This window comes from Vicia villosa, linkage group LG1, assembly GCF_029867415.1.
Source record: "Vicia villosa cultivar HV-30 ecotype Madison, WI linkage group LG1, Vvil1.0, whole genome shotgun sequence".
Classification (NCBI taxonomy): domain Eukaryota; kingdom Viridiplantae; phylum Streptophyta; class Magnoliopsida; order Fabales; family Fabaceae; genus Vicia; species Vicia villosa.
The window spans coordinates 21,638,638-21,710,726 of NC_081180.1; the positions used below are offsets into that span (position 1 = coordinate 21,638,638).

At 34.7% G+C, this 72,089-nt stretch overlaps 6 protein-coding genes across 8 annotated transcripts in view; 3 read left to right on the forward strand and 3 right to left on the reverse strand.

Annotated features, from left to right (window-relative positions):
* LOC131630891 (probable enoyl-CoA hydratase 1, peroxisomal) overlaps window positions 1-1,880 on the reverse strand; it is a 7,183-nt gene extending 5,303 nt beyond the window's left edge. The window contains exons 1-3 of one of the 2 annotated variants that reach the window (XR_009292546.1): window positions 1,278-1,880; window positions 766-1,048; window positions 1-163 (exon numbers count right to left, since the gene is read on the reverse strand). The exon at window positions 1-163 is cut by the window's left edge and continues 4 nt beyond it. Coding sequence is in view for 1 of the 2 variants with exons in the window: in XM_058901638.1 (XP_058757621.1) it covers window positions 62-163; window positions 766-1,048; window positions 1,278-1,687 (795 nt within the window). In the remaining variant the exon portion in view is untranslated. The remainder of the gene's footprint in view (window positions 164-765; window positions 1,049-1,277) is intronic. The other variant, XM_058901638.1, reaches the window with a different exon arrangement.
* An 8,824-nt stretch (window positions 1,881-10,704) lies between these two features.
* On the reverse strand, window positions 10,705-12,525 carry LOC131602394 (GDSL esterase/lipase At4g16230-like). 2 transcript variants are annotated; one of them, XM_058874494.1, is made up of 5 exons: window positions 12,227-12,524; window positions 11,963-12,090; window positions 11,434-11,679; window positions 11,095-11,350; window positions 10,705-11,017 (listed from the first exon to the last, which is right to left on the reverse strand). In XM_058874494.1, exons 1-5 carry the CDS (start codon window positions 12,474-12,476, stop codon window positions 10,791-10,793), a joined length of 1,107 nt encoding a protein of 368 aa, XP_058730477.1. In that variant the 5' UTR covers window positions 12,477-12,524; the 3' UTR covers window positions 10,705-10,790. The 2 variants fall into 2 exon arrangements, with proteins under 2 accessions (XP_058730477.1, XP_058730486.1); XM_058874503.1 differs by lacking the exon at window positions 11,434-11,679 and having other exon boundaries at window positions 12,227-12,525.
* A 7,522-nt stretch (window positions 12,526-20,047) lies between these two features.
* LOC131660917 (glycine-rich cell wall structural protein-like) lies at window positions 20,048-20,662 on the reverse strand. The gene has a single exon (XM_058930314.1). The coding sequence runs from the start codon at window positions 20,660-20,662 to the stop codon at window positions 20,048-20,050; it is 615 nt and encodes a 204-aa protein (XP_058786297.1).
* Window positions 20,663-35,304: 14,642 nt separating this feature from the next.
* Window positions 35,305-36,262, forward strand: LOC131602406 (uncharacterized). Its single transcript, XM_058874512.1, has 2 exons — window positions 35,305-35,791; window positions 35,872-36,262. Exons 1-2 carry the CDS (start codon window positions 35,642-35,644, stop codon window positions 36,112-36,114), a joined length of 393 nt encoding a protein of 130 aa, XP_058730495.1. The 5' UTR covers window positions 35,305-35,641; the 3' UTR covers window positions 36,115-36,262.
* An 8,671-nt stretch (window positions 36,263-44,933) lies between these two features.
* Window positions 44,934-47,371, forward strand: LOC131661001 (uncharacterized). Its single transcript, XM_058930427.1, has 11 exons — window positions 44,934-45,071; window positions 45,152-45,419; window positions 45,509-45,599; window positions 45,683-45,797; window positions 45,894-45,979; window positions 46,059-46,215; window positions 46,321-46,469; window positions 46,583-46,703; window positions 46,785-46,955; window positions 47,057-47,131; window positions 47,207-47,371. The coding sequence occupies exons 1-11, from the start codon at window positions 44,934-44,936 to the stop codon at window positions 47,369-47,371; spliced, it is 1,536 nt and encodes a 511-aa protein (XP_058786410.1).
* Window positions 47,372-51,107: 3,736 nt separating this feature from the next.
* LOC131661081 (uncharacterized) lies at window positions 51,108-53,932 on the forward strand. The gene is made up of 4 exons (XM_058930532.1): window positions 51,108-51,900; window positions 52,050-52,268; window positions 52,360-53,202; window positions 53,355-53,932. Exons 1-4 carry the CDS (start codon window positions 51,108-51,110, stop codon window positions 53,930-53,932), a joined length of 2,433 nt encoding a protein of 810 aa, XP_058786515.1.
* The last annotated feature ends 18,157 nt before the right edge of the window (window positions 53,933-72,089 follow it).

Genomic DNA, 72,089 nt, shown 5'->3' on the forward strand with positions numbered 1-72,089 from the left:
ACAATTAGAAACAAAACAATATGTAACTTTACACTTTGAGAGATTGGTGAAAATAAAAGACCTATAGTTTGGACTGTTTCTTGGAACTTCTTCCTGCTATGAATTCCTGCATTTTCTTGAATTGCTCCTTGGTCATTCCATTATAATAATCATGGCCCCTCTCCTGCATTCCGTACACAAATAGAGAACTCACCAAAATTACATAAACATGGTTTGAACTGCTTAATTCAAAGCTCAAATGCAAAATTAAGGATGAATTCAAAGCTCAAATGCAAATTTAAGGATGAATTCAAAGCTCAAATACAAACGTTAAGGATGATAATATGCAAAAGCAATGCTTACAAGTCTTGTTTTTAACTAGAGTCGTTACAGCTGCAACACACAGTGAACTATAGAAATTGAGATTTGCCTCTAAGTTTTTATATGCATAAGCATAATTGAATCCATTTGACAACAAAGGTTTTAAAAAAGGTCACTTGCTGCGACAAAACAGTGTCGATACTAATACAGATACTAATACAGTTATTCACCGTTTTTATTATTATGAAAAAGAAATTGTGGTTAATTCACCTCACGACGACATCAATTAGTATCTCAACACATGTACCAACCGAAATCGTGAATGCCTTTACGCAACCATTAAATGACAACTATCAAGCCTTATTGCATTAAGTATGGAAGGCTACATGAATCAAATTATACCATAATGTAAATAATTGAATGAATACTATGCAATTTTAGACACACAAATGCTATAGCACTAACCTTTTCAAGAGAAAGAGCATGTCCAAGATCAAGCTTAATGCCATCATTTATAACTGACTTGTACTTCAACACCAAATCTTGGTTATTTTTCACAATAGCTTCCGCAATTTCTTTGCTTTTCTTCATCAATTCACCCTCCTCAACAACATGGTTCACCAAACCCAACTTTTCAGCTACCTCTGCAGTCAAAGGCGTGGCCGTAAGCGAAACCTCCCGAGCTTTATTTACTCCTACAATGCGTGAAAGCTTCTGAGACAATCCCCATGATGGGAATATCCCAAATCTGCATGTAACAAATAATACCAATGATCAGGGCCGTCTTTGAGGACATGCAAGACGGACTACCGCACAGCTCCTCAAATTTTTTACAATTAAACTATTACTAAATAGGGTTAAAGAGGACTTTTAATGACCATGACTAACCTACACAGAGTCTCGAAAAAATTGTGACGGCTCTGCCAATGATAAATCTAAAAGAAAATTAGACAAAAAAGGAAAGTAATGTTAAGAACCTAGCATGAGTGTCCATGAATTTCGCTCCCTTAGCAGCAACCAAAATATCACAAGCGAGCGCAATCTCGAATCCAGCCGTAACTGCAAATCCTTTAATAGCACCAATAATCGGTTTACGGCACCGTTCCATTTGCACGACGGGATCACTCTCCGGATCTTTGACATCACCCTTGAAAACATCCTCCGCCGCCGTGAGATCAACGCCGGCACAGAAAGATCGGCCTGATCCGGTCAATATAATCACCCGAACGGATTCGTCCCGGTCCAGGCTCTTGAAAGCCTGAGCCATGTCCACGTTCATCGCCCGAGTCAACGAGTTGAGAGCGTCGGGACGGTTGATTGTAATCACCGCGATGCCGTTCGGTTCGCGGTTGACGAGTATGAGCTTCTCCGATGACGACCGGTCCATTTTCAATCCTAATCGATTTTTGATTGATTTGTTATTCGGACCCACTTTTAAATTGAAAAGGAATCTGTACTTTCAGGATTGTGTTGAATTGCGTGAAGTGTATGACGTGTCTACATTGGTAGTTATCCGGTTTATGGAAGAGGGTTGAAATTATTGAGGAGAAAGAATATTTTGAAAATGGCAAGGGAAGAACTCAATTATGGATGACTTTTTTTTTTTTAATTTTCAAACCAACTTTATCACCCTTAAAAAGATGAGTTCTTTTTAATTTTAAAAAATCTACTTGGAAAAAATTTGTATTAATCATAATATAACACTTGAAATTTTAATTAAGGTAAGGTAAGACATCATTTTCAAAACTAAATTATGTATTTAACTAAATTTTTGTCATAAAAATACAAGATAATATTGTACAATAAAAAGTTTTACTTCTTGTAATAGTAAGTTACTATGTAACTTCACCCAAAAAAAGTCTAAAATGTACTAATCGATGTGACTTGCCCTTTCTTTTGTAGTTTTGTATACACGTTTGGTAACATAAACATATTTCTTTTTATGAAGCTCTATCATAACACTTTTGAAATGCTTCTCGAAAGTAAATTTGGTGAGGTCGCAACTGTTTAGAGTATTTTCCTCTCTGACGTATGTCTTGGAGGAATATATTGAATGGATTGGGGGATTCAGGTGGCACGATTATAGAATGTGTGACCCCAAGAATCAGGTCTTGCTTATCTCTCAGGCACACAAGTTTAATCAAAATATTTGGTGAAGAAATTATTTGAAGAAAAAAAAAGAGTTTGCTTAAAAGGCCTTTAAAAGGCATAAAAACATCATTTTTGATTTAATTAAAAAGGATTTAAATAAATATTATTTTTGTGATTTTAAAATATATTCATAAAATATGTCACTTGAATAAAGGGTGTTAAAAAAACAAGTGAAAATGAGTTGGTTTACTATTTTAAATAAATAATCAAAATTATGAAATAAATTAACAAAAACAAGTGATAAAAATGATTTTTTTTCCTCAGAGGACTTGAGCCCTCAACATCAAAGCTTAAAACCTTAGCCATTGGGGCAGGTGCTGATGGTAATCATAAGGCCCACTTAGATGACTTAGATGAATAAATAATAAATAATAAAACATGTGGAAAATATTTGAAAAAATAAAAAAACCAAAAGGTCTGGGGCGAGGGGGATTCGAACCCCTGACCCTGGACATGGCAAAGGACTAAGGGCGTGCGCTCTACCACTGGGGTGGTGTTACATCTAGTGGTAGAAACGCATCCAACTAATAATATTATAAACAAAGCCCTAAAGTTCAAATTTCCCACCATTTTCAACTTCATCTTCTTCATGAACATCATCAATGGTGAATTTTCCAACTTGCTCAATTCTTAACCATTTGCAGTGATATAAAAATGAAATTTGTTCCAAATTTGATCACGATTCCATGAATATAACTATAAACAATTTATTTTATCTACATCCCTGTAATCTCCCAGAAATTTCTATGAACCCTAATATTTCAAAATGAAATTAAATGATCCACAACAACAATAAATAAACACCAGTAGAAGGATTTTGATCCTCACATAATTCTAAACAAGATAGAATCGGGAATTATTGAAAATGATACACAAATGCTAGAGTTCAAGTTTGAAGAACTTACCTCTGCAGATGGAGATCAAAACTGTGTTTAGAGCACTTCCAGAAATGATTTAAGGACTTGGGTAGCTTCCTAAGGTCCTTCTGAAGCTAAGGGAATGCTTAGCTTGCTTAGAGATAGCCTGAATTGCTCTTCCCAAATCAAGATACAAGAGCTTGAAGTGAAAATAGAAACTAGACTTAGAGTGATCACAAGTGCAATGTGAGTGATCAAACAGTTTCTAATAAATGTATGGAAGGTGTTTGGATTATACAAAAATTATTTGGAACTCAAAAACTACAAGTTTATGAAAGTTGCAATTTTGGAGTTTGCAAGTGGGAGAGTGAAGTTGATATTTTCCGTGTGTTGGATTCAAGAGGCAAAACCCTCTATTTATAGGGAGGACTTGTAGTTTCGGGGGGGGGGGGGGATCAGATCATTTGGTTGTTTCAAAACCAAGTTGTGTGACTTTGCTTCATGGTGAAGTTAACTTGAAAATCATGGTTCCTAGGGTACTTGCAATGCTTTAGACATAACTTAGGGAACAAGTTAGAGGCTCAAGGCTTAAAGTTTTGTGGTTAAAGCCTCTTTACAAGAATGGAAGTGTAACCTTTCTCCACTTAATGGCAAAATGGATTGGATAATGTTTGGATCAATTGGATAATAGCTCAAAAGCTTGTGTAATCTTTTGATTATAAATAGATTTTTAGATTTAGAGGTGTGAAAAGCAAGATTAAAAGGTATGGCATGGAGATTTGATCATAAGATTTTCAAAAGAATAACCTATAATTCAAACATGGATGTCCAACTTCATCTCTTCGATTCTCCTTGCTCACAAATGTTATGAAGGAGTTCTTATACTTTTCGGAAAACCCTTAACATCCTATACAACTTTCATGTTTGGTGTTTTCTCAAATTCTCTAGGGATCTTGATGGAAATTGGCTTCAAAGTTGCTTACTTTTAAAGAACAAATTTGCCTTGTGAAATTTTTTCTAAGTGTTGGAAAAAGTCAACAACTTCATGGCTTCATAACTTGAAATCCTTTCATTTTTGAAAAAATCTCCACAAAGACAAAGTTGTAGATCATGTCTTCCTCTTAAATTCACCCTTTGAAGCACAAAAAATGGTTAATTAATGAAGAAGTTATGAGCTTTCAAAGTTGAGCATAAAACATGTAATTTCTTCATGAAAAAGTCAAAACCCTAATTTTGACTTTTGATTCCTTGGTTAATTTTCTCGATTTATCTTGATCAAATGACTTTAATAATATCATATTCATGATTTTGATCTTCAAAAGTTCATGATTGACCAAATTTCCCAAAAGTCAAAGGTGATCTTGGACATTTGACTTTTTCTAGCTAAATTTCATTCTTCCAAGTATCAATTGAATCAAACTCTTCTAGTCAAATGAATTTTATGATTGGATTATAATGAGCCATTTGAGATCCTTGAATATTGTTTTGAGCCATAAGACCTTGTCTTGACCAAAAGTTAACTTTCCAAAGAATTAGGTGAAAAGATGGTGAATGACTAGTTTTTTGGAGAACACACATTTTTTGAAAAAGTGAATATCCATTTCAATATGCTTAGTATAAGCATGTAGAATTGGATTATGAGAGAGATGAAAAATATTGAGATTATCAAAAAGTAACATGGGAGGAGAGAAAGAGATGCAAAACTTTGCTAAAATGGATTCAAGTAATAACATTTGAGATGTCGTGTATACTAAGGTTCGATACCTAGCCTCAACACTAGACCTAGCAATAAAAGGATTATTTCTTGGAACTCCATGTAACTAGATTCGAGCCAAAGAAGATACAAGACCCATAATTGGACCTTTTATCATCAATGTCACTTCCCCAAAGAAGATACAAGACCCATAATTGGAAGTAAATAAGGTGAAAACATATTTGAATATGCCACTAAGATACCTCAAAATCCTTTTAACAATTGTCCACTACATGGTCAAAGGAAAGGTCATGAACTGGCACACCTTATTGTCATTAAAGGAAATTTTGGGCCTAACAAAATTAGTATTTGTAATGTTAGTGCGTGCTAGGAGATCTTTAAAGTACTTGGAATAGGACACTAAAAGATAACCTTGAGTAAGATAGAGCTTATACTTTGAAGAATCTCTACTTCATTCTCATAGTATTAATTTTGGAAAACTTGATCAATTATAGAGATGTAGGCTGCAATATATAGTAGTTGAAGTTGGTTTGGCTCTAACAAACTCTAACTACGTCCACCACTTATAACTTCCTTTACTAACGATCATCTAACTATTTAACGCATTTTAAATTAAGAAATTTGTAATACTTGTAATATAGGGCTTCTTACATGAAGATAAAGTGTATAAATAGAGTTCCAAACACATTTTTAGGGTATGTTTTGGGTAGTTTTTTATCCCAAACCATCATAGATCATTCTTTGGTAGAGAGAGGCTGGAAAACAACAATGAAGTTTGCATATGGATGACCCAGAGTCAGATTTCTCATCAATCGGAGCTGACAACCCGGGAGATGTTTGGTTCTTCTTCATTTTTCTCTATGCATTTCTCTATTTGTTGGATTTTTTTGTAAGCTTACTCTGAACCTAACTATATTTGTTGATCAAGGCGTTATATAATATATGCTTTACAAATCATTATTGTTGTCTTCCTTGATCTTTTTGCATTTATGTTTGAATTTGTGTTGTTATAGACATATACCTCGCAAATCTTGATTGAGGATGGATATATATTAGTTTCTAGATTCTAGAGATAGATTTAAAGCTAATATTCATTGTGGTTATCAAAGCTTAATTCCTCCATGTTGTTTGAGTTGCGCGAGACATCGCCGACGAGAGTAATACGGTTGTTCTCGCAACTTTACATTAAACATAACATTTGTTGTGGTGCATCTCGTAGGCAGGGGCGGAGCTATAGCCCAGCGAGCCCGGGCACGCGCCCGGGCTCAACCCCTCCTTTCGTTGTATACTCCCCACTTAATAGTTGATTTTTTAGACAACACTTAGGGCAAAATTAGTAATTTTTAGACAAAATTAAGGGCAAAATTAGTAAAAACAGGGTGTAAAATTTTTGGACAAAATTAAGGGCAAAATTTTTAGACTAAATTAAGGGTAAAATTAGTAGAAACAGGTTTTAAAATTAATAAAAACAAGGTATAAATTTTTTGCCCGGGCTCCCTAAAATTTCTGGCTCCGCCACTGCTCGTAGGTGTTTTTGAAATGGGCACTGATGTGAGAGATACGTGATGATAATGACAAGTATTGTATGTCGAGTGCAACTAATCGATGGGTTTAAGTTTATGATGAGTAGTTTAAATTCATGTCTAATAAGTTCTCTCATCTTTGAAGAATGAATTTATTTTCTTGTTCATAATTTTACTTTTCATACTTTAAAACTCATTTTTACCAAGCTCAGAAACGCGAAAACCGTTGAATGACATTCTTTCCTTTGCACCGATCCCTGTGAAGTTGATAAAACCCAAAATACTTCCAAAACTTTTGCTTGCCACTTTACTCCGTCAACATTATTCAGAACATTTAGTGAGAAGTTTTCATGCAATTGATTATGATGAAGATAATGATGAATAAAGATAAGATATGGATGAAGACGAAGAAGCAAGAAGTGGATGACGATGATGATTAAGTATTAAAACTGATATTTTTTTAATATTTGTTAATTGTATAGTTTTTTTATGAATAATTATATGTTTAGTAAATAATTTTAGACAAAATACCATTTTCGCCCCTTATCTTGTACTCAGGGTCTATTTTGCTCATTTAACTTTAAAAAGATCATTTGAGTTTTTTAAGTATACAAACAGAAGCACGTTAGTCTTTTCCGTCGATTCCGTTAGTCAAAATCAATTAATAAAGCTACATGGTATTAACATGAAATGACACGTGACTTAAATCAATTTTGTGACCGATTTTGTGACGGAAAATCCATTAAAAAAATATATTATGGATTTTAATTGTTTTCTTCATCTTCTTCCCCAAATTCATAAACCCACGTATGAACATCCCAATATTTCTCAGCAGAAACATATTTGCTGCAATATTTCCACACAACCAATGAACATCCCAAAACACTTACATTAAAAAACTATCCACCAAAATCAACTTTAAAGTATTTCCTAGTTCCTACATCAAAATTAACATTATTGAGACAATCAATTTCTTGCATGTTTCCTTTTTCAAATCGCCTAAAAGTAACACCATTTTTTTTGAAAACAAGAAGAAAAATCTTTCATGAGAGAATCTCCAACAACAACAAAAAAATATAAACTTTTCAACTTCTTCCCCACTTTTTTCTTCTGGAATTTAATTAAAGTTCTTCATCTTCAACTTCATGGCAGTGGAATCAATATGTCTGATTTTGAGATTTCTTGATAAATGTGAAACACAGAAACACACATAAGATTTCATGGCTATGAAATCAACCCAATCAATAACAACCATATGCAAATCTCATTTCCACAAAGCTAAACTCTACGCTACCAAATTCAGCCACAAACCCATTTTCACCAGATATGTCAATCGTCCATAAATCACATCATGTTCAGAACCTGAACCCAAATCCAGAAACAAGCCATTATGAAGTCTCAGACTCAAATACAGACACAGACACAAACACAAAGACACCACTAATGTAAAAAACATAAGACACCGTCACGACTATATATATTAATAAAATACTGCAATTTATGAGTACAATTTATAAAGAGTCTAAAATGAGAACCAAATTTATGTATATTTAAACTTAGTACTTTCAATCAACAAAAAAAAAATTTAAATAGAGTACTTTCAATTAAGAAAGAAAAGGAATGAGTATCAAAAGAGAAAGAGTGGAATACCAGCGGTAGCGACAGTGAATATCGGCGAGCGGTGAAGATGAAAACAAAAAAAATAAATAAACAGAGAATATGAAAAAAAAATAAGGAATACAAATTGTTTTTAGAATGGGGAAATGGAATATGAAAGGTAAAAAAGTTTTTATTTTTTTAAATTCTGAGAATTTGAGAGGTTGCAGTGTCCGTTACTTGAAATAGTGTGTCGTATCCGTGTCCGTTGCATTTTAATTATTTTTTTTCTGTTGGACACTTCAAACACGTGTATGATACGTGTCGTACGTGCATGTGTCGTATGCGTGTCAGTGTCTGATGCGGAGACACGCCTTCTAATTGACGTATCGGATTCGGCGAACCCAAATCCAGAACTCGTCAGTCAACTTTTGTCGTGTTCAACTCTATATCCTTTACGTTTTGGTCGCCATAACAATAAAGGTAACAACAAGACTACATCTCAAATCTATGGAGGTAGTAAAACATAAATAATTAGTCCCTAAAAAATATAAAAATAATTGAAAAAAATATCATTTACAAAATTAATTTAAAAGTTTATTGTAATTTAAGTTAGAATATTGTATTTTTTAAAATATTATAATTTATATTTCGTAATTGATCCATGTCATAGAGATTATGTTGGCTATCAACTACCTAAGACAACCCTCTCTTTTTTATTCGAGCTTGAAATGGACTATGCATAACAAAGCTGACATAACCAATATTTAAATGAGAGGTTGAAAGCATGGAGACGAGCATTAGAAAGGCATGATTTTTGCCTAAACATAAGTAATTGGAAGTATATAAAATGTAAGTTCAACAAAAGGAGGAGCTTTTTAAACTAGAGGTGCAAATTAACAACTGCATCATCTCACAAGTCACATGGTTTAAATATCTTGGTCCATAATATAAAACAATATAAAAATAGAAGAATATGTAAACCATCAAATTTAAGTATGTTGGTTGAAATGGAGGAGAGCTTCAAGGATTTTATGTGGCAGAAAGGTATCGCTAAAGCTGGAGGAAATTTTTTTATTGAATTGCGGTTAGAAATGCGATGTTGTACGAGATACAATGTTAGACGATTAAGAATCAACACGAGAATAAAATTAGTGTAGTAGAGATGCTGATGTTGTGTTGGGTTTTTCGGAAGACTAGAAACGATCATTTTAAACATGTTAATATTAGAGAGAGAGAGAGAGAGAGAGAGAGAGAGAGAGAGAGAATATTGATGCAACACCTAGAGATAAATGAGACTTAGAAAAACAATAAGAGAAGTTATTAAGAAAGATCTCGATAAAAATGATTTGGATTGAAGCTTGGTCTTAAATAGAACATTATGAAAAAATTGATTCATGTAACCGACTTCACTTATTGAGTTATTCTTGATTGTTGTTGTATAATTTATATTATTATTAAATAATATTATAAAGTTAAACTTTTATTTTAAATATAAGATAAGATTAAATGCAGTTTTGTCCCCTCAAATTTTTCAATTGCTTGATTTTATTCCCCATGTTTCAATTGCTTGATTTTGGTCCTAAAGTTTTGTAATTGCTTGATTTTGGTCCCCCAAGTTTCAATTGCTTGATTTTGGCCCCTCAAGTTTGTCCCCTTTTGCATTTGATAGTCCAAATGACATGTGGACTAAATTTTTCTCTTTTTTTTGGTTGCTTTTTCTCTTTTCTTTTTTTAAATTTTCTTCTCTACAATTTATTTTTCTTCTCTTTTTAATAGTTAAACTTTGAATGTAATATTTAAAAAAATCTTAAATATTTCATTCAACTTATGTGTAATGGTAAATTATTTTGACAAAATAAAATAGACCACTACCTGATTAAAATAGCAAACTCTTTGGCCAATAACTCCCTCATAGTTAAGCATAAAGTTCCAAAGTCTAGTAATCCTATTAGTCTTGAATGAAATATTTAAGATTTTCAAAATATTACATTCAAAGTTTAACTATTAAAAAGAGAAGAAAAATAAAATTGTAAAGAAGAAAATAATAATAAAAAAAAAAGAAATTTAGTCTACATGACATTAGGAGACTATCAAATGCAAAATGGAGCAAATTTGAGGGGTCAAAATCAAGCAATTGAAACTTAGAGGGTCAAAATTAAACAATTAAAAAACTTAGAAGACTAAAATCAAACAATTAAAACATAAGAGATTAAAATCAAACAATTAAAAAATTTGAGAGGTGAAAATTTTATTTAAGCCAGTAAAATATGACAAAGATAACTTAGATGGCGCCAAAGTGACATGGATACGTTAATGTGACATAAAATTAATTTGTTAACTAACCAAAAAAAAACAAAAATTATTAAATTGTTTTGAATGGTTAACTAATTATTTTAAATTGTTTGAGTTTTTCCCTTAAAATAATTTGGATTGGGTTTGAGTGACTTTTAAATACGATGATTTTTGTAACTTTAGTGTAATTAGAAGATATGTAAATGATTAAAATAAGATATGTAAATGATTTTGGTTTTCAATTGCACTAAAATTATTAAAATTACCGTCTTTTAAAGTCACTCAATCCTTTCCTCAATAATTCCAAGTATTCTAATATGGTCACACACAAAAAAAAAACCAAATGTAAATGTATTAAGAAGACTGAAAGAGTTGTCGAATGTTCATCGGTGTAATATCAGCAGAGCCACCATCTAAGAGTCGTTTGGCTATAGCAACATTTGCAGCATCAGTAGGATGATAAGGGTCCCAAAACACATACTTTGATCTGTCCCAACAAACTTTTGAGGTAGGACCACATGGTATCAAACCTCCAAATTTCCCAGCCATGTTGCAACATGCTGAAGAAGGATTCTCAAAACCTGCCACAAACACATACACATTCAAATTAACTAGTAAAAAAATACCATACAAATTTAATATTACACCATACACATACCAAATGCTGCATAATTTATGAGTATATCTTCTAAAATATGGTAGATATCTGCGTAAACAAACATCGAACCCGCCAAATTCGAGTTGAGCTCAGCAACTAGACTCTTCAATTGTGTATTAAATAAATTTGCTAACTGATTAGGAAAAGTGACACAACTATCTCCTTCAGCTAGGTTTGCATCCCTTTGATTTGGTATGCACCCAATTGGCCCTACATTTACCACAACAATTTTTCTAGCTCCCAGATTAAATAACCTCTGCATATACAAAAATAACCAATGTGATCTATATTTTTTTAATTCGAAATAAATAAAGATCTTTAAGTTGCGAGAAATATTACAGTGAGTTGTGTTCGGAGTTTTGATATCAAGGTGGTGACAAAGATTTCAGGAGAATCTGATTTGTACATAGCATATGCAAAATTTGGTGCTAAATAGTTATTGATGAAATCGTTTGAACCAATTGTGACCGAAAACAATGCCTTTTTGAATAGATTGAGAGCTTCAGGTACGCCCATGCTGGAGATTATGTCATGTCGGGTATTTGCAAAATTATCTATTTGTGCATCCATGTTTAATCTACCACCCTATAAATAAAATCACATGTACATTATTATTAGAGCTATGCTATGTGTACACCATATTCCTACATTTGGGAGTTTACACCGTAGATATATACATTTATTTTGTGCTGCACACAAACCAAAGTGAGAAAAAAATTAATAAAAAAAGTGAGGAATATATACTTTGTGTATAAATTATGGTGTAGGTGTACAAATAAGTGTACACATAACATTTCTCTTATTATTATTATGCAAATTCATAAGAAAGTTGAATGTTAAAAAATGCAAAAGTGAAGCACAAATTTACCAAAACATGTCCAGTGAGATTGAGAATTCCACCTCCACCAGAAGCATAATTTACGCCTTTTAGAATCACTGGTCCAACTGTTGTTAGTGCCAAATAAGGCGGAGTTAAGCCAAAACCTAATTCCTGACCTATTGATATTAGACTTAAAGTTAGTTATACGAGTTGATTATATTAATAAGACATGCGCGAATGTATTTTTTATTTGTATAGAAATCAAACTTAATACTTCAAAGTTTACAAGACTCGCGCGTTATAAAATCTTACCGATGATGTCAACTATGGTTCTTCCATTGGTGAATCTACCTGTTGGTCTACCAAAATCAATACCAAAAGGCAAAAAATTAGCCTTAGTGAGAGAAAGAATGTAGTTATTGTTTCCTACATCAACAAGTGAGTCTCCAAATACAAAATTTGCTGGTAGATTTTCTGAAGTTGAAATCCTAAGCAAGACCAATACTAAGAAGAAAGCTCGAAGCTCAATAAGAATTGTAACTTTGTTCAAATGAATCCCCATTAGAAAGTGCAAGATCAATGAGATTTATACGTTATGAATCTATGTGCTAAAATGTGTTAAAATCAATGAAATTTATAGTGTGCACAAAGCATGACACTAGCAAGAGAAACTAATGGAATGGAATATTATAATAATAAATCATGTCAAAGCTTGTGATCAAATTGAAACCATCTTACAAACTCTTAGCCAGGACCGTTTGGTTGGGAGAATAAATGGGATTTAATGAGATCAAATATAGTATATATCTTTTTTAAGTTTTGCTGAGGTTGGTGATAAAATTGAATAGTCATCACACTATATGACCTAGACATTTTATTACTACGTGAGACTGTTTCCTATCCATCTCGTGAAACTGTGCAACACCATGATATCAGAGCATGCGTAATGGGTTTCTCATAATAATATTTTTTCTCTATCTATTGACAATAAAAGAGGTTGGTCAAAGTTTCACATCTTTGCTATTAAATGTATAAATGATAATATGGAAAAATGAGAGGCACATATAAACAAATTGTTTAACAAATGAAAAGTTTATTTCCAGAATGAGGTTGCACCATGCAAGTTGAACATATCTGGCAACATGTTCATAAACGCGTAAATTATAATGGGAGAGCAGTTTGACCTCAAAACCTGGGTAACATTGAAGTTTGGAAGTAATGCAAGTGGGCTTTTTTTATCCTGAAACACTTTTCATTATTTTTTTAGGAAATTTTTTTAACCACTTAATCTTTTTAAGACTCTGGCAAAATTCAATTTTATCCATTGAATTTGGAGATGTATATCCGAACGCACCATATTTTATTTTTTTAGAGGTGTTTTTGGAGGTGCATATCCGAAACACCTATTTTGTTAAGATCATGGGTGTTTCGGAGATGCATCTCCAAAAACACATTTTTTTAACGTTTTGGAGTTTTTTGGAGATACATCTACGAATTAGGGTTTATCCATCAAATTCACGACAGAAACCCTTCATTCTGTTTTATTCTCAAACTCAAACACTCAAATGCCCCAAAACTCCAAAATTTCTACTTTCAAAACGCATTTCAACTAATTTATACTCATTTCCACTAATTGCAACTCATTTCAACATATTTCAACAACTCTCAAAGCTTTAAAGTTTCTCTGAATCCCTTGTTCTACTTTGCATGTGTATAATAAGTTGTTTAGAATCATTTAAATTAAATAGGTTGAAGTATAACTTGTAAAATGTGACTGTTTGGTGTAAAAATTACATTTTTGGGTGATTTAGGTTGAAGCATAAAAAATGACAATCGCAGGTATTTTCGAAAGTGCATATCCGAACACACCTCTGAGGGTTTTCGAAAATGTGGCTGTTTTTTTTTTTTAATTTTTTTAAAACCTGTTCTTGTTCTTTCACTTTGAATACTGATTATATTTTTCTAGAAAAATGGCTGAGAACCCGAATAGAATGATACTCAGCTGGCCTAGCCAAACTGCTTGCGCTCAGCGTGAGAGAGCAGAGTAGTTTACGAGGGTTTGAGGACGTGGTTGGGTACCGGGGGAGGAAGTTGATGGAACATCAACTTCTGCTCTGAGGATTCGTCTGTCACGTGTGCCCTCATCTAAGGTTAATGAGGAGGAACCCGAGGAGGTTCATGTTCCAGAACCCGAGGAGGTTTGTGTTCCGGAATCTGAGGAGGTTTATGTTCCAGAACCTGAGAAGGTTAACCTAGCGTATCCAGGAGGGACCTCTGACACCTCCCTTTTGATCTATTAATCTGATCACGTCGCTCGACATGTTTGGGATTGGCAGGTATATTTTTTATTAGACTTTTTCATTTAAATGATTTACACACAAATATGTTAAAATTGATATTAATATTTATCTTTACAGGAATGACTGCCACTAAAGTCCGTGATCCATGCGCGAAAAATATTTGATTTGTATCATCCTGATACAGATTAGTTCAGGGGACTTTATTGTTCTAGTTACAACACTATCAGCCACAACATGTAGGGGGCATTTGTCGAGAGATGGCACAAGGAGATGTCATGTTTCCACTTTCCTGTTGGGGAGATAACGATCACACTTGATGATGTCGCCTGCCTGCTATACCTTTCCATTAGAGGGAGGTTACTTAACCACTCCCAGATCACTCGTGATATTGCCACCGAATAGATGGTTGACTATTTAGGAGCTCAACCGGAAAAGGTAACTGAGCAGTGTTCGTCGACTAATGGGGCCCATACCAAGTTCTTATTCTTGAAGGACCTTTATCACGACCACCTTGATGTGGCAACTGATTCCAAGACTGGGGATGATGACTTATTTGTTTAGTATCATTGTCAATGTGCTTTGAGGTGTTACTTCATGTTCTTGGTTGACACGTCCCTTTTTGTGGACAAAAGTGCAAACTACGTGGATGTAACTTACCTCCGGCACTTCATGAATTTGGATACAATGAGGGAGTGGAAATGGGGACAGGCTGTTTGGTATACCTATACCAAAATCCGAATGAAGCCTCTAACTGGATGACGAGACAATTGACAAGCTCTACTACACTGCTGACGATACCTTTCATTCCAACTATTAAATTTAATTTACTATTTATAATTTGTTCTTACATGACTCTTATTTATTTTTACGGGATGGATCATTTCTCACTTCCACCACATTCATGGTTTAATCTTGATCTGTAGTATAAAGACGGGATGCCAAAGGATGTCATGTATACCCCCCATAGAAGGAATTATGTTTTGTTGCCGTTTCGGGTGTCTCTTGATCGGACTATTCATGGTGACATCATATGGACTCTGTTCGAGGATCAAATGAAAATTATCCCATTCGAATCCATCTTATTGTAATCCGGGTGTCTGGCATATGGGATCGACACTATGGTCAGGTATCTGTCGAAGTGATGCATGCGACAGTTTGGCTATGTGCAGGAGACAGAGGAGGGGCCAAGGGTGAGGATTAGGCATACGCAGTAGGCTATGCCTTTTTTATTCCAGAACAATATATGTATTATTTTTTATTATTTCAGAACAATATATTGTGTTTATTAACGTTTTTTCTTATCGTTTTCTATTTGCGTTTTTATTATTGTTTTAATCTAATTATGTATCAAAACATTGATGATTTTTATAAAAAATCACTGTTAGGGGTTATGGAGATGCATTTCCAAAACATTTTTCTCACACATTAAGGGTGCTTTCGAAAATGCATCTCCAAAACAACCACTTTTATAGTGCGTTCAGATTTGCATCTCCGAAAGGTATTTTGGGGTTTTCAGGGGGTTTATTTCACCCTTATAAGGTGTATAAAGAAATTCCTTTTTTTATTGGTACAAAAGAGGGCCTAATCGACCCAAAGAAAAAACATAAGACTAATGAACTGCTCTAATACTTCTAGGGATCGGAGCCCTATTTTTATCATCAGTTAAAATGACATCTAACTCATTTGTCACGCGATTCGAAAGAGAATGAGGAGATCAATATTGTTTAGAGTAAGATAACCTAACATTTTCCTTCACAAGGCCACTTGTCTCAATTTCCTTCACAAGGTGCATGATTGGTCCAATTGGGTTGTCTGGTCATTGAAATCCTTCTTCAAAGAGAGATTTGTTCCCCGATTTCCATAATTACCAACAGGAGATCATGAATATTAACTTCCAATGATTTTTGTTTGCATCCATAATATTTTCTTTCATATTGTAAGTTATCCAATCTCTATACGGCAAAGAATAAAAGTTAGTCATTTTATTATAGGGGACAATTCTAATCCATACATATGTTGCATACCAACAATCTCGAAGCACATGAATTATGTTCTTTTCTTTGTTCGTACACCAGTTGCAGTCCTTAGATATAGTTGGGTTCCACTTATTGAATTTGCAGTCACATTATCGTATTGTATCACTTTTAGTTTTGATGCTTTGTCAATTTGCGTGTATGTATTATTTTATTATTCGTGTGTTTATAATTTGTTCATTATTTTAATTTTTGCGTGTTTGTAATTCATTTTGAATTTGAGTTGTATTGTGTTTGCTTTGGCTGTTTAGCATTATACCATTAAGATCCTTTATTATTCAATAAAATTCGATTAATGATACTTGACAGTGTTCCTTTTTGAGCCCAACAAGTTGATTTTTGTCGTTTCATCAGGTGTTTCTTTAATCACAAGTTAGAACACTTAAATCAAGGTGTTAAGTCATTTGATTGGAATCATGTATTATGTATGACTCGAATCATGGATATTATGAAGACTGGAATTAGCCGTTGGACGATTTGACTCAAATCATAAAGTTAACTTGACTCGAATCATAACCCAATGTGACTCAAATTATGTTTTGAATTTGACTCAAATCATAGCTCTCCATGAAAGCTAGGATTGGGCTTTTCCTAATTTGACTCAAATTATGAGTTAAACTTGACTCGAATCACAACACTTTGTGACTGGAATCATGACTTCTTCTTGACTAGAATCATAACATCCAAAATTTAATTTTCCACCTTAGATTTAAATAATTGTTTCTTGAATGCACTTTGGTTCTTATTGGTATCTGTCAAGAAGAGAGTTTCACTATACTCCATTGAAGACTTTGGTGAGGCCGAGTACAAACTGTTCGGAAGACGAAGTTTGAAGTTGTCTAGTTCTGGAGAAGTTATGTAAAGATTATTCATAGACAAAGTTACAAGTTGTCCAATTAACACTTAGCTAATGGCAATTGCTTAGACAAGAAATCAGTGGGATCAAGGTGGATTGCCACACACGAATACTTAGAGCAGGTTATTATTGATAACAAGGTTATTGGTTCAAAATATTTAGGGATCTTGTTTTTAATAGAATTTTGAGTGTATGCATCATTAGAGAGAATTATCGTGTGATATTTCGTTGTAATCAAAATGCTTGTATCAAACTTCTCAAAATAGTGGAAGATCGTGATAATTGAACATATAATTTTTTAAATTGGTTTACAAAATAATTATATGAACAATTATGTTAAATTTGAAAAACAACATACACTAATAAATAATTTTCAAGCATCTAGTAACTCATTATTCATCTCTCGTTATTTAAGGGTTCGAATCTCGTTCAATATTTTAAGTTCTTAATTGTACAACAACTAGAAGCATTGAGAGAGATTTTAAACATTAAAGAACGTGAGATGAATGATGAGTTGGAAAATGCTCGAAAAACATTAATTAGTGTAAGATGTTTTTCAAATACAACATAATTTTTTATATTATTATTTTCAAAATCAATTTAATAGACTATATGTTCAAAGAGGGGTTAGTGAAACAAATAATCGACATTGGATATAATAAACTTAATTATTTTTTATGTCATTCTAATATCCTTTTGACATGTTCGGTGGAACAAGATGAGAGATTCACAAAGAATCACAAAAAAAATCTCAATCTCAACAACTCTATCCTTGACACTAAACTATACTTTTAGATTTTTTTTATTAAAGATACAAATTTCTCGATTGTTGTTATACCAACGGGTAAGATCTAATGGTCATGGGTTCGATCTCTAGCTGGCTTTAACAGCTGAAGTCCCAAGAATCTTTCCCCTGGCTTTCCTTGTTAGCCTAAGATCCATCCTTTAAAAAGCATAACTTTTTTTTTTTTTGAATTTTTAGATGGCCAAAACATATTTTCCCTCGATTTTGACATTTAACCAAACCCTAATTGAACATATGACTTTTCAAATTGGTTTACAGAATAATTAGGGTTAAATATACAAAACACCCATGTAATGTTAGCGACTTTTGATTTTAGCCCCTGTAAAAAATAATTGGATTCCCCTTCTAAATTTAAGATTCCATGTCTTTAACACCTCAAGTGACAAAGTGGCATGAAATCTTCAATGTTGCTTATGTGGCATGTCTACATAGATTTTCTTTTATTTTTTAAAATTCACGTGGAATTTATTATTTTTTTTAATTTTAAATTTAAAAAAAAAATTGAATTTTTTTTTGAAATTTTTATTACTGTTTTTATTATGAGGGGATAAATTAAAATTCGCTAACGTTACAGGAGTTAACATATATTCATATATTCTAACGATTTCTCATTCTTTAATGGTTCGAATTCTTTCAATATTTCAAGTTCTTAATTGAACGACAATTAGAAGCATTGAAAGAGATTTTAACCATTAACGAACGTGAGATGAATGGTGAGTTGAAAAATGCTAAAAAAACATTAATTATGTAAGATATTTTTCAAATACAACATAATTTTTCATATTATTATTTTCAAAATCAATTTAATAGGTTATATGTTCAAAGAGGGGTAATTAGTAAAAACAAACAGTCGACATATGATATAATAAACTCAACTATTTTTTATGTCATTCTAATATCTTTTTGACATGTTCGGTGGAACAAGATGAGAGTTGCACAATGAATCAGAAAAACAATCTCAATCTCGATCTCAAACTCAATAACAACAACATACAATTTTCAAAATATTGCAATCTAGAACAACTAAACAATAACATCAATAACTCGAAAACAATAATAAATAGTAACAACAACAACAACATTAACTCTCAATCTCAATCTAAACATCAACAACATTAAACAACAACTGAAAAAAATCTCTCAATAAAACTATATCAGCATCAACAATAAACAACAAAGTATAACATTTAATCTCAGTTTAAACAACAATAAGATTGAACCTTTAGGGTTTAGGGTCTCAACAACAACAACAACGACAATGTAACATGAGTAGTAATGTTTGATGTACCAGATATGTGAAGAAGTGAAAGAAATAATTCCGTCTTTCATTTCGACAAAAATGAAAGTGAAAGTGAAAGTGAAAGTGCAAGCTACAAGCTATATATAATAAGAATAAACTATTTCACCTCGGTGGGAAACACAGCCGAGTGAAAAGTGACTTCTTTTTAGATTAAAAATAAAATATAAAGGAAGACGTCATTTTTAATTAAATAAAACATAAACTACAGATGTCAGAATTTGAAGAATGTACACAGAATTATTTTACCATTCAATTATCTACGACAATTGACGGAATAATATTGTATTTTTTAGAAGAAAAAATGGTTCCTCCAAAAATTATACTCAATTTTTTAATAGGTGAGATGAAATCATTTTCATAAAATTTGATTAAAAAATTATTTCATAAGCACGTAATAATTCGAGTATTATAAAATTTGTTTTCATAAGTTGCATTTTATGAATCATGCAAACTTCGGGTGAATGAGAATTATCTTTTGATTATTAAAAAACCTTGAATGATCCAATGTGGACAAGTTCATGATGCACATTTGATTAATTTTTGCTTAGTTCTTTTGTTTGAGGACAATAAAAAATCTAAATTGGAGAGGGTTGATACATACCAAATATACTTGATTTATTATATATTTTTACTGATAATTATTAATTAAATTTAACAGAAAACATTAGTTTTTCTCCAAATTAATGTATATGTACAGATTAATCTAAGATCACAATCATGTCACATTTAAGAAAAAGTTATTTTTATTTCATTAATCTCATTAATAACATCACATTCCAATACATTTCAAACAGGATCACAACAAACATTTTAATTTAAACCCTATTATCAGCACCACCTCAAAAACCACCGCCTGCACCGCCACCTGCACCGCCACCAAAGCCTCCACCAGCACCATCACCACCACTTCCGGCACCACCTCCAAAGCCTCCACCAGCACCACCACCGCTTCCAGCACCACCTCCAAAGCCTCCACCAGCTCCACCACCACTTCCAGCACCACCTCCAAAACCTCCACCAGCTCCACCACCACCACTACCAGCACCACCTCCAAAGCCTCCACCACTACCTCCACCTACTCCATCTCCAATACCTCCGCCAGATCCACCTCCAAAACCTCCACCTCCACCTCCACCTAAACCACCACCGCTACCACCTCCAAGACCTCCACCATAACCACCTCCACTTCCTCCTCCTATACCACCACCACTTCCACCTCCACCACCTCCTCCAAATCCTCCACCACTTCCACCACTCCCACCTCCAAAACCTCCACCAAAACCTTTCCCTGCACCACCACCACCTAAACCACCTCCACCTCCACCACCCAAACCACCACCTCCACCAAAATTCTCAACAAACTCTTCTTTCTTAAATTTCCGGCACTCAGAAGTTCCTATCACCAACACAAACATAACAACAAAAACTCCAACATACTTGCCTAAACTTTCCATCTTAATTCACACAATGCAAGACACAAAATTGTATCAAACCTTGCTTTGCACTTATGATGAGAAAATGGTTGGCAAGAAGTGCTATTTATAGAAGCACATAGCATTAAAAGTGTCAAAGTAAAAGCCATGTACGTGTAAAAAAGTAAAAGCTGCACCTATCAACAGAAACTATAAGTGAGATTGCATTTATGAGTCAATGATGAAGCTAACGACTTCGTACAGTTATTGTCATCTATATCGGGCAAAGGTTGTTCCCACCATGTGTATAATATGTGTTGGCCAAAAAACCATATATGCGGCGTAATAGATCGGGTAGATTTAGATTATAAGTCATCATGTCGGTATCAAAGTTAATAAGTTCGTACTTTTAATTGGGCTAAAATTAATTTATATTAAGAACATACCATTCCTTGGTCTTAGGCCATTTCATAATGGAAAAATTGTTAATGTTTCATATTTGGACTTTAAGTATGGTATATAAGAAAATTGGCTTTGGAATTAAGTTCTAATATGGTATTTGTTCATACATCCATGACTTTATAATTACTTAAGCTCATAAAACATGTTTTTTATTTTATTTTTTTAGACGAAATAGTAATAAATGAAACTAAATATTTTGTGAATATTAGCATTTATTTAGTCATGTTGTTAGTATCAATTATTGGTTCCCTTTGTTAAGAATTGATCATTTGATTATATTGATATGATTTTAGGATGCTTTAGGCGTTAAGATAATGATCGGTTAAATCTTTCTCAAAATCTGTAAACTTAGGCATAATTTCTCATGAATTTAACATTTTTTTTCCATACAAAGCATAAAATCAAATTTTTAAAATTTTACAAATTCAATAAAAGGGGCGATTCAGCTATAGTCACACACAAAAAGTAAGAAATTACTAAAATCATAAATACTATAAGAATCACATACTTAAACTTAACATTGTCCCTAATGTAAATACTAAATAGTAAATGAAAAAGATGAGAGAAAACTCATAATATTTTGTGGCAAAGGTAGTGAAATGTGACTTTGACTCTATTGCTATATTCCAATGCTTTACCCCGCTCCTAATTAACATTTATTTTACTCCTAATTAGCATTTAATGACACATATCTGTTGTACGCCAATTTTTGACCCTAAGATCCCACCTCATTTGTTTTGCATATCAAATAGTATGATCATCATTATCATTATTATCATCATTCATAATCATTCATGTATCATTTGCTAACCAAAAATGTACAAAAAGATTGTGTTTGCTTGTTGCTTGTTTCACTAGGTAATTGATCAAGGAGCTCAGGCAAATTAGGATTTTGTGGCTCACAAAAGAGACTCAAGCTTCTCATATGATCAAGTGATTCACATCATCCATATTCAAACCCAAGTATGGTTCAATTCAAGATCAACAACTTTCAAATTTATTAGGTACACAATTAGGGTTTTGACCTAATTCTCTAGAAAGTTGACTTTTGGTCAAAACAAGGTCTTATGGCTCAAAACATGATTCAAGGATCTCAAATGCCTCATCGTAATCCATTCATATCGTTCATTTGGTTAGAGGAGCTTGATTCAATTGATACTTGGAAGAATGCAATTCAATTGGAAAAAGTCAAATGTACAAGATCACAAAGGAGAATCGAAGGAATGAAGTTGAGGATCCATACTTGAATTATAGGTCATCTTCATGAAATGTTCTTGGAGCCAAAACCTTTCAAACCTACCAAATCCCTCATTTCAGGTACTCTTGCTTGCAAATATACCTCTAATCAATAGATTACACAAGTTAATCAAGTATTGTCCAAAAGATTTGATCATTAACCAAACTTTCATGGCATTTCAAGCATAAAACTGTTGAATGCAGTATAGGGCAAGCAACAAACAAGATTTGGAAATATTGATCCGGGAATTATCGTCCACAGAGATGGAGAGATGCCATTCAATAGTTTCTACAGTTTTGAGCTCGGGATTGAATGAGCAAAAAGTAAACAAAGATATAGACAGGAAAAGAATAAACATATTCTTAGAAGAGAAATAACTTATCAGGAATGTAAATATATTCACTCTTCACAAACATACACTTACCAACCCATTATACTCAACCTACGATACTCATCTATGTTATCACGTATCTCTCACATAAGCGTCCATCTCTAGAGCACAAACGAGATCATCTCACAACTAAGGTTATCTCTAACGCGAAGTCGCGAGAACATCCGTATTCTCGCGTCGGCAGTCTCTCGCGCGCCGCTCAAACACGAAAGCATTAAGAACAGATACAAACAGTGAATGCTAGCTCTAAATCTATACAATGATTAAACGAACATAATGTTACTGGTACAAATATATACAATGATTAAACGAACATAAAGGAAAACACAAGTATACAAATATGTACATGAACAAACACATATATACAAACATGAAACACTTATAACTATTAACATACACAAAGAGAAAGTTGGTGAATGTTGGATGCACGAGTTGAAAAGTGAAGATTTGTAAGTAAAGAGCTAATCCGAGATCAACATGTTTCACCAACATTCACCAACAAAAGTATACTTGTATGTAACATATACAAGTAAAACTATATGGTGAACATAAGCAAGTAAACATGTACAAGTAAGTATATATATACAAGTGAAACTATACAATATATACGATATATACAAAGCTCAAAACCACGAAAACTATTGCGATGCAATCACAACCATCCCCGACAACGGCGCCATTTTGTTGAATGCAGTATAGGGCAAGCAACAAACAAGATTTGGAAATATTGATCCGGGAATTATCGTCCACAGAGATGGAGAGATGCCATTCAATAGTTTCTACAGTTTTGAGCTCGGGATTGAATGAGCAAAAAGTAAACAAAGATATAGACATGAAAAGAATAAACATATTCTTAGAAGAGAAATAACTTATCAGGAATGTAAATATATTCACTCTTCACAAACATACACTTACCAACCCATTATACTCAACCTACGATACTCATCTATGTTATCACGTATCTCTCACATAAGCGTCCATCTCTGGAGCACAAACGAGATCATCTCACAACTAAGGTTATCTCTAACGCGAAGTCGCGAGAACATCCGTATTCTCGCGTCGGCGGTCTCTTGCGCGCCGCTCAAACACGAAAGCATTAAGAACAGATACAAACAGTGAATGCTAGCTCTAAATCTATCTCTAGAGTTCAGAACCAACAGATTATCATCCTAGATAAGGATTCAAGAAGTTTATCTCTAAAGCACCCCAAATCCCCAGCATAGAGCAAAAATCCAGGATAACATCAACACAGATTCGTAAAGCAAGTTAAATATAACATTATAATCGGTAAATATACATAAGATTCAAGTAAATATACAAACAAACCCAACCAAAGAGAAATACACAAAGAAGAAGAGAAATGAACCGAAAATCTCCCGGTTTGTCAGCTCCGTTCGACGCTCAATCCACCCCCGATCATCCAAATGCAACCTCCGAAGATGTTTTCTAAGCCAATTCTACTCTAAGAATGAAGTTGATGGTGTTGGGACTCAAAAATACCCAAACCATGACCTAAAAATGTGATTTTGGCCCCTTTTAACGAGTTGTTGTCTTAGCAGGTCCGCTTAGCGGATCCCCTCCGCTCAGCGGACTCAAAATTGCATCCAGACTCTGATTTTCTCCGGTGGAGCTCCGCTCAGCGGACCCCCTCCGCTTAGCGGAGTCTGCTAAAAATTAGATTTTGTTTTCGCCATAACTCGAGAACCGTAACTCCGAATTGCGCCCGGTTCGAAGCGTTGGAAAGCTTATTCAATGCTCTATCCAATAATGAATGAATGGAAACCAAAATGATGATTTTGGTCATCCTTATTTTGAGTCTTTGGAAGTCCGCTTGACGGTGGCTAAGCGGGCTTTCACCAAAATTGCGAAATCGAAGTCGTGCCTTTGACACTTTATTCCTCAAGGCTCCAATAAGCATGAATACCTATAAAAACAAAGGAAAAACTATCAAATGGTATAAAAGTATATGAAAATACATCTATTCACAAAGTATACGTATTTATATACAAAACGGGGAATTATTCAAATGGTATTAACAAAAGTATCGATAAGTGCCACTATTTACGTACACAAAATAAGTACATTTTGGCACTTATCAAACTCTCCCCAACTTGAAACTTTGTTTGTCCTCAAACAATGTCAAATAAATCAAAGAATTGAAAGTAATAAACCAAATAATTGTGAATCAACAAGTTTTGAAAACCAAAAACAAATGTATGGCTCAACACAAAAACGTATAAACAAAGTAAATACTTACCACTATACTACAACGACAACATGTAAACGAAACGAATCCTAAGTACAAAAATCATGCAAAACATTCTAAAACAATACATGCTATCTCATGAATCACACCTAGCAAAAATTTCATCAATGGATGAAGAACACACAAAGGTGAAGGACTTTTAACACTCATCCAACAATCTTGCAAACAAAAGATTAAATTATGCATTCATCCAAAAATCACATTGAAGATACAAAAGCAAGAATCACAAGGACTTTTCAAGGTTGTAATGTGGCTTGGTTAGCAAACAAGGGATATGTCCTAAGGCTAATCGAAACAAAAACTTGCCTAAACCTAAGGGAGTGATCAATCCACCAAAGTCCTAAGCAACAAAATCTCGATTAAACTTCTTCCTTATCCACGTGTTTCTCAAACCAATCACAATACTTATTAGCACAATTATTTGCTTCTCTTTTCTTTTTGTTTTTGAAAACTTTTTCTCTTTTTTTTTCTTTTCACCTTTTTTTCTTCTTTTTTTTCTTTCTTTTCAACCTCATAGCAACAACCACGTAAGTAGCAACCATTTCTCTCCCCAACTTGAATTCAACCACACCATCATATGAATACTCCCTACTTTCTAAGGCAAGGTAAAAATTCATACCAAAAGTCATGGTTGAGGGTTCAAGAAAACAAAGAATCAATCATCCATGCAAAAATGAGAACTAAACACTCAAAGATAAGCATTTAGAAAAAACAACATGGATATTGACAAAAAGGCTCAAAAGGTTTAACAAATGATCACACACTCACAAGGTGAATTTAACTATTTGGTTTTTGTAGTTGTGCTCAAAATGAAACAAAATGCCTTGATCCTTTTCATGCTTTCATAAAATCAACATAAACAAAAGATTAAGCATAATAAAATCCAGTTAAAACAAAGATTGTGGCCTCCAGCATATGTGAATAATGGAAAGCTTCCTCACATTTATGGTTTGGGAACTAAAGTGATTCAATCAACAAGCAAGTAATGCAAAAGAATGAATGGTATGATAATTGTACAAATGAAAAGTTTCCTAAGCATGCTATGCTATAGAAAGCGATAAATGAGTACCTTGAATGATATAACTTCAAAAACAATACCCTACCATACATCCGCAAGTTGAAACACTCAAGCTTTGGAAAATCACCTCAAAAATCTTCGAATCACCGAACAAAATTCGAGTACAAACAACCAATAAAAGAATTAGAAAAAAAAAACCAATATATACTACTAATTAGCCTTGGTGAAAGTGGGAAAAATGAGTGAACCAGGTGGAATGGGAACCCCACTGGTACAGAGCAGAAAAACAAAATTCTACTATGCTCGCTTAGCGAGCTATGCTCCACTTAGCAGACATAGCAGAAACCAGAAAAATCAGAACAGGATCTGTTGTTCCAATCACTCACCACTTCACCTAAATAACTCATAAACAGAAATATAAACAATATTTACAACCATTGGGGTGCCTCCCAACAAGCGCTTGTTTTACGTCGTTAGCTCGACGCCTTTATTGTTTCGGTGTTTGGAAAGTAGCCTCCTCTCGTCATGCCATGGTGACGTCTCACCGCACAAGCCTAAAGAAAGTTTCCTAACCAACCACTCAACAAATGTTACTGGTACAAATATATACAATGATTAAACGAACATAAAGGAAAACACAAGTATACAAATATGTACATGAACAAACACATATATACAAACATGAAACACTTATAACTATTAACATACACAAAGAGAAAGTTGGTGAATGTTGGATGCACGAGTTGAAAAGTGAAGATTTGTAAGTAAAGAGCTAATCCGAGATCAACATGTTTCACCAACATTCACCAACAAAAGTATACTTGTATGTAACATATACAAGTAAAACTATATGGTGAACATAAGCAAGTAAACATGTACAAGTAAGTATATATATACAAGTGAAACTATACAATATATACGATATATACAAAGCTCAAAACCACGAAAACTATTGCGATGCAATCACAACCATCCCCGACAACGGCGCCATTTTGTTGAATGCAGTATAGGGCAAGCAACAAACAAGATTTGGAAATATTGATCCGGGAATTATCGTCCACAGAGATGGAGAGATGCCATTCAATAGTTTCTACAGTTTTGAGCTCGGGATTGAATGAGCAAAAAGTAAACAAAGATATAGACATGAAAAGAATAAACATATTCTTAGAAGAGAAATAACTTATCAGGAATGTAAATATATTCACTCTTCACAAACATACACTTACCAACCCATTATACTCAACCTACGATACTCATCTATGTTATCACGTATCTCTCACATAAGCGTCCATCTCTGGAGCACAAACGAGATCATCTCACAACTAAGGTTATCTCTAACGCGAAGTCGCGAGAACATCCGTATTCTCGCGTCGGCGGTCTCTTGCGCGCCGCTCAAACACGAAAGCATTAAGAACAGATACAAACAGTGAATGCTAGCTCTAAATCTATCTCTAGAGTTCAGAACCAACAGATTATCATCCTAGATAAGGATTCAAGAAGTTTATCTCTAAAGCACCCCAAATCCCCAGCATAGAGCAAAAATCCAGGATAACATCAACACAGATTCGTAAAGCAAGTTAAATATAACATTATAATCGGTAAATATACATAAGATTCAAGTAAATATACAAACAAACCCAACCAAAGAGAAATACACAAAGAAGAAGAGAAATGAACCGAAAATCTCCCGGTTTGTCAGCTCCGTTCGACGCTCAATCCACCCCCGATCATCCAAATGCAACCTCCGAAGATGTTTTCTAAGCCAATTCTACTCTAAGAATGAAGTTGATGGTGTTGGGACTCAAAAATACCCAAACCATGACCTAAAAATGTGATTTTGGCCCCTTTTAACGAGCTGTTGTCTTAGCAGGTCCGCTTAGCGGATCCCCTCCGCTCAGCGGACTCAAAATTGCATCCAGACTCTGATTTTCTCCGCTGGAGCTCCGCTCAGCGGACCCCCTGCGCTTAGCGGAGTCTGCTAAAAATTAGATTTTGTTTTCGCCATAACTCGAGAACCGTAACTCCGAATTGCGCCCGGTTCGAAGCGTTGGAAAGCTTATTCAATGCTCTATCCAATAATGAATGAATGGAAACCAAAATGATGATTTTGGTCATCCTTATTTTGAGTCTTTGGAAGTCCGCTTGACGGTGGCTAAGCGGGCTTTCACCAAAATTGCGAAATCGAAGTCGTGCCTTTGACACTTTATTCCTCAAGGCTCCAATAAGCATGAATACCTATAAAAACAAAGGAAAAACTATCAAATGGTATAAAAGTATATGAAAATACATCTATTCACAAAGTATACGTATTTATATACAAAACGGGGAATTATTCAAACGGTATTAACAAAAGTATCGATAAGTGCCACTATTTACGTACACAAAATAAGTACATTTTGGCACTTATCAAACTCTCCCCAACTTGAAACTTTGTTTGTCCTCAAACAATGTCAAATAAATCAAAGAATTGAAAGTAATAAACCAAATAATTGTGAATCAACAAGTTTTGAAAACCAAAAACAAATGTATGGCTCAACACAAAAACGTATAAACAAAGTAAATACTTACCACTATACTACAACGACAACATGTAAACGAAACGAATCCTAAGTACAAAAATCATGCAAAACATTCTAAAACAATACATGCTATCTCATGAATCACACCTAGCAAAAATTTCATCAATGGATGAAGAACACACAAAGGTGAAGGACTTTTAACACTCATCCAACAATCTTGCAAACAAAAGATTAAATTATGCATTCATCCAAAAATCACATTGAAGATACAAAAGCAAGAATCACAAGGACTTTTCAAGGTTGTAATGTGGCTTGGTTAGCAAACAAGGGATATGTCCTAAGGCTAATCGAAACAAAAACTTGCCTAAACCTAAGGGAGTGATCAATCCACCAAAGTCCTAAGCAACAAAATCTCGATTAAACTTCTTCCTTATCCACGTGTTTCTCAAACCAATCACAATACTTATTAGCACAATTATTTGCTTCTCTTTTCTTTTTGTTTTTGAAAACTTTTTCTCTTTTTTTTTCTTTTCACCTTTTTTTCTTCTTTTTTTTCTTTCTTTTCAACCTCATAGCAACAACCACGTAAGTAGCAACCATTTCTCTCCCCAACTTGAATTCAACCACACCATCATATGAATACTCCCTACTTTCTAAGGCAAGGTAAAAATTCATACCAAAAGTCATGGTTGAGGGTTCAAGAAAACAAAGAATCAATCATCCATGCAAAAATGAGAACTAAACACTCAAAGATAAGCATTTAGAAAAAACAACATGGATATTGACAAAAAGGCTCAAAAGGTTTAACAAATGATCACACACTCACAAGGTGAATTTAACTATTTGGTTTTTGTAGTTGTGCTCAAAATGAAACAAAATGCCTTGATCCTTTTCATGCTTTCATAAAATCAACATAAACAAAAGATTAAGCATAATAAAATCCAGTTAAAACAAAGATTGTGGCCTCCAGCATATGTGAATAATGGAAAGCTTCCTCACATTTATGGTTTGGGAACTAAAGTGATTCAATCAACAAGCAAGTAATGCAAAAGAATGAATGGTATGATAATTGTACAAATGAAAAGTTTCCTAAGCATGCTATGCTATAGAAAGCGATAAATGAGTACCTTGAATGATATAACTTCAAAAACAATACCCTACCATACATCCGCAAGTTGAAACACTCAAGCTTTGGAAAATCACCTCAAAAATCTTCGAATCACCGAACAAAATTCGAGTACAAACAACCAATAAAAGAATTAGAAAAAAAAAAACCAATATATACTACTAATTAGCCTTGGTGAAAGTGGGAAAAATGAGTGAACCAGGTGGAATGGGAACCCCACTGGTACAGAGCAGAAAAACAAAATTCTACTATGCTCGCTTAGCGAGCTATGCTCCACTTAGCAGACATAGCAGAAACCAGAAAAATCAGAACAGGATCTGTTGTTCCAATCACTCACCACTTCACCTAAATAACTCATAAACAGAAATATAAACAATATTTACAACCATTGGGGTGCCTCCCAACAAGCGCTTGTTTTACGTCGTTAGCTCGACGCCTTTATTGTTTCGGTGTTTGGAAAGTAGCCTCCTCTCGTCATGCCATGGTGACGTCTCACCGCACAAGCCTAAAGAAAGTTTCCTAACCAACCACTCAACAAATGTTACTGGTACAAATATATACAATGATTAAACGAACATAAAGGAAAACACAAGTATACAAATATGTACATGAACAAACACATATATACAAACATGAAACACTTATAACTATTAACATACACAAAGAGAAAGTTGGTGAATGTTGGATGCACGAGTTGAAAAGTGAAGATTTGTAAGTAAAGAGCTAATCCGAGATCAACATGTTTCACCAACATTCACCAACAAAAGTATACTTGTATGTAACATATACAAGTAAAACTATATGGTGAACATAAACAAGTAAACATGTACAAGTAAGTATATATATACAAGTGAAACTATACAATATATACGATATATACAAAGCTCAAAACCACGAAAACTATTGCGATGCAATCACAACCATCCCCGGCAACGGCGCCATTTTGTTGAATGCAGTATACGGCAAGCAACAAACAAGATTTGGAAATATTGATCCGGGAATTATCGTCCACAGAGATGGAGAGATGCCATTCAATAGTTTCTACAGTTTTGAGCTCGGGATTGAATGAGCAAAAAGTAAACAAAGATATAGACAGGAAAAGAATAAACATATTCTTAGAAGAGAAATAACTTATCAGGAATGTAAATATATTCACTCTTCACAAACATACACTTACCAACCCATTATACTCAACCTATGATACTCATCTATGTTATCACGTATCTCTCACATAAGCGTCCATCTCTGGAGCACAAACGAGATCATCTCACAACTAAGGTTATCTCTAACGCGAAGTCGCGAGAACATCTGTATTCTCGCGTTGGCGGTCTCTCGCGCGCCGCTCAAACACGAAAGCATTAAGAACAGATACAAACAGTGAATGCTAGCTCTAAATCTATCTCTAGAGTTCAGAACCAACAGATTATCATCCTAGATAAGGATTCAAGAAGTTTATCTCTAAAGCACCCCAAATCCCCAGCATAGAGCAAAAATCCAGGATAACATCAACACAGATTCGTAAAGCAAGTTAAATATAACATTATAATCGGTAAATATACATAAGATTCAAGTAAATATACAAACAAACCCAACCAAAGAGAAATACACAAAGAAGAAGAGAAATGAACCGAAAATCTCCCGGTTTGTCAGCTCCGTTCGACGCTCAATCCACCCCCGATCATCCAAATGCAACCTCCGAAGATGTTTTCTAAGCCAATTCTACTCTAAGAATGAAGTTGATGGTGTTGGGACTCAAAAATACCCAAACCATGACCTAAAAATGTGATTTTGGCCCCTTTTAACGAGCTGTTGTCTTAGCAGGTCCGCTTAGCGGATCCCCTCCGCTCAGCGGACTCAAAATTGCATCCAGACTCTGATTTTCTCCGCTGGAGCTCCGCTCAGCGGACCCCCTGCGCTTAGCGGAGTCTGCTAAAAATTAGATTTTGTTTTCGCCATAACTCGAGAACCGTAACTCCGAATTGCGCCCGGTTCGAAGCGTTGGAAAGCTTATTCAATGCTCTATCCAATAATGAATGAATGGAAACCAAAATGATGATTTTGGTCATCCTTATTTTGAGTCTTTGGAAGTCCGCTTGACGGTGGCTAAGCGGGCTTTCACCAAAATTGCGAAATCGAAGCCGTGCCTTTGACACTTTATTCCTCAAGGCTCCAATAAGCATGAATACCTATAAAAACAAAGGAAAAACTATCAAATGGTATAAAAGTATATGAAAATACTATTCACAAAGTATACGTATTTATATACAAAACGGGGAATTATTCAAACGGTATTAACAAAAGTATCGATAAGTGCCACTATTTACATACACAAAATAAGTACATTTTGGCACTTATCAAAAACCATGACTTCCATTTTTGAAAAGGTGCTTTAATCACAAAACTTTAGCCTTAAGCCCATACCTTGTTGCTTCTGAACATAAAGCTCCACAAAACCAACAAGCAACCTCCTAAGATTAGAATAGCCACCCTAATGTTCATGAATAAAACTTGCTAAAAGATCTCGGAACCATAACTTTCAACATTGCTACTTTTGTGATTTTTCATTTTATTTTTATGTATTATTATTTGTTTCATATTTATTCAACTGGGCTTGTTACTTTATCACTATGGGCGCATAGCCTAGTGGTAAAACTTTTCACCAACAACTATAAGGGTGTGAGTTCATGTCCTCTTGGGGCCATGAATATTTATTTACCCTAGCAAATTTAATCATTTTTACTTGATTTTTTGCACACTCTTTCTTTATCTTGTATATTTTGTGAATATATTTTAAAACTCCAAAAATATTATTTATTTGATCAATTTCTAATTAAATCAAAAATGATGTTTTTATGCCTTTTAAAATGGCATTAAAACAAACCTTTTTCAAATAATTTCTTCACCAAGCTATCTTGATTAAATTTGAAAGTTTATCTTAGGATTAAACCTAGCTTTTATGCAACCCATACCATGATCCCCTTAGTTGTTCATCTAGGGTTTTGTCCATCTTTTAAAATGATTAGGTTTAGTATATATACATAAAACCCTAATCTTTGATCCTTCGATCTTTCCCTTGATGTCAAACAATATCATGTTAATACTAACTTGTTTCTATGATATCTCCTTGTTTATCCACTTGTATATGCTTGTTTATTTACATCTTTGTACTATATACTTTGATTATGTTTTTATCTTTGTGTGTACACACACACAAACCCATACACACACACATTGTCTACTAACCCCACATCCATGAGATATCCATCCATCATAACAACATACTCATACATACATGATATGATCTTGAGGTATGTCATTCCTTTTATTCATAACACCTTTCATACGTTAGTGTATTTACATTAATATCTTTGTTTGTACTTACCTTGTTTGTATCCATGATACACATGTTTTGTCTCACGCACCACATGAGATGCTTATTCTTATTGCTTGCTTGAGATGTATGATTCCTCATTGTTGCTAAAAATTCAAAGGAATGAGAATGATATTGACTAAAATTGTCAATGTACTCATTCTCTGTTCCTCCTCTTTTACTTTGTGGTTAGTATTGTTAAAGCTTAACACCCTCCCTATTTTAAAAATGATTTTGTATTATTAAAGCTCAACCTTCTTTTAAATCAACCATGGTTTTGTATTGTTAAAGCTCAATCACCACTCTTTTAAATCACTCATTGCCTTGTATTGTTAAGGCTTGACACCTTTTAAAACTTATTAAGTATTGTTAAAGCTTAACATTTTAAAAACCCGTTAAGTATTATTAAAGCTCAACACCCAGAAATTTTTTTTCACTTGGCTCTTCATTCTCTAAGTTCTCTCTTCCTTCCACAATTTTTTTCTCTTTCTCTTTTAGGCTCTTTTGAACCTATGATTAGAGCCTCTAATACATTTGCATAAGAGTTGAAGTGAAAATGGCTTTAGGAGATATGAGGAGATAAGAGCGAAGCTCGATTTTGTACCGTGGAAATTAATTCTAGCGATGAGATGTCTGACGTCATTACTTTTAATTTTTCCTTTAGAAAATTTGATTTTGATGTTGCTCCTCTGATACAAATCCTTCCTATATGAACTATTTTAAAATTGTATAATAATGTTAAGGGGTATAAAAAATGTTTCATATTTTCAAAACTACTTATAATGTGAAAATACATAATATGATTCGATTTGAATCATATACTCATCCAAAACTTTCTCTTGATAGAGAAAGCAATCAACACTATGAGAAATTGTATTTTGAAATATCAAATGACACTGGATCCACAAGTGGTATTTTGCTACTTTTATTGTTTTTAACTAAGTTAGTTTATTGAAATTGATTTTATTTTATAAACCAAGAATCTTCTGTGTGCAACTGCAGAAATTAATTTCTTATTTTGAAGAGAATTATGATAGGCGCCAAAATTCTCTTTCAAAAAGTTTAATATCACCTATGTCTAGGGCTGGATATGAATCCAAAACTTTTGGTTAATTTATATTTATTAAAAATGATTTATTTTAAGGTATTCAATTTTTTATGTTTGTCTCAGCATCCAACAATGATTGCCTCAGCTGGATATTCAATTTAATTGAATTTATAAAGTGTTCATATCTTTAAAAATCAGTTAATTATTGATATAATTTTAATCAAATTTATATTTTAGACAGGTTAGTTATATGATTTTAATCAAACTCGGATTTTAAATATTTATATTCAAAATGAAAATTAAATTCATATTTTGAATATTCATATTTAAAATAAAAATCAAATTAATTGATTTTTTGAAAATTATAAAATATATCTTCTATATCTTATGGGATAATTTTTGTTGATATATAACACAATTTTGACTATTCCAGTTACGTTAATTAAAATAATTGAGAAATAAAAGAGAAAATATGCAGGACATTTGATTTAAGTTGGGTGAATGGAATAGAAGAGTGTGTCAATAAATAGAGAAGTGTGCCAAGCATTATCTATTATCTATGTTAGAAATATCCCATAAAGCTCAAATAGGTAGAAATGAGAATGATATATTCTTTGGAATCATAAATAATTATATCAAGAGTATTTGAAATATGTAGGTTTGATTTTTTTCTTTCAAAATTACTATTGTTATTTTGTTAATAAACATTTAACTGTAAAAACTCGAAAAATAGCAATTAAAATTCATTAAATAATCAATCTCAATCAGTACACAGAACTACAGTACTAACCGTTCCTTGTCTGCCACAGTCATGAACAATTATCAAAGTCTCTTCTATGTAAAAATTAAAAATCATCAAAACTAATAATATAAATAAAAAAGAAAATTTATATGAAATACATGAGAGAGAGATATATTTAAAAGATTTTAAAATTAAATTCACTATAAATTTCTAAAAAAATAATTTAAAGTATTTGATTATTATAATTATTTTATTTTTATTATTTATTATAAAATTCATTTAATAAATTTTAAATATTTAAATAAAAAATAATTATAAAATAATCAATTTTAACTATTAAAAAATGAAATCTGATTATGGTAATTGGTTTTAATTTGTAAAGGATCATTTTGTCATTTGTTAAAATATAATCATAGCAATGTTGTTGGAAAAAAGTTGTAGGGACATGGTTGTTTAATGGTTTGAATATTTTCGAATACACTTGGTACTTATTATTATTTGGGTTAATTGTACGATCCCCCCCTACCATTAGGGCGAGATTTGGTATCACCCCCCTTAAGATATTTTTTTAGTAACGCACCCTTGTAAAACCTGTAAACCCTTTTCACCACACCCTTTTACCAAGACCTGCTGACTGTGTATTATTTATTGCTGACTGTGTATCATTTAACTCATCTTCTTCTTCACCGATTCTAGGTTATATTTCTCCCAAATCAATTTTTCCTACATGCGGCGCCCCTAAATCTCCATAGCTCCAATACTCTTCTTCATCAGTGTGTTTCTGCAACCTTCATCCCCAAATCGTTCTTCTACAGGCTTCTTATTCGTAGACCCAATTGATTATGGTGGGAAGCTGCTCTCGAGGAAGCAGTGTTGATTCCGTGTCCCATCAAGTGTTGCCCAGATGCGGCTGCGATAGACCCATGAAGATGTGGGTCTCCAACACAGTTCAAAACCGGAATCGAAAGTTCTGGAAATGTCGCAATGCTGGGGTAAGTATGTTGGTAACAACCTTGTTCTGCGTTTTTTTTATGTGTGTTCGTGTTAGTAATTATGCACTCGTGTTCTGTAGACTGGCAATAGTTGCGAATTGTTCTTATGGGATGATGAAAATGGAGACTCCATCAAAGGCAATACAGTGATTCATCCATGTTGCAAGAAGTGTGAGGTACTTCAAATTCAGTTGGAATCAGCGACAAAGAAAGTGGTAAAATTGAAGATTAAGCTTGAAGCCCAGAAAAGGAAAACTTTGCAGATCCAGATTGTTATATTTATGTGTTGTTTGATAGTTGGTTTATTGTATAATTTCATGTAATGAAAGCAATAAGTATGACATTGTGTATTTTGGTGTCTTTAATAGGTTAATTATCCATGTATTTTGAGTTTAAAGGTGGTTCTGTGCATTTTGATCTAGGTTGGTTCTATGTACTTTGAAAAGAATGTTGGTTCTATGTAGTTTGAAAAGAATGGAAAGAAATATTGTTTGACATTTGTTGTGTTATATAAAGCATATTGTTATCATTAATAGATGTCACAGATTGTATCCATTACAAGTTAGTGCATTTAACTGCTAAAACAAAGCACAAACATGTGTGCATAACATACTAACCAAAAAGCACAAACATGTGTGCATAAACAAGTTATCCAAAAAGCACAAACATGTGTGCATAACAGACTAACCAAAAAGCACAAACATGTGTGCATAAACAAGTTATCCAAAAAGCACAAACATGTGTGCATAACAGACTAACCAAAAAGCACAACCAAATGTGCATAACAGACTAATAAAAAGCACAACCAAATGTGCACAAAACACTATCAAAAAATACTACCAATTGTCATAACATGTCATAACATAAAAAGCACCAACAGATGTGCATATCATTGTGCATAACATAATCAACTAATGAGATCCTGAATGGACTTCTTCTTCACAGTCTTCTTTGGAGTCTTTTTAGGGGTACCCTTCTTTGGAACCTGCTCTTCTTCTTCATCTTCTGTAAAACAGAAAGGTTCTTCAGGTTTTGATCCAGGACCTGTAAATGGTTTTGGTTTTTTAAACCAATTCTCTTTGATTCTCTCACTACACCTCTTTCGCAATGGTTTGAATTCTTGCTTCACCTTCCCCTTGCCTTTGTCTTGCTTCACCTTCCCTTTGCCTTTGTCTATGCTACTTGTTGAGCCTATAGTTGTTGTTGTTTGTACACTTATGTCGGGTAGACTTGCAATCATGGCATCACTTATATCCCCAAACAATGAATCTTTGACAACAGAATTAGTAACCTCATTTGCACCAACAGGTTGAGACTCTGTAGCACCATTTTGAGCAGATGCAGCACCAACAGGTTGAGACTCTGTAGCACCATTTTGAGCAGATGCAGCATCCCCACCATTTTGATCAGTTGTAGCACTAGGTTGAGTAGATGTAGCACTAGGTTGAGTAGATGTAGCAGCAGAAGGTTGTTTCTTCTTCTGTAAGATATTCAGCACAACATAATAAACATACAAGGATAAAAATATATGAATACATGATTAACATACAAAGATAATACTAACATACCTTTCTTTTCAAGGCATTAGGATCTTGTTTCTTGCTCTTGCACGACTTTACGTTATGTCCAATCTTGTCACACCTAGTACATCTATATGAAACCCCTGGTAACCTTCTTCTAGCTCCTTCCTCACCAGTCTCTCTAATTCTTAGCTTTCTTGGTCTACCAGGCCCTTTTTTATATGTAGGAGGTAAGAGCTCTTCAGTTTCAACCTCGGGCCACATATCACGTCCATTTATAGGGCTAACAGCAAATCCATAGCAAAGGGCATACTTATCCCTTGTGTAACATTCATGAACAAACAGTTCTGGGTTCTGGTTCCTAAATCCCAATGCAGCCACAGCATGCCTACAGGGAATACCAACTAACTCCCAGAAGTTACAACTGCAGGACCTTTTTCCTATATCAACTATGAATTCCTGATTATTATAAGCATGAGTCACCTGAAATTGTTCACCCATAGCCCAAGTTGGCAGCCAAAGCCCACTCAAAGCAACCTCAGAATCTAGTCTTTTCCTAGGAATTGGCATCACTTTGTGTGGCCACTTATCAAGTTTCAAGGTAGCATTACTACACCTATTCATCAGATATTTTCTAATCCACTCACACATTGTCAAAATTGGTTTATCTCTAGCAATTAGAATTGTGGCATTAAAAGATTCAGCTATGTTGTTCATCAATACATCACACCTAGGGAAGAAACTAAATGCATGCTTACACCAACTTTTAGGAGGAATTCCCATTAGCCATGTCCAAGCATTCGGATCTACCTTCTTCAAATCATCCATCTTCTGCATCCATGCTTGATGATATGTTGCTTTGGCTGCTCCCATCATTAAATCTCTTATGAGTGCTCCCCCACCAAATTTCTTCTTAAAATTGGCATATAAATGCCTAAGGCATAGCCTATGCTCAACTCTTTCAAACATCTCTTCAAATACTGCTACCAATCCCTACAACACCAAAGACAAGTCAGTTACATAACATGGCATCAATCCCTAAAACATAAAAGACAACACAGTTACATAATATGGATTAAACACAAATAACATGGGTTACCTTTTGTTGATCCGAAATAAAGACATATCTATTATCTTTTCCTACATCTTCCATCAAGAGCTGTAAAAACCACCTCCATGATTCTTTTGTCTCTGTTTCCACAACTCCAAAGGCTAGTGGAAAGTACTGGTCGTTGGGGTCCCTACCAACCGCTATCAAGAGTTGTCCTCCATATTTGGTCTTCAAATGACAACCATCAACCCCAATGAAGGGTCTGCATCCATTGATAAAGCCCTTTTTACAGCCATCAAAACAAAAATAAAAACTACCAAACCTGGGCTGGATGGATGGGATTGGTCTGTTAGTGGTTATCTTCACAGTATTTCCATTGTTCACCCTATGCAACTCAGCTGCATATCTCCACAGATCAGCATATTGTTTATCTGCATCTCCTTCTATGATTTGTTTTGCAATCATCTTAGCCTTCCATGCTCTTGACACTGTTATGCCAACTGAATAGTTTTGCCTCATGTCTTGTATGATGTCACAGATCCGGACTTTATCAGAAGTTTGCATTTTCTTTACCACAGCCTTGGCAACCCACTTGGAATTGGCAGTTTTGTTATCCAAAACCCTAGCACATGTGTGGGTGTCCTTTATAGTCTTAATGGCAAAAGTGTGTTTATGGCCCACCTTTGAACAAAGCATTAAAAAACCACACTTGGCCTTACATTCTACCCTCACTCTATACCCCTCATTTTTTACAAAATTTATTTCCCTCCCATTCAAAACAGTCCACTCACGAATAGCTTCCCTAAAGTCATCTAGGGAATTGAACTCCATACCCCACTTAAACTTATAATCCTTATTTAATTCCTCTTTTTTAAACTTCTCAAACCTTGGCCCTTTTTCGTCTTCAGAGTTATCAGGATCAGAGCTCAATAAATCTTCACTAGCATACTCTTCATCATCACACTTCTTCTTATTTGGATATGTTAACAACCCTGCTATGACTGGACCCTCACTAAGTGGTATAGTGTCATCAATACCATCAAAACCATCAGCTATGGCAGTCGTCCTTTCATCCTCGCTATCGTTCAACCCTTCAACAATCTCTTCATCACTATCCTCTAACTCAGACACAAAGTTTTGATTGCTCCCAGTTACACTTATGCACGCAGCGTGTTCAACACACAGTACCCCATCAACTTGCATCGCACAACAATATGCACCAAAATCATACGCATCATCATCACTCTTAATCTGAAAGTAGTTGCTATCAATGTCAGTGATTTTCGTCCACACTTTGTAAGAACCTTCTAAGTAACCCCACCCAGAAATTAGGTTTTGAATGCGCTCAAAGGTCCACAAATCTAATTGTTCCCCAGAAATCAAAGTTGATGAACCACCCCTGTAAATCGTTTCACCATGACTACGTTGAATGAACTCTCCACCGTGACAAATAACGGCGTTAAACCTTCCGGTTCTCTGCAGGTTGTTCACAACATTTAAAACAACAAAATAAACATGCATGTTAGAAACAAGTTGCAGATATGCTCTTTTAAACTAACCTGAGACGATTCCACCGTTGCTTCGCCGTTCCCAGCCTTCGCGTCATCTTCTCCGTTCGCCTTGTCCACACCCATGGCAATAGAAACGAAACCTAAGTTTTACGGGGGTGAAACTGAATGGTTTCTAAACATGTAAGAGGAATTATATTACACAATGGTATTTTATAAATTCAATTGCCACCTGGACCAGTTTGAATGATACACAGTCAGCAATAAATAATACACAGTCAGCAGGTCTTGGTAAAAGGGTGTGGTGAAAAGGGTTTACAGGTTTTACAAGGGTGCGTTACTAAAAAAATATCTTAAGGGGGGTGATACCAAATCTCGCCCTAATGGTAGGGGGGGATCGTACAATTAACCCTTATTATTTTATATCAAGGGTAGCGCTGGTGTTGCATACAATTGAAGCAGAATATTGTTGCAGATAATTGTTGTACATGTATAAATTATTCAGATGAAACACCATTTAAGAGATTATAGAATTAATCTTGGTCATACGCTTATAAAATGCGACAAAACTAATGCTATAAACCTCACCAAATTTAATACTTCACTTTCGAACAAAACACATTGAGGTTTGACACCATTTCATAAGAGATCATGTTAAAAAAACAATTGCATAATTGAGCATGTATCTTCATATAATTAACTCGCAAATATTTTTACCAAACCTCTTCTTAAAGAAAATATTTTTTTCTTAAGACCTGATTAATAAAGAATATAAAATCAATTATGCATGGATTAATATTTGCAAAATACATATTCTCTTTTTTCTTCTTTCCACTATCTATATTGTATACTTGATATCTTTATGTTTGTTTTCCGCCTTTCTGATAATATCGAAGGGGGAGAAACATATTAGTATTCTCTCTATATTTGTTAAGAGGGAGTTTAACTACACACACTTGTTTTTTTGGTTTTATCCATTTCCCTATAGATATATTGTCATCATTAAAAAGTGGAAGAATGTGTAGCTATGTGTTTGCAGGTTCAACAAACTGGAGTTGATGTTTTGATTAGGTATTGATCATGATGGTTTTGAATATGACTCCGATGTTCAATGGAATCTTGTTGCTTAGGTCATGTTGGCCCCTAGTGACATTTCTCTGGTTGTCTCTAATGATGATGTTCATCATGAAGTTATCTCAAGCTCCATCAGGGAGAATATTCAAGGTTTAAGTGAGGTGTTAAAGTCAAAGATAAAATAGCAAGAAATATGAAGCTTTAAATTTGTGAAAGAGAGGAAATGTGAAAGCCCGTTTGATTGATCTTGCGCTTAACATAATGTCTAAGTGATCAGAGTATTGTAAAAATGTTAGAGTAACTCATAAGTTACTAAGGCAACTCTCACTAAACATTTTGAGGGCCCTCTCATTTTGATAAATCACCAAAAAAATGTTTTACACAAGTAACTAGTCGGTTACTTGCTAAAATAATCCTTTAAGAGCAAAAATTTTACCAGATAATTGATTAACATTCTCATTATTAAGGAGAATCTCTTGATGTTCGAAGTAATGTCAGGACTAAAGGTTAATTTCAACAAAGCAAGATCGTTGGGATAAACATCAATGATAGATGGCTTGAAGAGGCATCAAAGATTCTAAACTGTCAAAAAGGCTCAATTCCCTTCAATTATTTAGGCCTTCCCATTTGTGATAACCCAAACAAAATTAATACATGGCAGCCTGTAATAGAGGCTGTGAGGTCCAGACTCTTGAGATGGAAAATCGCTATATTTCTTTCGATGGTCGTGTAGTCCTTATCAAATCAGTCCTCCATGCTCTGTCGGTCTACTTTCTCTCGTTCTTCAAAGCTCCGACAGGTCTCTGTTTGGTTTCTTGATGGCCTGTGGTTGCTGAAGTAGGGTGTCTGTATGTATATTTATCCTTATGGCATGTCTCATGCTATCTTACTTTCTTTTTATAAAGTTTCATTTGCTGTTTCAAAAAAAAAATTTGATTAACAATTAATCAATTAACTCTTTTGTAACTCCTTATAATATATTATTAGGGCTTATAATCGATTTGTAATGTCCCAATTTGAATTTTTTTCATATTTACACTACATAATTGATTATCCCTATTCCATAATCATTTTAAAAAGCCAACGGATAAATTTCTTTTTTAGCTAAATTTTTTTCTATACAAGAAGAGCGCCTCCTCACTTTTAATGATACTTGATTTAGAATTCTAAGTATTATTTTATCATTTTAATTTCTCTATTTTTTTCTGTTTCTTTTTTTAAAAAAATTTAAAGTTGTCTTAATGCCTTTGTGAGAGAAAATACATAATTTCTCAAATATTCAAAATCAGTCTCATTTACCCATCACTTTTTCATTTTTTTTTACTTGAGCGTTAGACCATTTACAATGGGGGTGTTGAAGAATTTTTTCAATAGTTGAATGTTTACAATGGTGTGTTGAATGACATGTTGAATATGATGTGGATTAATTGGTGTTGAATATATTCAACATGTTGAATGAGAAAGGAGTGAGGACCACATCAAATACTTTGCAAAATTTTATTAGTTGTTTTTATTATTTAGATTTTTATTTTATCATAATTATTTAGAACAATATTTTATAATAAATAAATTTATTTATTTATTTTTATTTTCACCAAAATTCATAATTTTTTTGGTCTATAAATAGAGACTTGGTTCATTTGATTTGGACACAAAAAAAAATCGACCTTTTTCTCTCTAGTTTTTTTGTTTAGCCTCCAATAAATTCTTGTTTGTAGTTGTAAACATCTTTTTAGTGAAATGATCCCAACAATAACCCTTTTAACATTCAAAATTCTATTTTAGTGTATTTTATTTAAAATTTTATAACTTTATTTGTTTTAATAATGATTATCCCTATATCTCATCTTTATTACTTGCAAGAAAAAAATTAATTAAAAATACACAATTAAAAAAATAAAATTCAAATAAGTTATTAAAATAGAAAAAAAATTAAAATAAATTTAATTATTTTAATTTAATTTCATTCTATAATTATTAATATATAATCACAAAAAACAAAATATAAAAGAAAGTAAGAATATGAAATAAAAGTGATGGGGTAAGGTGTTGAATTAAACAAAATCATTGTAGTGAGTTAAAGTTAAATGAGTGTTGAATTATTAGGTTGAAGAGAGAGAAGATGATGTGGAGTGTAAAAAGTGAAAAAGAAAAGTGTTGAATCCATAAACCATTGTTCATAACCTTAGAGTTCTAACTTTGCAGGTGAATTTCCTCTCGATTGTATCGAAAAACTCAAGATCACCACAAGAAACTCTATCTTCTTGTTTACTTGTCAATTCTGATTATATTTCGGAACAAATAGTTTTGTTCATATCACAATTTTGACAATTTAGATATGTAATAAAATAACTGAAATAAAATTGTGCAAGATTGACTATTCTAAATATGTTTATTAAAATAATGGAGAAATAAAATAGTGCAAGATATTTGATTAGTTGGAGCATGAAATAGGAGGTTGTGCCAAAAAATAGAGCAGTGTGCCAAGCATTATCTGTGTTAAAAATATCCCCATAAAGCTCAAACAAATAGAGATGAGAATGGAATATTCTTGGCTTGATTATTTTGATCTTGCAAATTTATTACTTACAAATTGTTTTGGTATCATGAGTAATTATATTAAGACAATTGGAAATATATAGGTTTGATTTTGTTTTAAATTATAACTTTTTAGAAAAAGAAAAATAGAATAATATAAATTATATTATTTTTATTCAATTCATTGATATATCTAACAAGTATAGAAAAAAAGTTTATTTATCATTTTTCTCATTATTTTTCTTCTCTTTTTATTATTTAATATTTTAATTTATAAATATCAATAAAAAGTTATAGTAAAAGTTATATTATTCTGTCCACTGCATAAACATGTTAAACAAAGTATATTGAAAAAATTATCTCTTTATCATTTTTCTTCATTATTATTTAGTATTTTGATTTATAAATATTATTATTTTATATATTAATAACTAATACTATATTAAAAATTATATTATTTTTTATGGTACATAAACACATTGAGCAAAATCGAGAAAAAAAATTTTCAGTGCCTTAACCATCAAACACAATACAATACAAAAAATTAATATTGTTATGTTCAATATTCTTTATTTTATAAATTAAACGCGCCCTAAAATTTTTAAATTACTTGTATAACATAGTAGAATGAGGGTCAGGTTGATGTGCATAAGGTATATATCCTTATGCACAGTGCATAAGTCTCGTACGAGTAATATTTAAATTGTTTCGAGTAACATTTTAGTTAGAAACGAGTAATAATATCATAATCCATGAATAATATAGGTATTATTTGTACACATCTATTAAATATGAGTAATTATTAATTATGAGTAATGAGTACACTATTCTGAGAAATATTTACACCATTCTGAGTAATATCGAATTTTAACTATTTTGAGTAATATATTCATTGTTCTGAGTAATATTTATACTATTTTGAGTAATCTGTATATTATTTTGAATAATAAATATAATACTTTGAGTAATATAAATAATATTTGAGTATTTATGCACCGTGCATAAGGATATACCTTATGCACATCAACACAACCCGTAGAATGATATACTTTCATTATGTTATAATTATCTATAATATAAGAAAGTTCTATCTTTTTGAACTTTCTATGTGGTGCTGCCAAGTGGCTTAGTCTGAGAGTAGAAATTGTTTCTTCTTGATGCACCATGTGTAATTTTGCTGATTTATGAAGGTATGTTGTTCCATATTCCACTATTGATGTCTCACATAATTGGCATTAAGTTAGGTTTGTCCATGCATCTTCTATGCTCCATTATTATGTGTTACAAGCAGAAGTTAATGAGGACTTTATATGCTTCTTTCCATTCAGCTTCAGCATCGGTTATGGTTATGTAATGCAGAGTGTAATGAAGAGTTTGTAACTCCTACATGGTTTTGTTATTTATAGTATTGGTTAGCTACGCTTTTCTGCAGTATCATACCAGTGTTCAATATGGCAAGACCATTAGCAAAAATATGTGACATCAATGACACCAAAGAACTTTGGAAAGTTTCTGTTCGTGTGCACCACAAATGGACAGTTGTTTCGAACAAGAGGGAGCATTTTGAGATGATTTTTGTTGATGTATCGGTAATGAAGTGATTTCTTTGGTTGTTTTTTCGTATATTGTTTTTGGTTTGTTGTATGTTTGATTTTAATTTGTTTCCCAGGGTGGTGACATACATGTTGTTGTTCCTGCACCGCATGTGTCTCTATTTTCTGAAAAAATGGTCTTGGATCATAGTTACACCGTTTCCAATTTTAAGGTTCAGGCTAATGTTGCGGCTTTCAGACCTTCGTCTCATAAGTTTATGTTGAAGTTTACTGCTGGCACTACGGTTACGGATGATAACAACGCGGAAATACCTCCAAAGCCGCTGGTGTTTACTAAATTTACTGATATAATAAACGGCAACTTTAACAAGGATGTGCTAATAGGTAGAATTTTTTATCTGTATTCTGTTTTACTGGATTTGTTTTTTATGTGTTGTTTCATTTTAAGGTTTTTTTGGATGTATGTGTTTTAGATGTCATTGGTATGGTGGAAAGTATTGGGTATTCACAGACCACATCAGGTGCCTGGAAGCAGCAGATTAACATGATGCTGCGTGACGGGGGGTTTGTATTTATATTTATTGTATAATTTATCGAACATATCTTATGTGACTATGTAGATGACATTGTTTGTATTATTTCTTCAGTGAGAATACTATCAATTGCACGCTTTGGGAATCCTATGCTGAACAATTCATGAAGTTCAAGCAGGAGCGCGGAGATGATTCTGGTCCTATTTTTGTCATGATCCAATATGCTAAAGTCAAGGAACAGGGTTAGTAATTGATCAAGTTTGGTGTTAGATATCCTTGTATTTTGATATAGAAAGTTATGTAACATTCTATTTGTATATGAAAGTTTCCACTGTCCGTGACAAACACGTTTAATGTTACCGTGCTTGGTCTGAATACTGATTTGCTGCCGATGAAAGAGTTTATAGAAAGGTATGCTCCCTGGATTTGCTCTTGTGTGGTTTTCATTTTTATGCAATGTGATTGTTACATTACTGTCTTCCTTTGACAGCTTTCCGAAGGATTCCATGATTACGTTGTCTGGCCAGAAGGGTTCCAATTCCCAGCTTTCGGCACAGAACTCTGAAAATCAACAGTTGACTCCTGTTCAAAAATTGCTTTCAAAGGCTGTTGTAATGCCTATTGGGGATATCATAAAACTTAGAACTGTATGTTTGGAAGTTGTTGGCCATTTATTCTGATTTAGTATATATTGCCATTTTTCCGTTGCATTTGACTGTGTATCGTATTATCTTTTGGTTCCATAATTGCAGATTACATTTTGTGCGACTGTTGGAGAAACTAAAATGCTGGTGGCCTCTCCGTATGGCTGGTATTATCGTGGTTGTCATGCTTGCTCATGTATTGCGCATGGTGACAGAGCTCCGTTTGAGTGTGAGGCTGGACATTTCACTGAGGCAGAGTTTTTTAGGTTGACATACTTGTCACATGTTTTATGTTATTTCATTTATATGTGTGATCGTCAAGGTACTGAACATGACCTTTTTGATTGCTCTATGTATACTGTGAATGTAGGTATAAGATTGAGATTGAAGTTACTCATGCCGGGAATAGCTGTAACTTTCTATTTTGGGACCGAGAGTGTGAGTTACTTTTGGGATTGTCTGCTTCTCAGCTGCGTCATACAATGATTAAGGTATTTCCATTTACATACTGTTGGAAAAACACAGACAATTATGCCAGAGTTAACTGATCTTTGCCTTGCAATCTGTTACAGGCTGGCATTAATGATCCCTTGGAATTCCCACTGACATTGGATCAGATGTTGGATTGCAAGATGGCTTTAAAATTTAAGTGGCAACCACGGTGGAAGAATGCCTCGGTCGTTATGCTATTGAAGAATGACCCTTTTGTGAAAGAGCTTGTTGATCAGTTTGACACAGATGAAGTATTTGAATTTAATCTTTACATGTGTTATGCAACTTAAAATCATTATAAACTGACTTTGCGCATATTATGATTTTGTAATATCTTTTGAATGATTTGTAGATGAAACAACCCGGTGTTGAAGCAATGACCACTGTTCGATCCGAACCTAATTTTGTCGTCGTAAGGACGTTTACTGTATTGAACTGTACTCCACTTTTAATGTACTGTTGAATATTAATATTGTGTGATGTTTGTTCACTTATGTAACAGGATCTTGATGTGAGTTCGACGCACAGCACAGATCCACTTACTCCTACTGGAAAAAGACACTTTCCAGGCGCATCAAGCGAGTCAACAACCTCGGATGCCATATGTGATGGAGAACTTTCATCAAACAAACTCAAGAAAATTATAAAAATAGAGAAGATAGATTAGTAGTTCCTGCATAATTTTATGTATGTTTTGGTGTGTTTTTGTTTTATGGTGTGGACATGTTTTATTTCTTTTCCACTTTATTTGTTTTTTGTTTGTATTGCCGCATAAACAAATCAGACTTGTAAGTCTGTTTCTTTTGGTTTGTTAACAACTATGTAATTTTATTTCTGTTATCTTAATATAAGACTTTTCTGGTTTTTCTTAATCATTTATTCAACTGCTATGATATACCTTGGCTTTTACATGCTATTGTAAAAACATATTGTCAAAACTAATAACAACCGCAATTTGCAATATTGGTTACGACAACACAGGTAAACGACACATTCAACCTTATTCAAAAGTTACTTACATGAAAATGAACTTGCAATTTTACTGAGAAGTCAACACAACTAACATGCACCGACCAAATGCTCCGTTGAATGTCATAAACGTATTAAAAAGTTCCTAACATGAAATGGAACTTGCAATTATGCTGAGAAATCAACACAGCTAACATGCACCGACCAAATGCTCCGTTGAATGTTATAAATAATAAAAATTAATATATCTGCGCATATGACATTGTATGTATTCTCTTAAATTTTTTGACATTTATCTGAGCACCTGTGGCAATTGGATTGAATGGGATCACCTACTGATTTAAATAAAGGTACACATGAGAGTTAGAAATATGTTAATGTCCATTCATGTTCTCATTAATAAGGACTGTTATAATAGGTAATATAAAGATTGTACATAACATTTTGAAATTATAATGACAAGACCTTCCATTTGCATTGTATAAAGTATATAGCAGATAATGCTTCACTTATTGCCTCATCCCAATCAACTTTCCAACATACCCCATTAATATTATATCTGTTTGTTTCATAACAGCTGTTATCACTTGAGTAATGTGAATCCATACAGTTTTATATTGTAGAATCCATACAGTTTAATATTGTAATTGGAATTGATCTATATAATTGGTCCACTCATATTCTTCTTAGAACTACTTACTGGCATCGTAGCTATCTTTAGGAAATATGCTAGAAACTAATGAACAAACCAGTCATACTAACTCTTCTATTGCTAGACAAAGTAGAAGACTTAGAATGAAGGAGAAGAGAGATGCACAATGCACTGAATCAGATCATTCTCAAAACTTGGTAGATAAAACTGATGTAAGTGATGCAAGGAAGAAAAGAAGGCTGATATTGCAAAATAAGAAATCATCATGTGGTCATCCCAGCAGTGCCCCATCCCCAAGTACAGTCTCCCTAGTTTCTATTCCAAATGTACAAGATAGAGCTCATTCAATTGATGCTCGCAAGAAAAGAAGGCTTATATTGGAGAATAGGAAGTTTTCTGTCATACAACCTGAAACACAATATTCCCAAGTGCCACTGTCTAACTCCGAGGATGATTGCAGCTCATCCAATACTTCAGACTCTAAGGATGATATGGAACAAGCACCCTTAGCAGATTCAAAATTACAAGGTAATGTTACAAAGAATAAATATTTCAACGGCATATCAAATATTTAGATCACAAATGACACTATATTAATTTCTAAATCTGCAGAATATTCTGATATAGGGGATCAAATATGGGAATGTACATATTGTCATGCACACATGTGGCTTCAAGAACGTGCCAGTAAAACCAAAAAGGGACATGTTCCAACATTCCATCGCTGTTGTCGCGGTGGTAAAATTGTTGTACCTTTACTTGAAGATCCACCCCGACTGTTGAGACATCTGCTGTTTAACAAAACATCTACCGAGAGCAAAAATTATCGAAATAATATTCGAACATACAACTCAATGTTTTCGTTTACTTCTCCTGGAATGAAATTTGACACCACATATTCAAAGAAAGGAGGACCACCAACTTTGAGACTGCACGGTCAAACCTGTCATCGAATAGGTACTCTACTACCAGAAACTGGAGACCGTCCGCAATATGCTCAGCTATATATTTATGAGACAGATAATGAAGTTACTAATAGAATGAAGTGTTTCAGGTATTTCTAATTTCCACAAATAGTTAATGTCTTCGTGATCGTTACCTATATTTATTTTTAACGTCGCATAAAATGCGCAGAGACAATACTGAAATTGACGAGAACACTGTTCATAATTTGAAGATCATGTTAGATGAGTTCAATATTCATGCTAAAGTTTTTAGAATGGCGAGGGATGTCCTGGACGATAATGCATTCTTAGACTTAAAACTGAGGGTTATATGTGATAGACCTGAGGATGGACGCGTGCATAACAGACCAACGGTTTCAGAAGTTGCTGCACTAATTGTGGGAGACATTGATTCTGCTTGTAATAGGGACATTATTATTCAAGCACGCAACGGTGGTCTGCAACGTATTGATGAGTTTCATCCAGCATATTTGGCATATCAATACCCTCTCATATTTGCGTATGGTGAAGATGGTTATAGGAAAAATATATTGCATAGATATCGCCACGAAACTGAGGTTACCCGACAAAATCGTCAGAGCATCAAGGACTGGCTTTCATACAGGTTACAAGACCGTAGCGAGGAGGCAAAAACTTTGCTACACTCACGCCGTCTGTTTCAACAGTTCTTGGTCGATGGTTATTGTATGATGGAATCTGAAAGGCTGAACTGGTTGCGAAATAATCAATCAAAATTAAGAGTGGGAAAATATAACAGGTTGACAGATGAATGCAATAACGATGATGGCAGACAACAACAAAAGCGGGGAAAGCGAGTTGTCTTGCCGTCATCTTTTGTTGGGGGAAAAAGATATATGGATCAACTGTATTTTGACGGAATGGCAATTTCAAGTAGATTGGGTTTTCCAGACCTATTCATTACATTTACTTGCAATCCAACATGGCCAGAAATTATCCGTGCCTTGTCCGAAACTGGGTTACAACCACACGATCGACCAGATATTATTACTAAAGTCTTCAAAATCAAATTTGACGAACTCATTGCAGATATAACAAAAAAGCATGTTCTAGAGAAAGTTTTAAGTATGCTTTTTTATGTTCTTTTAAGTAATTAACATCTTCTTCCTAAATTGAAATTACATATTAACTAACTGGTACATTTATAGTTATGTACATATTGAATTTCAGAAGAGGGGATTGCCACACGCACATATTTTGATTTTCTTACATCCTCAGAGCAAATACCCCACACCATCGGACATTGACAACATCATCTGTGCTGAAATACCAGACCCTGCTGTTCATCCGAGGTTGTATGCGTTGGTTAAATCTAACATGATGCACGGGCCATGTGGAGTGGCGCGCACGACATCAACCTGTATGAAAAATGGTAAATGCTCTAAATACTTTCCAAAGAAGTTTAACGAGGAAACTATTGTTGATGCAGAAGGTTATCCCCTCTATAGGAGAAGATCAAAAACCCACATTATTGAAAAAAATGGTACTCCCTCCGTCCCACAATGAGTGACCCAGCACACCATTTCACATAGATTAAGAAAAGTTGTTAAAAGTAGGAGAGATGATAGTATTTTTACTATAATACCCTTATTATGTATTGGGAATGATAAAACTTTTATTAATTAGAGGGTAAAATTGACAAAAGTGTATTGGAAATTGAAATGGCTCATTCATTTTGGGACATCATTTTATTCCAAATGGGTCACTCATTGTGGGACGGAGGGAGTATCACATTGGACAACCGTCATGTGGTACCTTATAACAAAAGATTTCTCCTCAAATATAACGCACATATAAACATGGAATGGTGTAACCAGAGCACTTCAATCAAATATCTTTTCAAATACATTAGCAAAGGCTATGACAGAATAACAACTTCGGTGTCAACCAAGAACAATGAACCAGTTGATGAAATAAAACAATACTTAGATTGCAGATATATCTCACCATGTGAAGCGTGCTGGAGAATTTACTCCTTTCACATTCATGGTAGAAGACCGGCAGTTGAACGTATGTTTTATCACCTGGTAGGCGAAAAGGCTTTTTACTACACTGATCACGATCGAATGGAAAATGTTTTGGAGAATGCAAGTGTTACTGATTCCATGTTTACTGGTTGGCTATCTGCAAACTCAAAGTATAATGAGGCACAGTCACTCACTTATGGTCAATTTGTATCTAAATTTGTTTACCACAAAAAAGAAAGGGAGTGGAGGCCCCGCAAAAAGGGATTCACCATTGGGAGATTGATATGGGTTCCACCAATAACAGGTGAACTTTTTTATCTGCGGATGATGTTGACGGTAGCCAAGGGACCAAAAAGTTATGAAGAAATTCGCAAGGTCGGTAATACCCAGTATGAAACATTTAGAGATGCATGCTTCGCCATGGGATTTCTGGAAGATGACAAAGAATATATTGGTGCTCTCAAAGAGGCCAGTGAATGGGGCTCTGGACATTTTGTCCGAAAACTATTTGTGGTGATGCTATTGTCAGGCGCTGTTAATCGCCCAGCACACGTTTGGAAGGAATCATGGCAGCTGTTATCTGATGGTGTCCTACATGCTCAAAGGCAATTGGCTTTAAATACAGGTTTTTAAGAGTTTAAATTTAAACAATATATACTAAATTATTGTTGCAGTTATATCATCTATCTCTATATATATATATATAATTACAACCAAATTGATCTCTTCTATTAGCCAATGCCTAAATTTCTTCTTTATAATGTTGAAAAACAGAATTGGTTCTCACAGAAGCCGAACTGCAACATTTGACCCTGATTGAAATAGAAAAGCTGCTTCAAGAAAATAAAAGGACACTAAAAGATTTCAAACCAATCCCTTATCCAGATGGATATGTTTTGCAACAATTAGGTAATAGACTGATATATGACGAACGCAATTATGACATTGCAAAAACAAAGACAGAATTCACAAATCTCTTTGGTGGACTTACAGGTAAACCATTGAAAATATTATTAACTAAATTTTATAATACTACTGTTTGTTTGGTTGATCTTTTAGAGATTTATAATAACTATATCGGTAGTTATGCTATTGAAGAAACCCAATTTTGTGAAAGACCTTACTGATCACCTTGACCTAGATGAACAAAGAGCTATGTATCAAAAAATTATGCGCGCAGTTGAGTCGCAGAATGGTGCAGTCTTCTTCCTACATGGTTACGGTGGGACCGGTAAGACATACATATGGAGAACACTGGCGGCATCATTAAGGTTGAAGCATGATATATGTCTGACAGTCGCAACCAGTGGTATAGCGTCATTATTGTTGCCAGGAGGTCGAACTGCACATTCAAAATTTAAGATACCAGTGCCAACGCTAGATAATTCTACTTGCAAAATTGAGTACAATGATGATGTGGGAGACCTTCTTAGACAAACTAAACTAATTATTTGGGATGAGGCTCCAATGGCACACAAGCATACTTTTGAAGCACTTGATAGAACGCTCAGAGACGTAATGTCTAAATACGGTAACTCAAAGGAGATGTTTGGTGGAAAAGTTGTTATTTTTGGAGGTGATTTCAGGCAGATTTTACCTATTGTCCCTCGAGGTAGCCGTTCGAATATTGTACATTCTGCCATAAATGCGTCTTACATATGGAATTCTGTTCAAGTGTTAACATTAACCAAAAACATGCGCCTGCAATCCGGTCCGACCCAAGATGATAAAAATGAAATGCGACAGTTTTCGGAATGGTTGTTAAGAATTGGCGAAGGAAAAGTATCTGAGCCCAATGACGGTGTGACAGATTTTGAAATTCCACCTGACCTATTGATAACACAATTTGAAGACCCGATCGTCGCCATTGTTGATGCTACATATCCTGACTTTATTCACAATTTTCATTCAATCCAATACCTTAAGGGTTGAGCAATTCTGGCTTCAACATTAGAAATTGTGGAACAAATAAACAGTCATATCCTTGACTTAATCCCAGGTCTACATCTCTCTCACTACCCTTTACAAAAATCAACTTTTCATATTAATTTCACTTAACTCATTATATTCTTCATACAGGAGACATGCGGGATTACTACAGCTCCAATACTGTTGATAAGTCCGAAATCAATGACGACACAGTGGTAAATATCCTAACTCCAGAATTTCTCAGTTCCCTACATACATTTGGTTTGCCTACTCATCATTTAAAGTTTAAGGTTGGAACACCAATTATGCTCATGAAGAATATTGATCAGTCAGAAGGACTATGTAATGGAACAAGGTTGATAGTAACAAAATTGGGGACACATGTTATTGAAGCTTCGATAATAGCTGGAAAGAACTGTGGCAATCAAGTTTACATCCCACGAATGGATATGTCACCTTCCCAATCACCATGGCCGTTCAAGCTCATCAGAAGACAGTTCCCCATTATAGTGTCATATGCCATGACAATTAACAAATCCCAAGGACAGTCTTTGGATACTGTTGGTCTATACCTACCAAGGGATGTTTTTACACATGGACAAATATATGTTGCACTATCAAGAGTGACAACAAAAAAAGGAATCAAGATATTAATACATGATCAACATACAAAAGTTAAAACAACAACTACAAATGTAGTTTACAAGGAGATCTTCGACAATATATAATTCCTGTATTTGTTGCTTTTATTATACTGATTCTTAAATTTCCATCCCTTTTAAGGTTTACTGACAGATAAACACTAAAAAACGTCAAAAGCAATTATAGTCATAGCTGCCAGTTACTGCAATATACTATCCTGGAAACCTATAAACGTAACATATTGCACAACGATATCGGACATCAACTCTAAATACAATACATTCACCGGCATCGATTTTATGACATCTACAAAACATATCCCACCCAGGACCTAACTCAGTATTGTAAGGATCATGAATGTTTGACTGTTTCATTGTTGTGGATATACCGCTGTCCCCACACAAAACAAGGGCTTCATACCCACAACTTCCCAAGATTCTTGCACTATTTAACCCCAACTTCTGCAATACAAACTGTTAAATCACACAATTACCTCATTAAACCTTAACCCAAAAAACTGAAAAGTATTAGAATAAGTTACTAAACTAATTTTCCCTCATTTAATGAAGACTGAGAAACTGTAACAACAAACGAATGAATGTTGTCATCAAATGTGTATCGGCTGTGAAAGTACGGTAAATCCACCCAATCTCCCACTTCTTTAAACCAGTTTATTCCAAAATTATTGTCCCCATAATAACCAAATTCAACAATAACGCCCGCAGGAAAAGCATAATATGCTTCTAACAAGCACCACCCACTTATTATCATCGGATGATCGCCAACTTTATTAAAGATCAACTCATGGTGGACACCTTGGTTGTTGAGCACTGTCAAAACTTTGTTTAATTCGTCATTGTAATTCAGTGTGAATTCTGGATCAATTTCAGGATACATCTTGAAATTTACAATACTTAATTTATGAGTGGAGATAATTTTAACATAATAAACAACATAAGACCAATGCTTAATTACTCAAGAAACTGCTGTACATACCTGTGAACATACTTTCGCAATTAAAAAACAGTCAATCTGTCTGGAATGAATGAGAGTTCCTGTTTTATCCATTTAGTAGAAACCAAAGACACAACTTGTGTTTGTATGATACTCAAAACACTGCAAACTATAGTTGTTTCAATCCGGTTTTTGGTCTTTTTATAGAACAACAAACATATATGGTATCAATATTGTAACATTCACATTTAATTTCGGTTATAAACATTCAATAAAAAATATCTTATAAAACACATCTATTAATATAATAACCACACATTAAACTTAATATTACATAAAACATATTATAGGACTTATCCAACAACTGACATCAAACATAAAGAAACGTGTTAAAATTACATCAACCTTCGAACAACATAAAACGAACACAACCCCACCACTAATACAAAACTATTGTCACACCATCATTACTAAAACTATCATTACATAACACACTCATATTTCAACTGCCATCTTGCTCTTTAATTTAACCACAATTATCCACACCGGGATCGGTTGACCACTGCCACAACTACCATTTGTGTCCCAGGTTGCACTGATGAACAAGGTTTGTCGCAGATTACAAATCTCAGCCGGTCACCATCTTGAATGCCTCCTTCCTTCACAAAATCGCACCAACCCTTCCAAAGATATCTCTCAACGCAATACTCCCTCTTGGAATAATGAAGCTCACACTTGAATACCCTTTTGAAGTCAGAATCACGAAACAAGACGCGCGTATAGCGCTTGTCCAAGTAGTTGCGGACAACTTCTTGAGGAAATTGCTGCAACAATAGCATATAATATATCATCTTTAACCATACAACTTAAATAGAAGTAGAGGAAATTCAAAAACAAGAGTGTTTGAAAAAACTTAACCCAAACATAACTAACTTAATATACTTACAAGCACATTTTCAGAAGCTACTTTGACAGAATCAATAACCTTACACCAGGAATAGTATTTGTATCCATCCTCTTCCTTCGTATCAATGGATTCAACCCTCCTGCTCCTCTTTTTTTTTGCAATCGTAACAGGAGAAGACCTCCTGTTAGCCACATCTCCACTCGCCAAACTGTTATCATGTTTCCCATCAGTGGATCTTTCAACGACAACCTCTTTCCCGGTTATTTGGCTCCATAAACGAGCACTTCTTCTACGACCACTGCCAGCCGTCCCATTCACCTCACTCCCAATGTTCAGCATTTCCCAACTTCTCTTCCATTCTTTCTGAATCCGCCTCTCCTCCAACACCCTCTTTATGAGAACTTCATTTTTCAGCATATCCCATGTTTCATCAAATTCCATCTTCGCTGCATTCCTGCTAAACAAAGACTATTCAGAATCAGTATATAATTTCGAATAAAACGTGAATCATCGATTGAACATGCAAATAGAAATAACAAAACGTGTATCAACATTAGCTGATTATCCCGTCTACATTACAAATCAAATTTACACGCAGGAAATCACCTTCCACCAGAAATCATTGAACTGTTCTCACCCATTTCACTCATTCCTCAACCAAACTTCTGAAAAACTAGGCGTAAAACCTTTGAGGGCATAAACCTTATATTAAAAACCGAAACAACGTAACGTATAGAAACCAACAAAATGTTTCCTACGTCATAAGAAGTAATATATTACTCTATTCATCACTAATGACACTAAAAGCCCATTACTAATCACACCTGACCATTCCTCTATTACAACCACCGAAATACTTAATGTGATAATTCTTTTCAATAGAAACTTAATTCCAAACGTTAAACGTTATGTTAAAACTAATAAACACACCCAATAAATAACTACAACAATATAAAAATCTTTAGAACATAAAAATAACTCTCAAACTACCAAATTATCTTTCCACTATTAGGTCAATAAAAATATCACAGATAAATGTAATAGTATTATTAGAACTTCTTTTTATATTACTCAAAAACAATAATCTATCGGAACTTCAGTAAATAATATAATTCATTCAAAACAAAAACACTACCATAAGGATAACACATGTATCTTATCATTTAATACATAAAAAAACTTCATTCACAATTGTTATATGATTGTTCCCGGGAAGATAGAAAAAAACAGAAACTTCCCCTGTATCACACCAAAAATGAACAACTATAAAACAAACCATACTGTTCAGGCCATACATATTGCCAAAAAACTAAACACAGTCAATATTACAAGTCCAAATCCAAAACACCCTACCCCTTGACCAACGTAACATATAGCCGTCTCGGAGGATTCTCTATGGTGAACCACAAGGTATCTCCAGTTCGGACATCCCTATTCTTCAAATACTCGTGCCATCCTCCAGCCATAAATTTTTCCCTCTTAAACGTATTTTCGTTTCGCATTGGCCAGCCAATCTCCACATAATAACTCCTCCGAGTATCTTCATCTATAAGCTCAATGCCTCTTTGATTCCACAGCAGATAGTGTTTTGAAACACAGGCAGGAAAAGACTGCAACAAAAACATATAATTGTAAAATCATTGACCGTATCGATTATATCATACCACATATAAACTCACAGTACTAAAGTATTACCTGCACATTACTCTGCATGCTCTGTCCGTCTATAACCTCAACCTTCCAACTGTGGTAAAAATCATATCCTTCATCCCCTAACTCATCACTCTCCGAATCAGAGCTACGGTCATCGACACAAGGATCCTTCAATAATTTGACAACTTTCATCTGATTTACACTATATTTTTCAAACAGACCTTCATACTCCTCATCTGAGCTAACATATCTGGAGTATCATCAAAAACATTAATGGCGGTCTTTCAAATAAACAAAATAAATGTCCTAAAACAGAATACTTACACAAATTTAGCCTTCCTCGATTTGGCCTTTAAACCCTCTCCGGCAACAGTCTCACCACTTCCCTGCCCGCCATCGGCTTCTAAACAACTACATATGAAAAACAATCACGATAACATAAATACAATATCAAAACATACAAAAACAAAGAAAATAGGAACCCTTTAAATTCAAAACTCACTAATTTAAAATGATTTACCAGTTGAAATCACCAGGTGCGGATGTATGGACGTCTGATTTGCCAACAACAACCTTCTTAAGTGAGCAACTGCATGCATACCAAACATTATTAGCAATGTGATTCAAGCAACTGGATAATCGGTAAATCTACAAAAACAACAAAACCACACAAATGGGTACCAAACAAAAACAATGCATGAACAACTACCAGATTCGAATACCTATTATAAAACACAATACCCAACACACAAATGGGTACCATAAAAAACAATGCATGAACAACTACCATATTCTAATACCGATTATATATTACAGACCTTCTAAAACTAACGGGAATAACAAAACCGAGAACCAAAACACACATGCAAGAAGAAAGACGAAGTGTCACTGTTAGAAATGGAAAAAACACCATAGAAGTACCTTTCATCTTCAACTTTGCGATCGGAACTCGCCATTGTTGTGCTCTGCGAAGTAGTAAGCAAAATGGTTCGAAAATGACAAACAACCTAGGAACCTTCTATTTCGGAAGTACTTCTAAAGTCTGTAAACAAAAGAGACAAAATGCAGTGTACCACTACTGACTCTTGGTATCCTATTATGTTTCCAAAAACTTTCTATAACTGTTGGGATTCATTAAATATATTATTAAACAATTATAACACACGTGATATATTTGTGATGCATGGACCCTTCATCATGTAGTACCTTATGCATTCCATTTTATTAAATACTATAAATACAACATATTTACATTTTTGCTACACAAATTAATATTTTACACAATAAATTATTATTACCAGGATTAAATACAATTAAAAAAAATGGAAGCTTAATAGGTATGCATAATCCAAATATATTCAAAGAAATATTTATCAAACCCTCAAAAATATTTACAAAAATTTAAGGTAGACAAATAACTATTAATTGACCCAAATGACACGGCACCAACACGTACCCGTGTGCATGCACGGGTATCGCACTAGTTTTATATTATCTTTGTATCTCAATTAAACTCATGCTAATAAACATTTAACTTTCAAAACCGGAAAAAATACCAATTAAAATTTATTAAATGGTGAATCTTAATCGGTACATAGAACTACTAATCGTTCCATCTCTCCCCAACCATCAAACTCAACCATGTAAAAATTAAAAACCATAAAAAATAATAATAACAATAAAATATAAAATTTATAGAAAATACATGAGAGAGAGATATTTTAAAGAATTAAATTTAAATTTATCATAAATTTTTAAATATAATTTGAAAATTTTGATTTTTATAATTAAAAAAATTTATTTTTATTATTTATTCTAAAAATAATCAAATGAATTTTAAAAAATTTAAATCAAAATTAATTATAAACATGTTACGAATATAATTGATTTATAACTATTTAAAAATGAAAATTTCTTTAGCCACCTCCCTATGGGGGTCACCTCCAGCGAAAAACCCAAATTACCCCTGCTTCGGAAATGAACTTCCGAAGCTTTGATTTTTTTAAAAAAAATTCCACAATTCGGAAGTGCATCTCCGAAAACACCTCATGGGGGGTGTGTTCGGAGATGAACTTCCGAAAACACCTCATGGGGGGTGTTTTCGGAGATGAACTTCCGAAAACACCTTTGTTCAGATTTTGAGGGGTTTCGGAAATGCACTTCCGAATTATGCAGAAACAGAGATTTTTTTTTATGTTTTTCTTAACAGTTTCGTATTTTTAATTAAAAGAAACCGGGAAATAAAATAAACGACATATAAAGGTGAAAATACTAATATGATAAAAAAAAGAAATATATACAAGTTCAACCAAATCCAAATAATAATAATAATAATGTGCTAAAGATACAATCCGAAAACAAAAAATAAATAAACCCGACCACTACTGGGTGTGCCTAATCCGCTCTCCCTGGGACCTCCTCTGCCGCCTGTATGTCGCCGCACGGCCCGCATCAGTGACGATTCGACTGCCTCTGGACCGCCCTACTGAACGACACCTCGATCCAACGCGTCCCGCCCAAGCATCTCTATCCGCTGGCAGATCGGCATGAGATCAATGGCGTGGTCATCCTCGGCCTGCTGGTTCTCTAGGATCTCCTCGTGTGCTGGCCTAGGAGCGCCGGGAACGTCGGGTCTCAGACGAGGATGTGACACCCGGTAGAACCATGTGACGTATCCCTCCTCACTGTGCCAGTACTGGGTGACCCGAGTGAGACGGTACTCCTGCGGTACCACATGATGCTGCCAGTCCTCCCATATCGCAGTGAGCTGCACTCGGGTCACTGTGTCGGGAGCAGCCTCAAAGGGTGACCTGGGTATCCGCTGCACGAATCCGAACTGACGCATGCACCGCTCAGGGAGATACCGGACCATGATGGTAGTCCCGCATGCCAGCCAGCCTGAATATAGAGCAATGCCATCAAAGGGGACAATCTGAGCGTAGTCGCTGAACGGCCTCCAGGTGACGTCGTCGTGCATCGTGCGGTCCAGGTATCCACGGTATGGTCCCATCGCATCGTTCCCCCTCTGGAGAACGTATCTGGCGGCCCTGGGCATGGCGTCCACGTACGCAGGATCGATGTGAAAGTCGTGGATGCGGGAGAAGTAGGAGATGATTCAGCTCTGAAACAGAAACACGATAATGTATTAAAAATAAATACGAAACATAAATAAATAAATAAATACGATAATGTATTAAAATAAAACGTACCGTAAGTAGTGTGCAGGATCCGACCAACTGCCTCGTCCTCCAGTTGGAGGCCTCATTCAGCTTCTGGTAGAGGTATGCCAGAGTAGCTGCCCCCCAGTTCCACTGGTGAACGGTATCCAGGTCCATGAAGTAGCGGAGGTAGGTCACGTCGACGTACCTTGCACTCTTGTCCACAAAGCATGCAGCGCCTACCACATGCATGTACCAACACCGGAGAGCGCAGCCGCGGTGATAGTGTGTGAATAGCTCGTCACCCGCCTCCTCAGCCTCGGCCGCCGCGTCCAGGTGGTGCTCAAAATAGCAGCTAAGTGTGGCGAACCGGACATGAGGCCCTGATGTCGTGACGCACTCAAAGTGAGCAACCTCGTGCTCCATGCCCAAATAGAGCGTCATCCACTCAATGGCCTCGACCCTCTGAATCCGGGAGTGGTGCAACAGCGGCCCCCTAATCGGCAGGTGGAGAAGACACTGCACGTCATGCAAGGTGATCGTCATCTCCCCAACTGGCAAGTGGAAAGAGGACGTCTCCTTGTGCCAGCGCTCCACAAATGCCCCCTGCATGCCGGTGCTGATGGTGGTGTACCCCGTCATGCAGAGCCCGCTAAGCCCTGAACCTCGCACATGGTCGTTAAACCACTCAGCTGCTGGTTTAAACAGACTGAAAATCTTTCGGGCGTGGTTCACCATTTTCAACGGCTCTCTCTCCTGTTACAAAAAAAAAACAAATAAGCGACATATATTAAATAAGCGACAAATAAACGGTTAAATTATAAAAAATGGTGACAAATAAACGGTTAAATTATAAAAAATACCTTTCCCTCCCAGATACGCCGAGCGACGTGATCGTGGTAGTGAATCAGCACGGAAGTGTCAAAGGGCCCTCCCGGATAGATGTCCTCCTGCTTATCCTCCTCCCCAGCTAGAGGGTCAACATCCGGTACCCCCTCCGGCTCGTGGTAGGGCACTGCCGCCACCTCCTCCTCATCCTCCTCCTCCTCCTCCTCCTCTCGCTGGCGGGAAGAAGATACCCGAGTCAGCCGACTCCTAGATCCTGAAGCAGATGTACCCTCTCCCTCGCCCACGGGAACTCGCACACGTCGTCCCCGGCCCTGCCCCCGTCCCTGTGTCGACGCCAGCTGCGCCGCCGCCCGCTCGCGTCTAGCCGACGCAGTCTGGGTCTCCCTACCCTGTCTGATGCGTGCTGGTTGGTTGCCTGACATGTTCCTGTAAACAATTGAAATCAATTAATATGCCACACAAAAGAAAAAACTAAAAAAATTGAACTTCTGATACAATTCGGAAGTTCTTTTCCGAAACTGGGATGGAGGTGTTTTCGGAAATGAACTTCTGAAACACCCCTGCGATGAAGTTTTCTGCAACTTCCATGGCAGACCCCAAAACCAGACTTAAAAACTACTTTTGCAATTTCTAAACACCCTAAATATCAGTACCAACCTACCCCAATGTGGTTTTTGCAATTTCTAAACACCCTAATAGAGATTTTAATAATAGATCTAAAAATAGAAAAAATTCAAAAACTTACCAATTGAAGAGATTAGGATGACCTAGGTTGAGTTTGGGAAGCTTTTGGAATGCACACTTGCTTTTGCACACTTGCTTTTGCAGAAATTTTTGAAGAGAGGAAGTTTGAAGAAGATTTAGGGTAAACTGAATGGGGGAGGGGGGCTGTTTTGCTTAATCTGCAAAACGCGCAATATTTCGGAAATGAACTTCCGAAATGTTGTTTTCGGAAGTGCATTTCCGAAATAAGACAATTTTTCAACAAAAAAAAGGCGCTTTCGGAGATGCATCTCCGAAAACACCTTTTTCTTGCATTTCGGAAATGCATTTCCGAAGTCAGGAGTAGTTTAGGTTTTTCACCAGAGGTGGACTAGAAGGTTGGGAGGTCTATAAAGAAATTTTCTTAAAAATAATGAAAAATAATTGGTTTTAGTATCCAAATATAGCATCATAGTCTCAGCTTCTTTGTAAAGGTCCATTTGTCATTTAGAAAATATAGTCATATCAATGTTGTTAGAAAAAAAATTGTGTGGACATGGTGTTGTTTAATGGTTTGAATATTTGTAAGTGTAGGAAATTGTTTTACACCAAATACACTCACATTGTAGTATTATCTCATATACGTATCTTGCACCATATGGAGTTATTTAATCGACAAGATATGGAGTTACTCTGATCTCTTCTATTTTGGGAGGGAGATCGGGGTGTCTTCGACATGTCTCAATAGTAGAGAGAAATATCTTTTTTAGGATTCAAAGGAGAGGAATGTTAAGCAATATAGCGGCAAGTAACAAAAATTTTAGAAGTATTATTTTGAAAATTTATCTTTTCTATAGAGATGGTTGTTAGAATGTCATTTAACAATTTCTATGTTTTTGAGCTCGGATTTAATGAATTAAAGTATAAAAACTTAAAAGTAAATATCAACACAAAGAGAATTCATTCTTCAGAACGAAAAGATTTATCAAGCATGCATATAATCTACTAATCACAAATTTAAACTCATCGACCAGTTACACTCAACTTACATTACTCATCAATGTCATCCAGCATCGCTCACACCCTAAGTCATTTCTAACCTAAAGTAGAGAGAACTACTATATCATCTTGGCGACGATCTCTCAACCAGTCTCAACAACACAACAGACATCCATATCAACTGTATCGACGACCTCTCAACTGACATAACTAACACGAAAGCATTAAGCTTCGACACCTATAAAGATTGTTAGCTCTAAATCTATCTCTAGAGTTCAGAAACTAACAGATAATCATCCTAGATAAGGATTTGAGCAGTATATGTCTATAACAATCCAAAACCCAAGCACAAAACAAAAATTTAAGACAACAATCGACAAAGATTTGTAAAGCAAGTTTTATATAACGCCATGGGCGACAAATATACATGAGTTCAAAGTAAATACATATACACAACCCAACTAAAAGAGAATACACCAAAAAGAAGAGAAATGAACCGAAAATCTCCCGGTTTGTCAGCTTCGATTGACGATCAATCCACCTACAATCATCCGAATGCAAGCTCCATAGTTGTTTTCTAACCTAATCTAACCTAAGAGTGAGATTGATGGAGTTTGAGTCAAAAATCCCCGAAAAACCATAACCCTAAAATGTTACAAATGAAAAACATATAAACAAAATATGTACAGGCTCACTAAGCGAGCTAATCTGGCAAAGTGAACCTACACTTTATTCCTAAAATATTTGGAACAGTAAATGAGATCTTGCTTAGCGGGCTGATCGCGCTAAATGAGCTATGAAAAACAGTTCTCCTCTGTTATTGAAGCTCCTAGCACGCTACAACTTGGCTGAGCGATCGAGCTTCTGTAGAATTTTTGTTATTTTGCTCCAAAACTGCATAATCGAGGCGCTGCCTTCGACACTTTATTACTCGAGGCTCCGGTATGCATTAATACTTATAAAATGAAGGAAAAACTATCAAACGGTACATAAAACGAACTAAAACTTAAGCAAACAAATATTTACACAAAAGTTGGGATTTTATTATAAAAACAGAAAGAATATAATCGATAAATGCCATAAATATATACTCAAAATAATGACATTTTGAAACTTATCAAAGACTCTCGAATTGGTTTTAGAATAGTATGATTACGAAAGTTGGTTATAATCTTCTTACTTTGTTCTGGAGTAATTCTTGGGTTTGGGGATACCCCCTTTTAGAGTTAGGTTTCCAAAACACTATTTTATATTTGAGCAGAAAGATCATTCAGTGAGGAGATGGTTAGGTGGGAAGGTCCGTCATGGTGATTGCATGATATGCTATGTGCCAAAAAAATGGAGTAACATAAATAGATGAAATACAAAACGTAAATTCAACTTGTATAGAGTTGTCATCGGATGATAATTTATACAAAGTCCAAACAAACAACTTAAGGGGGGAGGCGTACTTCAGGCGAACTACTAACCTGCTTTAGACGCTAGAGGTCACGTTTAAAAACGATTTATCCATCACAATATTTTATGAGGAGGACATATTTAGTAATAGCTTAATCGTGACATAATTTTGTATGTGTGCACGATAAAAAGAGCGAAGACACCAACACGAGAATGCATATCACAAAGTTTATTCAAAAAATATTTATTTATATTTTGATGTTGTGTGCATTAGAAAAGAGGACAAACGGGCACGGGACTGCCCGTTTGAACACTAGTTAGTAGGGTTGTTCAAAAAAAATGCCGAATCAAACTGCCGAACCGAGCTGAACTGGAGTTAAATTAACTGAACCATTATTAATGGTTAGTGAATCGAACTTATATTTATTTAATGGTTATAGAACCGAAGTGATAAGAAATTAACCATTTTAAATTTAATTTCGAACCAAACCATTAAAATTTCAGTTTCAAAATTTAACTTCTAATAATTTCAAACACTCAAAAATTTTATCCCAAACCTTTGCAGTTGAAATAGAGGGAATGACACTTCCTTTCCTATAGCCTTGTTCTTGAGTTTTCAAAATGTGGCCTAATATATAAGCACTTGTGTTATAAGATGTTTATCCAAACACTTGGGCCTAAACCCATTTACATTTTACTAGCAACCCAAGATACACTCACATTATTTTCAATTCATAGAACTATAAGTTTTATTATTATATAAACACTAACTTTGTGTTTATACCAAACAATGTGGGACATCATCTAAAAAAAACTAACACTGTAGAGATAGTACCTACTTGCATGTTGTCATAGAAGCTGAGATCCATCTTCTTCAAACTGTGTGCAGGATAGAGAATGGAGGTTGAGTCAGAAAAACAACAATGGAGAACAGCACCAGAAATACTAAATATCATATGCATAAATAATGCACTAAAATGATGAAATATTAAATATCATTTTATGTGACAATGATGAAATAATAAATATCATATGCATAAATAACCTTAATGTACTTTAATCCTGATACTTTTGCTTATTCATAGAATGGAACCATATATTGGCAGAAGGATCCCAACTTCTGTGATAGTCGTTTCTTAATATTTTTAGCTCTTGTTATGTTGTTGTGAACTTTGGCTTCACTGCACCCTAGTTTGTTGTTTTCATTTTGTTCCATAATGCTTTTGAGTAATTTTACTTTGCTGCTTTTAGGAATCATGTGAATAGGAATTAGTTTAAATGTAATTATTTAGTGTAATTACCGATATAGCCCTGTAACCTTTATATATACGAGAAATAATAATGAGAAAAGCATGAAGCCAAGAATTATTGACATGGTATCAGTAGGTTTTCGATCAAACCTGTGAGTTTTAGGTTAATCTTGGCTTTATTCAGCGACACCCCACTGGGTCGCTCTTGAAATCGTTTCGGTAGATCTCGTTTCTCGGTAATTGAAATCATCTCGGTTCTCGGTAATCTCTTCCAAGATTTTGATTCTAATCTCGGGTGCTTACAATCGTGTTTCTGGTAGTGCTCATAAGTTACAATTTTGTTATTCCTCCTTGTTTGCAAATCGTGTTTGCTTTGATCGTGTTATCGTATCGGTGTCGGCAAGTATTCTGAATTAGGGTTTTGACTCGGTGTCAGCAAGTATTCTGAATTAGGGTTTTGACTTGGTGTCGGCGAGTATCCTGAATTAAGGTGTTGATTTGGTGTCGGCAAGTATTTTCTTCAGTGTTCCGTTGGTGTTTTCTTGTTTCACGTTAACAAAATTGTTACGTTAACAAAATTGTTCTAAAGTCATCTATGATATTATGGCTTCCGAAGAAGAGATAGATCATATTTGTGTTCGTTTTACCGGAAAGAATTATCTTGTTTGGGAATTTCAGTTTCGGATGTATGTCAAAGGGAAAGGATTATGGAGTCACTTGGACGATGTCTCTTTGGCACCGTTAGAGACAACTGACTTAGATGCATGGGAAATAGAAGATGCTCAGATTATCACTTGGATTCTCGGTACTATTGATCCTCACATGATTAATAATTTGCGATCTTTTTCCACTGCCCAAGAAAGGTGGAACTACTTGAAGCGTATCTATAACCTAGACAATGCGGTCAAACGTTTTCAGTTGGAGCTAGACATTGCCAATTACAAACAAGGAAATCTGTCTGTTCAAGAATATTATTCTGGTTTTTTGAATTTGTGGACAGAACACTCTGCGATTATACATGTTGATGTTCCCAAGAGTTCTCTCGCGGATGTCCAAGAGGTCTACAATACTAGTAGGCGAGATCAATTTCTCATGAAGCTTCGTGCAGAATTTGAGGTTGTCAAAGGTGCTTTGCTAAATAGGAATCCTGTTCCTTCTTTAGATACATGTGTTGGTGAACTTCTCAGAGAGGAACAACGTCTTGCTACTCAAGGATCCATGTCTCACGATGTTGTCATTTCTGAGTCTGCTATGTTTGCATATGCTCCTCAGAGTAGAGGTAAAGGTCGTGATATTTGACATGTCCAATGTTTCTCTTGCAAACAATTTGGACATTTTGCTCAGAGTTGCAGTAAGAAGTTTTGTAATTATTGCAAGCAGCGGGGCCATATTATCTCTGATTGTCCCACCCGTCCTCCACGATCAGCACAACGTTCAGTGCAAGCATTTCCTGCTAGTACAAGCTCTGCAGTTGGTCCTTCCATCACCAATCCATCTAATGGTGGTGCTCTCCAACCTGAAATAATCCAACAGATGGTACTTTCCGCTCTTTCAACCTTGGGAATTCAGGGTAAGTCTTCGAATGTTTCCTGCCCGTGGTTTCTTGATTCTGGTGCATCCAATCGCATGACAGCCTCTTCTGAATACTTGCACAATTTACATTCTTACCATGGTAATCAGAAAATTCAAATTGCGGATGGTAATGCTCTCTCTATCACGAATGTTGGTGACCTCAACTCTGATTTTCGGGATGTGTTTGTAGCACCTGGACTTGCTTCCAATTTATTATCTGTTGGTCAATTGGTTGATAATAATTGTAATGTAAATTTTTCTCGTGATGGTTGCCTTGTGCAGGAACAGGTGTCGGGGAAGGTGGTTGCGAAGGGGCCTAAAGTGGGAAGACTGTTTCCACTTCAGTTTATTTCTAGTCATTTATCTCTTGTTTGTAATAATGTCTTGAATTCTTATGAAGATTGGCATAGAAAATTGGGTCATCCTAACTTTGTTATTTTATCTCATTTATTTAAAAATGGTTTATTGGGAAATAAAAATGTTGTTTCTAATGCCTCTCTTTCATGTTCTGTTTGCAAATTAGCTAAAAGTAAAACACTTCCTTTTCCGTCTGGTGCTTATCGGGCTTCCTCTTGTTTTGAAATGATTCATAGTTATGTATGGGGTATGTCTCCTGTAGTTTCTCATGCTCGCTATAAATATTTTTTCACATTTATTGATGATTATAGTCGTTTTACTTGGATATATTTTCTTCGGTATAAATCTGAAGTGTTTTCTATGTTTAAGAAATTTCTGACATATGTTGAAACTCAATTTCATGAAAGTGTTAAAATTTTTCGCTCTGATTCTGGTGGTGAGTACATGTCTCGTGAGTTTCAAGAATTTCTTCAACAAAAAGACATTTTGTCTCAACGATCTTGTCCCAATACCCCCCAACAAAATGGGATGGCAGAACGCAAGAATCGTCATTTGCTTGATGTGACCCGCACTTTACTTCTTCAAGCTTCTGTACCACCCCGATTTTGGATGGAGGCTCTTTCCACAGCTGTCTTCTTGATCAATCGTCTTCCTTCTACAGTTATTGATCTCAATTCTCCTTTTTTTCGTCTTTTTAAAATTCAGCCTAATTATAATGATTTACATACTTTTGGATGTGTTTGTTTTGTTCATTTACCTCCATTTGAAAGGCATATGCTTGGAGCGCAGTCTGTTCAATGTGCGTTTATGGGGTATAGTCACTCTCATAAGGGATTTGTGTGTTATGATGTCACTAACCATCATTTTCGCATTTCTAGGAATGTGACATTTTTTGATAATCAATTTATGTTTCCATGTGTTTCTCCTGTCATGAATGATATTGTTACTCTTCTTAAGTTTTCTATTATGCCTCAATCTATAGAACGCTATAAACCAGGTCATGTATATGTCAGAAAACACAAACAACATGTTCCCACACCCCTTCCCGACGCTGAACCGCCACCTGATCCTGTAACGGTTGAACCACGACGTTCTGGTCGAATATCTCGAGCACCAGATAGATATTCACCAGACAGGTATGATTCCTCACATACTTCTCTATCTGCCACACTCTCTAGCATATCTATTCCTACTTGCTATTCACAGGCTGTTAAAGATGTACGTTGGATAAAAGCAATGAATGAGGAACTTCAAGCTCTTCAAGAGAATTTCACATGGGATATTGTTTCTTGTCCTCCTAATATTAAACCCATTGGCTGCAAATGGGTGTATTCTATGAAATTGAATTCTGATGGGTCCCTCAACCGTTTCAAGGCTCGCTTGGTTGCCTTAGGAAACAAGCAGGAATACGGAATTGATTATGATGAGACATTTACACCGGTTGCCAAAATGACATTTGTTCGTACGGTACTCTCTATAGCTGCTTCTAACGGGTGGGCTCTTCATCAATTAGATGTGAAAAATGCTTTTCTTCATGGTGACCTGGCGGAAGATATTTATATGACTCCTCCTCAAGGTTTATTTCCGTCATCTAAGGGTGTGTGCAAGCTCAAACGCTCCTTATACGGTTTGAAACAAGCGCCTAGAGCATGGTATGAAAAATTTCGCTCCACTCTACTTGGGTTTTCCTTTACTCAGAGTCAGTACGATTCTTCTCTATTTATTCATAGAACATCTATTGGAATTGTCCTACTTCTTCTGTATGTTGATGATATGATTATTATTGGTTCTGATCATGCTTCCATTCAAAGCCTTAAACAGCAGTTACAAGCAGCGTTTCATATGAAAGATCTTGGTAATTTGCATTATTTTCTTGGTCTTGAGGTTCATTCTACATCCAAGGGCATATTCCTCCATCAACACAAGTATGCCACAGATTTAATTTCTATGGCTGGTCTGCAATCGGCTAATCCAGTGGATACTCCTCTTGAGGTTAATGTTAAATATCATCGTGATGATGGTGATCTGTTGCATGATCCCTTATTGTATCGTCAACTCGTGGGTAGCCTTAATTACTTGACTATTACTCGCCCTGACATATCATTTGCTGTTCAACAAGTAAGTCAATTCATGCACTCTCCTCGCCACCTTCACTTGGCAGCAGTTCGTCGTATAATTCGTTACTTGAAGGGAAGCTCTCATCGTGGTTTATTCTTTCCTACTGGAGTTCCTCCTAAATTGAGTGCTTATAGTGATGCCGAGTGGGCAGGGTGCCCTGATACTCGACGATCTGTCACTGGTTGGTGCATGTTTCTTGGCTCTTCATTGATCTCATGGAAAAGTAAGAAACAAGCGAGAGTCTCTAAATCTTCTACTGAATCTGAGTATCGTGCCATGTCTGCTGCTTGTTCTGAAATAATTTGGTTTCGTGGTCTTTTGGCAGAACTTGGATTTCCTCAAATAGAGCCAACTTCACTTTATGCTGACAATACAAGTGTCATCCAAATTGTTGCGAATCCTGTTTTTCATGAACGCACCAAACATATTGAAGTTGATTGTCACTCAATCCGTGACGCTTATGATGACAGAATAATATCACTTCCTCATGTCAGTACTCAGTTGCAGATTGCAGATATTCTTACCAAGGCTGTTCCGCGTCCACGTCATCAGTTTCTTGTTAGCAAATTGATGCTCATTGACAAGCAGCATCAATTTGAGGGGGGATGTGAATAGGAATTAGTTTAAATGTAATTATTTAGTGTAATTACCGATATAGCCCTGTAACCTTTATATATACGAGAAATAATAATGAGAAAAGCATGAAGCCAAGAATTATTGACAAATCAAGCTTTGAAAAATTAAAAGACTTGAGAGAAAACTGCAAGAATGATCTTGAGTCAACTACCAACGGCAGTTCGGGCAATCATTAGTGTTTGAATCATCAGCCTTTTCTATTTATTCTAATATGAATGAAATCAACCTTCTTTGGAGGATAATGTTTCTGGGCTTTGTGTGTTCGTAGAGGGAGTAAAGGATGACAATGCTGTTTTCTTTTCAAATTATTTGATTCATGGGTTGTTTAATCCCAGGATTGGTTCAATGACTTTTTATTGGCATGAAGCATTTGAGAGATAGAATAAGATTGGTTGGTACAAAATTCACTTTTTACTGGCATGAAGCATTTGGGAGATAGAATAATAAGGCTTTGTGATTTAGCTTCATAAAACATGCTAAATCAGAACATGCGACACATCTTCGTTAGACCTTGTCCTGTTCAAACGACTACGCCTCCTTGGAACAACAGTGCTATGGTTGTTGTCTTGTTTATTTCTTTATTTTCTTTGTTGATATAGGCTATGGCAGTGGCAGTGCTATGGTTGTTGATATAGGCTAGAGCTATTAAAATGGACTAGCCCATATGGGCCGACCTGTCAGGCCCGAAAAATCATAGGGGTTGGGCCATAAAATTAGAGCCCATATTTTTCAGGGCCTTTTTAGCCCAGCCCTAAAAAGCCCGCTACCCATATGGACCGTGGGTAGCTCATCCGACCCGCATAATTATAAATTCTTAAAAAATATATTAATATTTATATTATCTTACTCCAAAATAGCATATTGATTTTTCTCACTTCACTAAATTTTATCTCTATTTTATTCAATCTTTCTCTTTTAAATATTATACATTAATATAATCAACATTTTTTCATCATATTATATTAGTTTTTCTCTTATAATAAATATTCAAGTATTATATTATACAATTTAGACATATATTGTATTTAGAAACATATTATACTATTTATAAGAGATAATATAGTACTTAAAAATATATTATGTTTAAAATAACATAATTTTTAATTTTATTTAAAATAAATATTATGGAGTTTTTATTTTAATTTTTTTAAATAAAAAAGCCAATTTGGGGCCGGGCTCGCGTAATAAATCTTGAGCCCATATTATACATGGTCTTTTGGCCCAACCCTGAAAAGCCTAGGATCCGCTAGAACCGGCCCGTTTAGGACCGGGTAGCTCATATCGGCAACTCTAATATAGGCTTTGGAAGTGGCATTCAATGGCAATGGCATTCAATTGTATATATCCAGTATGGTTTCTTTAGTTATGAAGGAGTCCCACATCGGAAGATTAAAATAAAATGCAAGGGTTTATAAGTTTCATTTTTACAGAATATTTCAATTGTTCAGGAGTTGGGCTGCTGTGTAAGGTAAATTGGGCTTTAGGTCCAATCAATATTTTAATACTTTAAAATAATAATTCATAAAAATATTAATAAAAATTAAAACAATAATTCTTTAAAAAAATCTTAATTGCAAGAAAATATTGCATGAAAATATAATATGTAATTAAAAAAAGAAAAAAAGAAATTTAAAATAATAATAATAAAATTTCACGTGGATTTAAAAAATTAATTAAAAAAATAAAAAAT

Excerpts from the sequence above, each read along its gene's own strand:
- LOC131602394 (XM_058874494.1), bottom strand. The coding sequence starts at position 12,476 with ATGGGGATTCATTTGAACAAAGTTACAATTCTTATTGAGCTTCGAGCT. Across the intron at positions 12,091-12,226 it reads AACCATAGTTGACATCATCG|GTCAGGAATTAGGTTTTGGC; the intron begins GTAAGATTTTAT and ends TAATATCAATAG. Across the intron at positions 11,351-11,433 it reads AACTCCGAACACAACTCACT|AGGTTATTTAATCTGGGAGC; the intron begins GTAATATTTCTC and ends TTGTATATGCAG.
- LOC131660917 (XM_058930314.1), bottom strand. The coding sequence starts at position 20,662 with ATGGAAAGTTTAGGCAAGTATGTTGGAGTTTTTGTTGTTATGTTTGTG.
- LOC131602406 (XM_058874512.1), top strand. The coding sequence starts at position 35,642 with ATGGTGGGAAGCTGCTCTCGAGGAAGCAGTGTTGATTCCGTGTCCCAT. Across the intron at positions 35,792-35,871 it reads GGAAATGTCGCAATGCTGGG|ACTGGCAATAGTTGCGAATT; the intron begins GTAAGTATGTTG and ends CGTGTTCTGTAG.
- LOC131661001 (XM_058930427.1), top strand. The coding sequence starts at position 44,934 with ATGGCAAGACCATTAGCAAAAATATGTGACATCAATGACACCAAAGAA. Across the intron at positions 45,600-45,682 it reads ATGATGCTGCGTGACGGGGG|TGAGAATACTATCAATTGCA; the intron begins GTTTGTATTTAT and ends TTATTTCTTCAG. Across the intron at positions 46,470-46,582 it reads GGACATTTCACTGAGGCAGA|GTATAAGATTGAGATTGAAG; the intron begins GTTTTTTAGGTT and ends CTGTGAATGTAG.
- LOC131661081 (XM_058930532.1), top strand. The coding sequence starts at position 51,108 with ATGGAATGGTGTAACCAGAGCACTTCAATCAAATATCTTTTCAAATAC. Across the intron at positions 52,269-52,359 it reads TCTCTTTGGTGGACTTACAG|TTATGCTATTGAAGAAACCC; the intron begins GTAAACCATTGA and ends CTATATCGGTAG. Across the intron at positions 53,203-53,354 it reads TTCAATCCAATACCTTAAGG|GAGACATGCGGGATTACTAC; the intron begins GTTGAGCAATTC and ends TTCTTCATACAG.